The sequence below is a fragment of the Bos indicus x Bos taurus genome, chromosome 9 (genome assembly GCF_003369695.1).
Source record: "Bos indicus x Bos taurus breed Angus x Brahman F1 hybrid chromosome 9, Bos_hybrid_MaternalHap_v2.0, whole genome shotgun sequence".
NCBI classification, from domain to species: Eukaryota; Metazoa; Chordata; class Mammalia; order Artiodactyla; family Bovidae; genus Bos; species Bos indicus x Bos taurus.
The window spans coordinates 16,280,920-16,353,008 of record NC_040084.1 but is presented as its reverse complement, the minus strand read 5'-3'; the positions used below and the strand labels follow the sequence as shown (position 1 = coordinate 16,353,008).

The 72,089-nt window shown below is 37.8% G+C and overlaps 1 long non-coding RNA gene across 3 annotated transcripts; it reads left to right on the top strand.

Annotated features, from left to right (window-relative positions):
* Positions 1 to 16,983: 16,983 nt before the first annotated feature.
* LOC113898102 lies at positions 16,984 to 45,794 on the top strand. 3 transcript variants are annotated; one of them, XR_003512521.1, is made up of 5 exons: positions 16,984 to 18,192; positions 19,493 to 19,677; positions 41,871 to 42,047; positions 42,892 to 42,996; positions 44,277 to 45,794. It is a non-coding gene; the product is annotated as an uncharacterized LOC113898102 (long non-coding RNA). The 3 variants fall into 3 exon arrangements; XR_003512520.1 differs by lacking the exon at positions 16,984 to 18,192 and having other exon boundaries at positions 18,989 to 19,677; XR_003512522.1 differs by lacking the exons at positions 16,984 to 18,192; positions 44,277 to 45,794 and adding an exon at positions 43,424 to 44,057 and having other exon boundaries at positions 18,989 to 19,677.
* Positions 45,795 to 72,089: the final 26,295 nt, after the last annotated feature.

Genomic DNA, 72,089 nt, shown 5'->3' with positions numbered 1-72,089 from the left:
CAGGAGGAAACATGAGACAGAATATTTACTATCTAATTCCTACCTTACAAGTATAGAGAAGTGGCTGAAGTTCTCTAGCTATGGCCACTGATTCCAATAAACTGCATGTCCAGGGATGGGAATAGATCCCAGCTACTGTGAGTCCTTCTGTATTTCAGCATCACTTGTTACTTTTCTTACCCTGCCTACCCCTTTGGAAAGAGTACCGTCATTAAACTCTTTTTAGTTACTGAGTATCACATCTGTTCCCTGCCTGAACTCTAATTGAGAAATATGACAAGTACATATTTTTAATGATGCAAGCCAACTCACATCTACTTATCCTTCTATCTATTGCAATTTCTCTCTTTCTTTTTCCATTTACTGACTTTTCTGTTACTCTAGCTCTTGTTCTCTTTCAACTATTTCCAGGTAACACAATAGAAATCATAGGTCACAAGTCTTTTCATTTTGCATAAAATATGTAAAAATAAAGATTAGACTTTACATGTAAGATGTGGAATGCAGTGTATAAGAAAAGGGCTTTAGAATTATCTATCTACATATATATATATATGAATCCTAATTTATCATCATGAGGAAAGATTATTTGAATTTCACTGCTGGTTAAGAAGTAATAAATCTACCAGAGGCCATTGCTTCCATTGATTACAACTAAAACTTCTGGACAAAATACAAAAAGCAACTAAATGAGGAGTCTGAAAAATTACCACTAACAGGTAGACTGAGGAAGTAAATGGTGAAGAATAATCTATAATGGGGCTAAATTTAAAAGCCTTTCCCCCTATCTTTTATCTTGATTTTAAGCCAGATAGTCCCATTGCAAAACTGCGCAGTGGGGCATGGACAGCCAAAATCCTGAGAGAAACTTTGCCTTTCTGGCCAGCATCTTGGGACAGGAAGTCCCTCTGAGCCAGAATGTATAGGAGGAAGTGCTTTTTTTTTTTTTTTTTGCACTGTCCCAAAGACAATCTCATTCATAAATTATCCAGTGGTGATAGTCATGGTGGCACAGGCATCAAAACCATGAGAGAAAATCTAGAATAGCGCCTCCTGTCACTGAACACTGTGGAGGGAATCTCTGTCATTTTTTTCTCTCTCTCACTCTTTCCTCTCACTGTTTTGCCCTACAGGAACTCTTTTCTCTCAGACAGAACTGTGGGGCAGCAGGAGTGGTGGGATCTCTGAAAAAAGTATCAGTTTCTAGATCAACTCACCAAGAAGATATAGCAATTATCAATGGGCATGTATACAAAAGCACAGGTTCAAGATACATGAATATAAATGCACTCCAATGTTCATTGCAGCACTATTTACGATAGCCAAGACATGAAAGCAACCTAAATGTCCATCAGCAAAGGAATGGATAAAGAAGAGGCAGCACATATACACAACAGAATATTAGCCATAAAAAGAATGAAATACTGCCATTAGCAGTAACATGAACGGACCTAGATATTGTCATACTGAGTGAAGTAAGTCAGACAGAGAAAGGCCGATACCATACAATAAAACTTATATGTGTAATCTTAAAAAATGATACAAACTTGTCTACTAAACAGAAATAGAGTTACAGATGTAAAAAACAAACTTATGGTTACAATTAGGCAAAGGGAGGGGAGGAATGAATTGGAAGATTGGGACTGAAATACACACATTACTATACATAAAATTCCAATTGCATAGGAACTTGGAATGTTAGGTCCATGAATCAAGGCAAAGTGGAAGTGGTCAAACAGGAGATGGCAAGAGTGAACGTCGACATTTTAGGGATCAAAGAACTAAAATGGACTGGAATGGGTGACTTTAACTCAGATGACCATTATATCTATCATTGTGGGCAAGAATCCCTTAGAAGAAATGGAGTAGCCATCATAGTCAACAAAAGAGTCCAAAATGCAGTACTTGGATGCACTCTTAAAAATGAAGGAATGATATCTGTTTGTTTCCAAGGCAAACCATTCAATAACACAGTAATCCAAGTCTATGCCCCGACCAGTAATGCTGAAGAAGCTGAAGTTGAACGTTTCTATGAAGACCTAAAAGACCTTCTAGAACTAACAACCAAAAAAGATGTCCTTTTCATTACAGGGGACTGGAATGCAAAAGTAGGAAGTCAAGAAACACCTGGAGTAACAGGCAAATTTGGCTTTGGAGTACAGAATGAAGCAGGACAAAGGCTAAAAGAGTTTTGCCAAGAGAACACACTGGTCATAGTAAACCTGGAACATTCCAGGTTCCTATGCAATAGGAATTTTATATATAGTGATGTGTATATTTCAATCCCAATCTTCCAATTCATTCCTCTGCTCCCCTTGCCTCTTCCAAAAACACGAGAGAAGACTCTACACATGGACATCATCAGATGGTCAATATTGAAATCAGACTGATTATATTCTTTGCAGCCAAAGATGGAGAAGCTCTATACAGTCAGCAAAAACAAGACTGGGAGCTGACTATGGCTCAGATCATGAACTCCTTATTGCCAAATTCAGGCTTAAATTCAAGAAAGTATGTCAATGTATGGCAAAACCAATACAATGTTGTAATGTAATAGCCTCCAATTAAAATAAATAAATTTGTATTAAAAATAATTTAAAAATTTTTTTAAATTAAAAAATAAAAAAAAGAAAGTAGGGAAAACCACTAGACTATTCAGATATAACCTAAATCAAATCCCTTAGGATTATACAGTGAAAGTGAGAAATAGATTCAAGAGATTAGATCTGATAGACAGAGTGCCTGAAGAACTATGAATGGAGATTTGTGACATTGTACACGACACAGGGATCAAGACCATCTCCAAAAAAAAGAAATTCAAAAAAGCAAAATGGCGGTCTGGGGAGGTCTTACAAATAGTTGTAAAAAGAAGGGAAATAAAAAACAAAAGAGAAAAGGAAAGATATACCTATTTGAATGCAGAGTTCCAAAGAATAGCAAGGAGAGATAAGAAAGCCTTCCTCAATGATCAATGCAAAGGAATAGAGGAAAACAATAGAATGGGAAAGATAAGAGATCTCTTCAAGAAAATTAGAGCTTCCAAGGGAACATTTCATGAAAAGATTGGCACAATAAAGGACACAAATGGTATGGACCTAAGAGAAGCAGAAGATATTAAGAAGAGGTGGCTAGAATACACAGAAGAACTATGCAAAAACTTCATGACACAGATAACCAGGATGATGTGATCACACTCCTAGAGTCAGACATCCTGGAATGAGAAGTCAAGTGTGCCTTAGGAAGCATCGCTATGAACAAAGTTAGTGGAGGTGATTGAATATCAGTTGAGCTATTTCAAATCCTAAAAGATGATGCTATGAAAGTGCTGAACTCAATATGCCAGAAAATTTGGAAAACTCAGCAGTGGCCGCAGGACTGGAAAAGGTCAGTTTTCATTCCAATCCCAAAGAAAGGCAATGCCAAAGAATGTTCAGCCTACCATACAATTGCACCTGTCTCACATGCTAGCGAAGTAATGCTGAAAATTCTCCAAGCCAGGCTTCAACAGTTTGTGAACTGTGAATTTCCAGATATTGAAGCTGGAATTAGAAAAGGCAGAGAAACCAGAGATTAAATTGCCAACATGCTGGATCATCAAAAAAGCAAGAGAGTTCCAGAAAAACATCCACTTCTACTTTATTGACTACACAGAAGTCTTTGACTGTTTGGATCACAACAAACTGTGGGAAATTCTTCAAGAGATGGGAATACCAGACCACCTGACCTGCGTCCTGAAAAATCTGTATTTAGGTCAAAAAGCAACAGTTAGAACCAGACATAGAACAATGGGCTGGTTCCAAATCGGGAAAGGAGTATGTCAAAGCTGTATACTGTCACCCTCCTGATTTAACTTACATGCAGAGTACAACATGTGAAATGCTGGGCTGGAAGAAGCACAAACTGGAATCAAGATTGCAGGGAGAAATATCAATAACCTCAGATATGCAGATGACACCACCCTTATGGCAGAAAGCAAAGAACTAAAGAGCCTCTTGATGAAAGTGAAAGAAGAGAGTGAAAAAGCTGGCTTAAAACTCAACTTTCAGAAACCTGAGTTCATGGCATCCAGTCCTATCACTTCATGGCAAATAGATGGGGAAACAATGGAAACAGTGACAGACTTTATTTTCTTTGGATCCAAAATCATTGCAGATGGTGACTGCAGCCATGAAATCAAAAGATGCTTGCTTCTTGGAAGAAAAGCTATGACCAACCCAGACAACATGTTAAAAAGCAGAGATATTATCTTGCTGAAAAAGGTCCATCTAGTCAAAACAATGGTTTTTTCAGTATGGATGTGATGTATGGATGTGAGAGTTGGACCATAAAGAAAGCTGAGGGCTGAAGAATTGATGTTTTTGAACTGTGGTGTTGGAGAAGACTCTTGAGAGTCCCTTGAACTGCAAGGAGATCCAAACAGTCAATCCTAAAGGAAGTCAGTCCTTAATATTCATTGGAAGGACTGATGCTGAAGCTGAAACTCCAATACTTTGGCCACCAGATGTGAAGAACTGACTCATCTGAAATGACCTTGATGCTGGGAAAGACTGAAGGCAGGAGAAGGGGATGACAAAGGATGAAATGGTTGGATGGCATCATCGATCCCATGGGCATGAGTTTGAGCAAGCTCCAGGTTTTGGTTTAAATCATAGATTTTAAATAAACTATAACATATCCATCTTGTAAAATATACATAGGAGACTCTACTTTTAACCATCTTTAAGTTAAATAAATATTCATTACCATGAATCAAACAATAGCTTCTTTACCCTGCTCACCACCAAATGATGATTTTATTGGCCCTCTCATTTGGATTTCAGAACAAATGGATTTTCAGATCCTTCCAGAACTTTTATTTTATATAAGCTTATATACCACCTGAAATATAAGTTGTTACAGTCACTATGAAATATGAGAAATCTAAATGAAATGCTACAAAAAGATTTTCAAGACACAAATTTTAATGAAAATATAAAGTGTCATGGAAGGATATGTTATTACACAATTTATCCAAGAAAACAGTTATGCACACATATGTGAATATGTAAATACAAAGAAATTCACTGTAAGGATGCTTATCAAACTGCTAATCACACTTATCTCTGGGTAGAGTAATGGATGATTGATGGAGAGTAGTGTACAGAAAGTGGAATATGGGTGATTCATCCTTCGCATTATATATTGCATGTTTTATTTAACTTTTATATAAATTATAAAAATAAAATTGTTTTATAATTATATATTGCAAAGGTTACTTTTATAATGAAAAGAGAAAGATTATGAGTTTAAACAAACATGCACATAACAAAACAGAATTAGAAACAGAATAAGAGAGAACGCAGCCTTGACTGGGATCAGTAGTGGGTCCCAGTGGCACACTTTTATATGGAAAATTCTTAGAGGCTATAATCTTAACTGAAAGGGAAGTCTGAAACTTTTCTGCAGAATAATATAGGAGAGACTGAAAAGTAGCTCAGGCTTCATGTGAAAAATCAGGAGACTGAAAGTATGAAGAGAGCTCGAATGAGGCTATTTTTGAAGAGTAACAAAATAAGGAAGGAAATAAAGAAAGGTACAGAGTAACTGAACCGGTCTTGTGTGAAGAGCCGCTACCTGCACAGCTGAGTAATGGGAATGTCGCTCTGGAGGAGTTAGTTCAAACCATCCCTTGCCGTGGCTTCATTCTCTGTGTGGATCATAAAGTAGATGAAGTGAGGTGAAGAGGGTTGGGGTGGCTGCTTTGTTACACCCAGCTTTGTTTTACTATCGGGTCTATTTGCTTATAAAGAATTGCCTGGTGGAATGTGTTGTATCAAGGGAAACTGACCCAGTGACGTTTTTCTCTCAAAACCTCTTTAAGCCTCTAGTTTCCCACTTAAACATTATGGAAAACAAGACCTACGTCACAGTGTCATTCTGAGTGCCAAAGGATACAATGTATGTAAAAGTGTAGAAAGTTACAGTTCAGTAGTTCAGTTCAGTTCAGTCACTCAGTCCTGTCCAACTCTTTGCGACCCCATGAATCGCAGCACACCAGGCCTCCCTGTCCATCACCAACTCCCAGAGTTCACTCAGACTCACGTCCATCGAGTCAGTGATGCCATTCAGCCATCTCATCCTCTGTCGTCCCCTTCTCCTCCTGCCCCCAATCCCCCCCAGCATCAGAATCTTTTGCAATGACTCAACTCTTCCCATGAGGTGGCCAAAGTACTGGAGTTTCAGCTTCAGCATCATTCCTTCCAAAGAAATCCCAGAGCTGATCTCCTTCAGAATGGACTGGTTGGATCTCCTTGCAGTCCAAGGGACTCTCAAGAGTCTTCTCCAACACCACAGTTTAAAAGCATCAATTCTTCGACCCTCAGCTTTCTTCACAGTCCAACTCTCACATCCATACATGGCCACTGGAAAAACCATAGCCTTGACTAGACGGACCTGTGCCATGCAAATTTACATGTTATTTAAAAGATAAAACAATAAAGTTCTATAAATGCTAATATAAAATCTAGTAGCTTCCCTGGTGTCTCAGTGGTAAAGGAACTACCTTCCTGATCCTTGAGTTGGGATGATCCCCTGGAGAAGGAAATGGCAGCCCACTCCAATATTCTTGCCTGGATAAACCCACGGACAGAGAAGCTTGGCAGTCGACCGTCCATGAGGTCCCAAAAGTCAGACATGACTTAGAGACTAAATAACAACAACAGAAATCTGAAAAACATAGCCTCTAAGTGTAATGAGAACTCTATATAAATTTCCCCACTTAGGCTTGCAAATTAATTTTTCTATAATGTGTGAAACAAAAATAAAATGGAGAGGGAGGAGCCAAGATGGCGGAGGAGTAGGACGGGGAGAACACTTTCTCCCCCACAAATTCATCAAAAGAGCATTTAAACGTCGAGTAAATTCCACAAAACAACTTCTGAATGCCGGCAGAGGACATCAGGCACCCAGAAAAGCAACCCAACTCTTCGAAAGGAGGTAGGAAAAAATATTAAAAACAAAAAAAAAGAGACAAAAGAGGGAGGGACGGAGTTCCGTCCCGGGAAGGGAATCTTAAAAAGAGAGAAGTTTCCAAACATCAGGAAACCTTCTCACTGCCGAATCTGTGCCGAGCTTTGGAAGCACAGAGGGCAACATAACAGGGAGAAGAAATAAATAAACAATTTAAAACTCACAGATTGCGAGCCCTACAGTAACTCCCCCAGCAGAGAAGCAGCGCAGACGCCTGCATCCGCCATTAGCAAGCCGGGGCTGGGCAGGGAGGCGCGGCGTGGGCTGCATCGCTGAGAGTAAAAATCTGGCCTGAATACCCTGAGCGCTATCTGAGCGAAATAATTTGGGCTAGCAAACCAGACTGTGGGATACCTACCACGCGAAAAGCCAGCCCTAACCTAAGACCGCCAGGCCCGCGCACGAAACAAAGGACTGAACAGAGATAGCCGGCTGCAGACCTTCCCCCTCCGGTGACAGGCAGCCAGAGCCGGAAGGGGGCAATCGCAGCCCCAGAGAGACATTATCTATAAAATTGTAAGCAGGCTTCTTTGCTAACTAAAACTTCTTGGGGGTCTGGACAGTCAACATCTGCCTGAGAAGGTGCGCCGGTTTTACATCCAGATAACCGAGTGGCGGGGAGGCGATAAGTCGCAGCATTGGCGCTCGCCTGGGAAGAGCAAATTGGCGCTCGGACCTGGGAAGAGCACAAAACGCAGGCCCAACTGAGTCTGTGCCTCTGAGGACTACCCGAGTGCCTGAACCTGAGCGGCTTGGACCTGGGAGGTGCATGCAGCCCAGGGCCAGCCTCGGATTGTTCCCGGCGGAACAACCTAGAGTCCGAGCAGTGTGGACAGGGAGGCTACACGCGCCGTGAGCAGGGGCAGACCCAGGGTGGCTGAGGCACTGCGAGCCCACGCCAGTGTTATTTGTTTGCAGCATCCCTCCCTTCCTCCCCACAGCGCGACTGAACAAGTAAGCCTAAAAAAAAAAAAAAAAAAAAGTGTCCTCCACCGTGCCCTTTGAGTCAGGGCGGAAACCAGATACTGAAGAGACTAGCAAACAGAAGAAGATATAACAGAGGGAAACGCCTTGGAAGCTACAGGCAATAGATCAAAACCCTGTGGTTACTACGGACTACATAGGAAGGGGCCTATAGATCTTGAGAAATATAAATCTGACCAAGGAACTAGCCAAAAATGAACTGAACCCACAACACCCACAAAAAAAAAAAACAAAAAAGTCCTAGATATATTTTTATTATTTTTACGATTATTCTTTCTTTTTTTTTTTTTTTAATTAAAAAAAAAAAATTTAAGTCCTCTATTGTTCCTTTAATTTTCACTTTTATAACCTATTACTTTGCAAAAAAAAAAAAAAGACCCTATTTTTTTCTTCTTCAGCAAACTTCATATATATATATTTTATAATTTTTTGACCTTGGTTTTTTTTTTTTTTTTGGTCTTTGTTTTTTTCTTCTTTTCTTTAACATTGTATTTTTGAAATTCCAAACTCTACTCTAGATTTTTAATTTTCGCTTTTTGGTATATGTTATCAATTTTGTACCTATAGTTTTTTTCTATATAATTTCTGTGACTTTTTTTTTTTTTTTCTTCTTCTCTGTTTCTTTCTCTTCTTCTTTTATATAACATTGTATATCTGAAATTCCAAACTTTACTCTAGATTTTTAATTTATGCTTTTTGGTATTTGATATCAATTTTGTACCTGTATTTTCTTTATAATTTCTGTGACATTGTTCGTATTTGTTTGTTTGTTTTCTCTCTTTATTTTTCTTCTTCTTCTTCTTCTTTTTTTTTTTTTTAAACATTGTATTTTTGAAATTCCAAACTCTACTCTAGATTTTTAATTTTTGCTTTCTGGTATTAGTTATCAATTTTGTACCTGTACTTTCTTTATAATTTTCGCGACCTTGTTTGTTTTTGTTTGTTCGTTTTTTCTCTCTTTCTTTTCCTTCTTCTTTTCTTTAACATCGTATTTTTGAAATTCCAAACTCTACTCTAGATTTTTCGCTTTCTGGTATTAGTTATCAATTTTGTACCTGTACTTTCTTTATAATTTTCGCGACCTTGTTTGTTTTTGTTTGTTCGTTCTTTCTCTCTTTCTTTTCCTTCTTCTTTTCTTTAACGTCGTATTTTTGAAATTCCAAACTCTACTCTAGATTTTTAATTTTTGCTTTTATGTATTTGTCACCAATTTTGTACCTTTAAGGACCCAATCTTCAGGACCCATTTTTCACTAGGGAGTGAGATTACTGGCTTGACTGCTCTCTCTCCCTTTGGACCCTCCTTTTTCTCCACCAGGTCGCCTGTGTCTCCTCCCTAACCCCTCTCTACTCTACCCAACTCTGTGAATTTCTGTGTGTTCCAGACTGTGGAGAACACTTAGGGAACTGATTACTGGCTGGATCTGTCTCCCTCCTTTTCATTCCCCCCTTTTATCCTTCTGGCCACCTCAGTTACCTTCCTCCTTCTCTTCTCTGTATAACCCCGTGAACATCTCTGAGTGGTCCAGTTGTGGAGTGCACATAAGGAAGTGACTACTGGCTAGCCCACTCTCTCCACTATTGATTCACCTCATCTCATTTGGGTCACCTCTAACTCCCTCCTCCCTCTTCTCTTCTCCATGTAACCCTGTGAACCTCTCTGAGTGACCCTCACTGTAGAGAAACTTATCATCTTTAATGTAGATGTTTTATCAATGGTGTTATATAGAAGGAGAAGTTTTGAAACTACTGTAAAAATAAGACCGATAATCGGAAGCAGGAGACTTAAGTCCAAACCCTGACTCCAGGGAACTCCTGACTCCAAGGAACATTCATTGACAGGAGCTCATCAAATGCCTCCATACCGACACTGAAACCAAGCACCACACAAGGGCCAATAAGTTCCAGGGCAAGACATACCAAGCAAATTCTCCAGCAACAAAGGAACACAGCCCTGAGCTTCAAGATACAGGCTGCCCAAAGTCACCCCAAAACTATAGACATCTCATAACTCATTACTGGACATTTCATTGCACTCCAGAGAGAAGAAATACAGCTCCACCCACCAGAACACCGACAAAAATAAAATGGAATAGTTGTAGTGAGTCTGTTGGACTTCAATTAGCCCTCTAATTTTCAATATTGAAGGTTTTGTCTTTTCAATTAGAAAAAATATGCATAATAACACAACTCAATTGTGGATTTATCCTCAATTATATGTCTGATTTATCTTTCTATGTCTAACAGTCTTCCCTGATGGCTCAGATGATAAAAATTCTGCATGCAATATAGGAGACCTGGGTTCGATCCCTGGGTTGGGAAGATCCCCTGGAGAAGGGAATGGCTACCCACTCCAGTATTCTTATTTGGAGAATTCCATAGACAGAGGAGCCTGGCGGGGTACAGTCAGGCATCACAAAGAGTTGGACAGGACTGAGCAATTAACACTTTCAATTACCTAATTCATTTTGACAACCTACTCCAAATTTGGTGACTTAAAACAAAATAGCCATTTGCTTTTTTGCACTAATCTGCAATTTGTTCAGGTATCAGCAACCACAGGCTATTGCTACTCCATGCAACACAAGCTGACGTCACCTGAATGGGGCTGGAATAGCCACTTCAGTTTGACTTTTTGACAACACCTGGCAATTAGGAGCTGACTGTCAACTAGAAGCTCAGATAGGGCTGTGAGCCAGAGATCATGATGGTTCCTCTCTACCTGGATTGCTTGAGCTTCCTCACAATGCGGCAGCTGAGTCCATGCACAAGCATCTCACAGGAACCAGAAGGAAGCTAAATCTTCCTTTATATCTTACCTCCAGAGTCCACTGTATCACTTCCACACTGAGACTCTAAGATGCCAATCCTCCTCAACTTAAGGGAAGTTACAGCCTGTCACATTATCTAAGATATAGTAAGAAAAAAATCAATTTTAAATTTTATATTCTTTCATATTCTTTTGACTATTGAATTGTATAAATGTCCTATTCAAAAGGCATGTGTATAGGTGTACATATGCCCATGTGTGTGTTCCCAGAGATACTTACAGAAGTTAAGTAACCTGAATAAGCTCACTTAGGTAGCAAGTCATAGATTTAGGGATTAAAGACTTGTATATATAATCTTGAAATATAACCTCTTACCCACATTGTGACTCAGCTTCTCTCTCTGGGTCAAAACCCTCTCTAGATCAAGGCAGTTAGTCTATAAGATAGCTCCCTGAGACACTGGACTACACGTTTCCTTTCCTGTAGAGAAAGATTGTGAGCCAGCTCTCAATACGTTCCTGGTTCCTATATATCTGCATAATGCCTGCTCTCCTTCAGACTGCTTTCATAATGTGATATTTTATTAGTTTAAAAAGAGAAAGAGAAAAATGATGCCTAAGAGGAAACACTTTTACATTTCCAGGATTTTCAACAGCTCAATAAAATTTTCTTTTAAGATCACATGTAAGAAAAATGAACAATGTCTAGTGTACATACATTTTTCATTTTTCTTACATGTGCTTTCAGTTCCACTGAAATATATATAAATATATATATATATATATATATATATATAAATCCCATGGTGGTAGTTTAAATATATATAAATCTATATATATAGAGAGAGATTTATATATATATATATATATATATATATAAATCCCATGGTGGTAGTTTAGTCACTAAGTAGTGTCCAACACTTGTGACCCCATGGGCTATAGCCCAGCAGGCTCCTCTGTCCATGGGATTACCAAGGCCATTTCCTCAATCTTCCCAACCCAGGGATCAAACCCGGGTCTCCTGCATTATAGGCAGATTCTTTACTGACTAAGGCATCAGGGAAGCCCGGAAAATCCCATGATCTGTAGCCAAGATTGGCCTCAGCTTTATTTGTTTTTCAGAGAGCATCCTTGTATATTTAGAATATCAAATACAAAAAGCAATCTCATAAGGTAAACAAATTGCTAAGCACAAATGCTTGGAATGTTGTCTTTCCATAAAATCTAATCCACTGGTGTTCTTATGGTATGGATGAAACATGAAACAGAATGACATTCAAGTCACATTGCTACCATGGATTTTGAATATTAGAAGGCAGCCAAGACGAGCTACCCCACACCCGAGGTCAGGGGAGGCAGCCATGAGGAGATACCCCTCGTGCAAGGTAAGGCGTGGCGGCTCTGCTTTGCTGGAGCAGCCGTGAAGAATTACCCCACGTCCAAGGTAAGAGAAACCCAAATAAGACGGTAGGTGTTGCAAGAGGGCACTAGAGGGCAGAAACACTGAAACCATAATCACAGAAAACTAGCCAATCTGATCACATGGACCACAGCCTTGTCTAACTCAAGGAAACTAAACCATGCCATGTGGGGCCATCCATGACCCCACAGGAGGGTCATGGTGGAGAAGTGTGACAGAATGTGGTCCACTGGAGAAGGGAATGGCAAACCACTTCAGTATTTTTGCCTTGAGAACCCCATGCACAGTATGAAAAGTCAAAATGATAGGATACTGAAAGGGGAAATCCCTGGGTCGGTAGATGCCCAATATGCTACTGGAGACCAGAGGAGTAATAACTCCAGAAAGAATGAAGGGAAGGAGCCAAAGCAAAAACAATACCCAGCTGTGGATGGGACTGGTGATAGAAGCAAGGTCCGATGCTGTAAAGAGCAATATTGCGTGGGAGCCTGGAATGCTAGGTCCATGAATCAAGGCAAATTGGAAGTGGTCAAACAACAGATGGCAAGAGTGAATGTCGACATTCTAGGAATCAGCGAACTAGAATGGACTGGAATGGGTGAATTTAACTCAGATGACCGTTATATCTACTACTGCGGGCAGGAATCCCTCAGAGGAAATGGAGTAGCCATCATGGTCAACAAAAGAGTCCGAAATGCAGTACTTGGATGCAATCTCAAAAACGACAGAATGATCTCTGTTCGTTTCCAAGGCAAACCATTCAATATCACGGTAATCCAAGCCTATGTTCAAATCAGTAACGCTGAAGAAACTGAAGATGAACGGTTCTATGAACACCTACAAGACCTTTAAGAACTAACACCCCAAAAAGATGTCCTTTTCATTATACGGGACTGGAATGCAAAAGTAGGAAGTCAAGAAACACCTGGAGTAACAGGCAAATTTGGCCTTGGAGTACAGAATGAAGCAGGGCAAAGGCTAATAGAGTTTGCCAAGAGAACACATTGGTCATAGCAAACACCCTCTTCAAACAACACAACAGAAGACTCTACACATGGACATCACCAGATAGTCAACACCGAAATCAGATTGATTATATTCTTTGCAGCCAAAGAGGGAGAAGCTCTATACAGTCAGCAAAAACAAAACCGGGAGCTAACTGTACCTCAGATCATGAACTCCTTATTGCCAAATTCAGACTTAAATTGAAGAAAGTAGGGAAAACCACTGGACCATTCAGGTATGACCTAAATCAAACCCCTTATGATTATACAGTAGAAGTGAGAAATAGATTTAAGGGCCTAGATCTGATAGACAGAGTGCCTGATGAACTATGGACGGAGGTTCATGACATTGTACAGGAAACAGGGATCAAGACCATGCCCATGGAAAAGAAATGCAAAAAAGCAAAATGGCTGTCTGAGGAGGCCTTACAAATAGCTATGAAAAGAAGAGAAGCAAAAAGCAAAAGAGAAAAGGAAAGATAAAAGCATCTGAATGCAGAATTCCAAAGAAGAGCAAGGAGAGATAAGAAAACCTTCCTCAGCGATCAATGCAAAGAAATAGAGGAAAACAATAAAATGGGAAAGACTAGAGATCTCTTCAAGAAAATTAGAGATACCAAGGGAACATTTCATTCAAAGATGGGCTCGATAAAGGACAGAAATGGTATGGACCTAACAGAAGCAGAAGATATTAAGAAGAGGTGGCAAGAATACACAAAATAACTGTACAAAAAAGATTTTCAGGACCCAGATAATCACGATGGTGTGATCACTGACCTAGAGCCCGACATCCTGGAATGTGAAGTCAAGTGGGCCTTAGAAAGCATCACTACAAACAAAGCTAGTGGAGGTGATGGAATTCCAGTTGAGCTATTCCAAATCCTGAAAGATGATGCTGTGAAAGTGCTGCACTCAATATGCCAGCACATTTGGAAAACTCAGCAGTGGCCACAGGACTGGAAAAGGTCAGTTTTCATTCCAATTCCAAAGAAAGGCAATGCCAAAGAATGCTCAAACTACTGCACAATTGCACTCATCTCACACGCTAGTAAAGTAATGCTCAAAATTCTCCAAGCCAGGCTTCAGCAATATGTGAACCATGAACTTCCAGATGCTCAAGCTGGTTTTAGAAAAGGCAGAGGAACCAGAGACCAAATTGCCAACATCCGCTAGATCATCAAAAAAGCAAGAGAGTTCCAGAAAAACATCTATTTCTGCTTTATTGACTATGCCAAAGCCTTTGACTATGTGGATCACAATAAACTGTGGAAAATTCTGAAAGAGATGGGAATACCGGACCACCTGACCGGCCTCTTGAGAAACCTATATGCAGGTCAGGAAGCAACAGTTAGAACTGGACATGGAACAACAGACTGGTTCCAAATAGGAAAAGGAGTACGTCAAGGCTGTATATTGTCACCCTGCTTATTTAACTTCTATGCAGAGTACATCAAGAGAAACGCTGGGCTGGAAGAAGCACAAGATGGAATCAAGATTGCCAGGAGAAATATCAATAACCTCAGATATGCAGATAACACCACCCTATGGCAGAAAGTGAAGAGGAACTCAAAAGCCTCTTGATGAAAGTGAAAAAGGAGAGTGAAAAAGTTGGCTTAAAACTCAGCATTCAGAAAACTAAGATCATGGCATCTGATCCCATCACTTCATGGGCAAACAATGGAAACAGTGACAGACTTTATTTTTGGGGGGCTGCAAAATCACTGCAGATGGTGACTACAGCCATGAAATTAAAAGACACATGCTCCTTGGAAGGAAAGCTATGACCAACCTAGACAGCACATTAGAAAGCAGAGACATTACCTTGTCAACAAAGGTCCATCCACTGAAAGCTATGATTTTTCCAGTGGCCATGTGTGAATGTGAGTGTTGGACTATAAAGAAAACTGAGTGCTGAAGAACTGATGCTTTTGATTGTGGTTTTGGAGAAGCCTCTTGAGAGTCCCTTAGACTGCAAGGAGTTCCAACCAGTCCATCCTAAAGGAGATCAGTCCTGGGTGTTCATTGGAAGGACTGATGCTAAAGCTGAAACTCCAATACTTTGACCACCTCATGCGAAGAGTTGACTCATTGGAAAAGACCCTGATGCTGGGAGGGATTGGGGGCAGGAGGAGAAGGGGAGGACAGAGGATGAGATGGCTGGATGGCATCACCGACTCAATGGACATGAGCCTGAGTGAACTCTGGGATTTGGTGATGGACAGCGAGGCCTGGCGTGCTGCGATTCATGGGGTCGCAAAGAGTTAGACACGACTGAGTGACTGAACTGAACTGAACTGATATAAGCTAGGGCAGGAAACAGGATGAGATGAACAGTGAAACTTGCACCCTCCTCACAGCCACTTTTCTGTTCTCCTTGAGCTCTTTGGATCACAATGAGCTCTGGGAAACAGGCTTATACAGCAGACAGATCTGTTGCATTTATTCATGCTTTGATGCATTGGGACAGGCCACATTTTATAAAATGTTGGAGGGGCCACTGAATTCAGAGTCAGAATACTTGAGTTCAAGTTTACATTATGCCACTGAGAATAATAACTCATCTGCCCTGCTTATTTCACCAGGTTGATGCAAGGCTCAAAAGTACTTTGTAAACTGAATGACAGCAAGACTTTGTTATTATTAAATTAAAGAAAACAATTCAAGCAATGGCTGAATTCATGTAGTTATCTGGCTTGAATCAGAATTTTGCCACAGCTGGAAAGAAACAAACCAGTGTTTCTTTGTTACAAAGGAAAAAAAAGAAAAGTCAATTTTCAGGGTGATTGCATCTTAGAGTAACTGATTTTGTTTTAAAAACTGCTGTAAAATGGGGTCAAATAAAAGAAATGCTGATGATAACTATAAGGTATCACTGACTTAAGCATGAACAACTTGAGAGTTTTGAGTTTTAGTTTTATTTGGGAGCAAAATGAGGACTGCGGGCCATGTGACAGCATCTCAGTTATCTCTGAGAAACTGCTTCCAAGAGGAAGGGAGAAGGTCAGTATATATGTGATTTTGGTGAAAGGTGAATACATGCAATCAAGTACGTATTTTCTCAGGTTTCTGCTAGTCTCATAAAGCTTTTGCTAGTCACAAGGAACAGCTGTCATCATGAAGAATTTTAGTGCATATAAAGAGGTAGAAGAACTGGGCTCATAAAATCAACTCCTAAAAATATTGACTTATCTGAGGAACTGTCCTGCCATTTTCTTTCTCCAGCACAGAGTGCATCATTTCTTTTCTACACCCCTGAACTTCTTTCAGTTCAGTGCAGTTCAGTCTCTCAGTCATGTCCGACTCTTTGAGACCCCATGGACTGCAGCACACCAGGCCTCCCTGTCCATCACCAACTCCTGGAGCTTGCTCAAACTGATATCCATCGAGTTGGTGATGCCATCCAACCATCTCATCCTCTGTCGTCCCCTTCTCCACCTGCCTTCGATCTTTCCCAGCCTCAGGGTCTTTTCTAATGAGTCAGTTCTTCACATCAAATGGCCAAAGTATTGGAGTTTTAGCTTCAGCATCAGTCCTTCCAGTGAATTTTCAGGACCGATTTCCTTTAGGATTAACTGGTTGGATCTCCTTGCAGTCCAAGGGACTCTCAAGAGTCTTCTCCAATACCACAGTTCAAAAGCATTAATTCCTCAGCGCTCAGCTTTCTTTATAGTCCAACGCTCACATCCATAAATGACTACTGGGAAAACCATAGCTTTGACTAGATAGACCTTTGTTGACAAAGTAATGTCTCTGCTTTATAATGTGCTTTCTAGGTTGGTCATAGCTTTTCTTCCAAGGAGCAAGCGTCTTTTGATTTCATGCCTGCAGTCATCATCTGCAGTGATTTTGGAACCCCAAAAATAAACTCCTTACAAGGAGTGCTGAAAACCAGCACCCCCAGAGCACTTGATTTAATCCTTGCACAGGCAGAGGCCAAGTGCCAATCTGTAGTCGGTAGTGTGTATACACATTGTTCTTATTGTTGTCATTATTATTGTTTCTCCAAAACGGTCAATTTGGGGAAAACTAAAAACAAAGCAAAAATTACAATGGAGACATGTCTGTTTTTGTTCTTTAATTATTTTGTCCCTTTGTGCGTGAGGCCAGCCCTTTTCATCAAGACTTCCTTGGATACATTCTTAGAGAAAGAGAAGGAGCTGGTAGCTCCTTAAATGACTGAGATGAATTAGTCTTAATAAGAAAGAGAAAGTGTCCATGAATTCCAAGTTACCTGTGCCCTAAAAAGTTGATAGGGGACAACACAAAGATAATATAACTGTATTAACTCACCCTAAAAGAGAACAAAAATGATGCCTTTGAACACCCATTTTTATGGATAAGTTGCTTGTGCTTGTGCCCAGTAGTTATGTCATGCCCAACTCTCTGTGGCTCCATGGGTTGCAGCCTACCAGGCTCCTTTATCCATGGAACTTTCCAGGCAAGAATATTAGCATGCATTGCCATTTTCTACTCCAATTGTTAGGGTAGCATAACAAAATAGCTTCTCAGAAAGGAGAAGAGTAAAGATTAAGTGAAAACACAGTCCTTATTTATTCAGTATCTCATTTTTATATCCTTCATAACCATAATACCGGAGATTTTGAGCAACAGGAACATTTTGAACTTACAACAGGGCTTTAAGATAACACAATGTCTATTTTTTTTTAATTAATACTGATTAAAAAGGAAAATAAACTACAGAGCTAGCTCTTTAATCTGTTTTATAGCAATCTCATAGAAAATGGTAATGTTTTCTAAAATTACAACATTTTGCATATGCTAAGTTGAATGTCAAAATTGGATAACATCAGCTGCAACTGTGGTGTCAAAAATCTGATAGCAAATTTGCTGCTCCATTTTGCTTGCAACATTATACCACAGATATGCATCAATTTTTGCTCCTGGAGGACAAAACATATCCATGATTATATTCATACCTTGCTGAAGGTCATCATTGATTAAGACTTCTGATGCTGGAATCTGGAAGAATTTTTCAGAATTTGTGAGGTAAGTTTCGAATTCTCCCATTCCATTGTCAAGACTGAATGTCATTATAAACACATGTTGGAGGGGTACAGTAGCCAGCACTTCTGCTACAGAAGAAGGAATCCACAAAGTTTTATCAACGAGGGAATTTAGATTTTGTATTGGTCTCGAACTAGAACACTGTTTACATCCATAGTAACGTATTTTTCCTTGCAGAAGGAATGGTGCTGAAAGGTCAAGTATTTCCACATCTTTGTGACGAGATCTCATAGGAATTACTCTATGAAACTTGTTTGAGTGTTCTCAGATTTCACTGAGTGTATCTCCTTCTATCAAAATTAGACATTCATTTGAAAGTGGAAGAATACCATTATTTTTCACAAAATGAACAGCTACTTTTCATTTCCTTTGATCTTTAGCTAAACTGAGGTCATGTAAACTCAGAAGACTCTTTCAATCTGTTAAACTTTATTGTACTAAGTGTCATTCACTGCAAGAAGTTCCACATGAAGGTGTTCTGGTTAAGATTTTGCAAGAGGGTGTAATCAAAAGCCCCATATACAAAATAAACCATTAGATGATTTGAAGAATGGAGAAGTTAAGCTACCATTTTTATTTATCTCCATGTGGTGAATAGGAGCCTTCAGATGACATTAGAATTTATGTTGGCTTATCTTAATCTCCTGGGACTTCCCAGGCGGCACTAGTGGTAAAGAACCCGCCTGCCAATGCAGAAGACTCAAGAGATGTGTGTTTGATCTCTGGGTTGGGAAGATCCCGTGGACAAGGGCAGGGCAACCCACTCAGGTATTCTCCCCTGGAGAATCCCATGGAGAGAGGAGTCTGTTGAGATACGGTCCATGGGGTCGCAAAGAGTTGGACACTATCGAAGCAATTTAACATGCACATGCAATTTAATCTCCTAAGGAAAAAAAAAGCCATAAAAACTAAGAAACTATAGTAATAGTCTTATTGAGTTAATTTAAAAGATTCCAGATATTGGGTGTCACATACTCATAAATCATTGATTAAATCTTTCAATGGCAAATATATTAACAAATGGACTTCAACAATAAAAAATGTACTATTCAATTTAAAAGAAATGAAGTAAGGATTAAGCTAATGTATTCAACACTTAGGCACTCAAATTATGAGAAAATTGCTTCAGGTTTTCCACTAAGAAATGATAAGACATTTATTCTGCTTAGCATCAATGCCCTTATCACAGCTGATATAAATCATTATTTCAGTGCAGTTCCTAAGTGACCAAATCCACAAATGACTTGCAATTTGTTTAGAAACTAATCATTGCAATTTTCAGATTTTCTACTGGCACACCTCAAAAGGAGGCTGCGGTGTAACTGCATGAACGTCTGCAAGCAGGAAACAAACAGAATTTATGATTTTACTGCCTGTTCTACTTCAGCTGAAAATGATCAGGGGGAAGAAAATGCAGACAGGCACACAGTCAGAGGTTTAGAGAAAAACATGAGGAGGAACGTAAGGGTAAGTAGAAGCCTTTGTTGGAAATGCCTTTGGAGTAGTTTGTATTTCTATTTTTTGCGATAGTGTTTTACATGATATGTGGGGTATTTGTTAAGCAAAATGGATCCTCCTAGGAAATCACTGATAACTCTTCTGAAGACACTGCCCTCCTAGTATGGTTGAATTTAATAAATAGAACCGAACCTACAGACAGTGTGGGTCTCTATAAAATAAATCTCCTGAAATGTATTTATAGAAATAAAAAGGGGAAAGAAGAGTTGAAGTCCTTTTTGTGTGTCCATAAGGAGAAATCCCTACATATGCTGTCTGTACCGGGAAACACACTAGGCCACATCCCTTCACTTTAGTCTGCATTATGTGTCTAATAATGTAATTTCAGTACTGAAAACATGTATTTGTTCATAAGCTAATAAAAACACCTTACAAACATACTCATTTTGAGAAAAAGATTCACATTCATAATAGGGATATGAATTTTACCTGGCAGATAGACAGCAGTCATCAACCCCCGACGTAGGGATACTGTTGACCTACACAACTTATTTCCTGTAAAATATTTTGCTACGCTGTGCTGTGTGCCAAGAAGCTGAGATCTTTAAAGGACAAAAGCAGAAAATGAGTTTTGCTTGCAAAGTATTTCTGATGTATTGTTTTGAATGCCACCATAAAATCAACAAGAACCAAAAAAAGCTTTTAGAAAATGTATTGTTGAAGTTTATTTCTTTTCAACTAAAGTGCTTAAAGAACCCTTCTTTAGCAGATGGACTGCTACAGGCAGGAAAATAACATATATTTGAAACAGCACACCATATTGTGTGTGTCAGGGGGAGTTCAACAGGCTAAATTAATATATGATGGTTTTCTCTTCCCCCTCCTTGTGTAACACCTGCTGTGATGAGTTTGAATTCTGAGCATTTCTAGCTCTCAGTATTAGAATATGGTAAGCTTAAACAGTAAATATTGGCTTCTCCCCTGCTTTACAGAGAATTTCTGTGCATTTTGTGGACACCCTGCCATGGTTTCTGCTAGTGGGGTGCAGAGGAACCCAAAACCAATCACAGCAAGTGGGAGGTTTAAACTACTGTCTTGATGAAAAAAATATTATGTTCATAAAAGCAAAATTATTTACTGAGGCGTTCCACCTGCCAAGTATTGAAAGAGTAAATGATAAATATTTTCCCCAGATATTATAAATTGCAAGCATATTTGAAAATGATATTTCCTTATACCTACAAATATATACACTGTTGAAACCACAAGAAGAAGCTCCTCCTCATTTTGTTAATTAATTAATTTCAAGCACAGTTGACTTCATAACTCTGAACTTTTCAACTAAACAGAAAAATGTTTAATTTCATAAGTAAACATACATATGAGATTTTTTTCATTTTTTAAAGCCAGTTTTTTTTTAAATAATTTGCAACTGGAGTACCCAGGATCATTGTGAGAACAGATATTGATTAACATCATGAAAAAAAAAATATAAGACCAGTGTCCATAAAAAAGATTTGAAGTCTTGGAAAATTCACCAATTGATGTCAGTTTCACTAATTGCTTTGTTCCAGTACTCTTGCCTGGAAAAAAATCCCATGGACGGAGGAGCCTGGTGTGCTGCAGTCCATGAGGTGGCTAAGAGTGGACATGACTGAGCGACTTCACTTTCACTTTTCACTTTCATGCACTGGAGAAGGAAATGGCAACCCACTCCAGTGTTCTTGCCTGGAGAATCCCAGGGACGGGAGAGCCTGGGGGGCTGACGTCTATGGGGTCGCACAGAGTCGGACAGGACTGTAGCAATTTAGGAGCAGCAGCAGCAGCAGAATCTCTAACCACAGGATTTCTGGCTCTACCATTTCAGCACCTCTGCTTTTGTGAATTTTGCCCATTACCTCCAGGTGGCCAATTAGCCAACCCCCACCAGTCCCATTTTCTCTAGCGTCACACTTGCAGATTTTCCTCCTTCCCAGGAGACTTAAGTGACTTCTCTACTACTCAGTCACCAAATACTGGCTCAATCTGTTAACCATGCCTTCTTTCTAAAAGACTTCTTCCCACAAGTTTAAGTCCTATTCATATGATAGTTACTCTCCAGTTTGTATCAACTTTAAGTTCATGTATTCACCTGCCAATTTGACATCTCCACATAACTGTCCACACAATCTAACCTCACAATTGACATGTCCAAAATAAACTCTCCCGCTAAAAATCTTCTCTACCTTACTCCCACTTAGCAACACTGTTCATGAATACCTACAGACAAAATACAAAGATCTGATTGAGTTTTTCCTTGTCCTTGCTCCCTTAATCCAGCAACAGTTTCTGTTGACGCAAACTCCAAATCATCTCCCAAATCTGTCCTCTTCTCTCCATCTTCACTGTTACAAACCTTCTTCAGAACCCCATTACTGTTATATTGGGTCACTACATTAATCTTTTTATCCTGTCCTTTATACTCCATGCCAGGCACCAGTTAGGGTGATCTATGTTGAGTAAATCAGACCAGAGTATTCTCCTTCCTAAAAAAAAAAGAAAAAAATCAATGTTTTCTTCCTTTGGCTTATGAGGCAATATGTGAACTAGCTTGGCTCTCTAGATTCATCTCATGCAATGATATCCATTTTTACAATGTGCTGGCCACCCTGGCCATCTTCTATTACTCCAACAAGTCATGCTCTTTCCAAATACACATCTTTACATTAGCTATTCTCTTGGTCTGGAAAGGTCTTTGCCCAGATCAGTGCAATCTTATTCTTCTGATTTAGACTTTGGATTAAATTTTCCTTCCTAAAAGAATGCTACCCTGGACACCAAATTTTAAATAGACTCCCTCTCCCACTCCACACCAAACACTCAATAAGATCCCACCATGTTTTACAGCATTTGTCACCAGTGATTTATATTTTGTATTCTATTAGAAGACATTTTACACGTGTTCCTTTCCTGTTGTGTTTGTTGCTAAGTCCTAGCATCTTGAACAGGGCTTGAAACATAATATATGCTCAATAAATGTTGTTGAATAAATATGCATGTTAGAATGTTAGGGGTACCTACAAGAAAGTTCCAACTGAGGATGAGTATGGTCAGCTTTGGAGTTGTTTCTTTTTTTAATATGTAAAATGACCTTTGACTTTGTTCATTTACTTTCCCTGGTTTCAGTCTTGTCCCCATCCATCACTGAGTGGCCGCAGGTGGGGCTTTGGATAAATGCTTATGTTCTCTGTATGCATTTCTTTAAATATAAGATATAGATTTATATTTGTCCATTTGATACATTAAATAATGTCTAAATCTCCACTCTGTGCCAGATACTAGACTGGGCACCCAGAATACAGCAGTAAACACTTTATGCAAAAATTCCTGCCTTCAGAGATTTATATTCTATCAGGAGGATATGAACCACAGTCAAGAAAAATAAGCCACATATATAGCATGTAGATAGTGGTAAATGTTAAGCATAAAAATAAAAATAGCAAAGAAGTATAGGGATCCAGAATTGGTGGGGGGGAGTATTATACTTTTTAACTAGAGTGTCCATAAAAGATGCCATTTAAGCAAAGACATGAATTAGGTGGAGTGAGTCATCCAGGTGGCTCAGAATCTTGCAGAGAGAACAAGTGCAAAGACTATCCTGACAGAGAAGCCAACAAGGAGGACAGCCTGGCTGCAGAGGGATGAGTGAGAGGGAGGAAGGCAGGAGATGAGGTCAGAGAGGGCTGGACTGGAGGCAGAACACAGGAAGTCTTTGGGAAGAGCACTGGGTTTTATGCCTGTGAGATAGGGCAGCAATGGAGAGCTTGAGTGAAGGAGAAAATTGATCCGACTCCCTTTTTTTCTCAGCAAAATTTTTTTTAACTGAAGTATAGTTGCAGTTCGATGTTATATAAGGTAACAGTGTACAATTTAGGGATTCACAGTTTTTAACGGTTACACTCTATTTATAATTGCTATAAAATATTGGTTATATTCCCTGTGTTATATAATATTTTCTTATAGTTTATTTTATGCCTAATATCTTGTGCTTCTTAATTCCCTACCCAGACATTTCCCCTCCCTCCTCCCCTCTGGTAAAAACTAGTTTGTTCTATCTGTGAGTCTGTTTCTTTTTTGTTACATTCACTAGTTCATTGTGTTTTTTTAGATGCCACATAGTTCAGTTCAGTTCAGTTCATTTCAGTCGCTCAGTCGCTCAGTCGTGTCCGACTCTTTGCGACCCCATGAATCCCAGCAGGCCAGGCCTCCCTGTCCATCACCAACTCCCGGAGTTCACTCAGACTCACGTCCATCGAGTCAGTGATGCCATCCAGCCATCTCACCCTCTTCGTCCCCTTCTCCTCCTGCCTCCAATCCCTCCCAGCATCAGAGTCTTTTCCAATGAGTCAACTCTTCACTTGAGGTGGCCAAAGTACTGGAGTTTCAGCTTTAGCATGATTCCTTCCAAAGAAATCCACATATATAGGATAAAATAAAATATTTGTCTTTCTTTCCATGTTGCTGCAAATGGCAAAATTTTATTCATTTATATGACTGAGTAGTATTCTGTTGTGTGTGTGTGTGTGTGTGCACTCAGTCATGTCCAACTCTTTGTGACCCTATGGACTATAGCCCTCAAGGTTCCTCTGTCCATGGGATCTTCCAGGCAAGACTATTGGGGTTGGTTACCATTTCCTTCTCAGGGATCTTCCCCACCCAGGATTCAAATTCATGTTTCCTGAATTGACAGACAGATTTTTCACCACTGATCCATCTGGGAAACCCATTCCATTATATATATATATATATATATATATATATATATATATATATGTATATCTCACATTTTCTTTATCTATTCATCTATTGATGGACACATATATGTATACATTATTTATTATATATTATTTATTTTACAAATATTTTTAAAAATCACCACAAAATACATTTTTGCATTGGAAATTTTACCCAATTGTATTTTCTTTCCCTGAACAATATTTTCATATATATTTACTAATAAGCAAACACAGAGTTTTGCTAGCTTTTGTGAAGGGGGAGAGCACAATGTTTTAATTAGGGTATGCTTGCCTATGAAAGGTACTGAAGTGATATTCTGTAGAAGTCACTAACATTGATTTACTAGCTTGGCATTGTTGCAATCAATTTCAGATAAGGGAAATATTGACAAAGGTAGAAGATGGTCATTCCTCTGGAAACCAGTTATCTTGAAAGTATTCAAAGAAAGTGACACAGAAACCAACATGAAGGAGCAAAAATAAACATAATAAAATAATAAAAGGTTTATATATTAATTTCTCACAAAAAATAAAAAATATATCACCACAAAAGTAAGCTCTTATCTTTGAATAGTTACATAAGTACATTTTGATGATCTGTTTTTAATTACATATAGCTATATTTTGCAACTTTTTTTTTAATTTAGAAAGCTTCTGTAACCAAAGGAGATTCCATATTAACTTTGTAAAACACTAATTACAAATATCTGTAGTAGTAAGTATAATAACAAAATAAATATAATATATTTTATAAATAATATAATTAGTTAGGTACTCCCTCTCCCACTGAAATCTGAAGTTAAGGGTACTAGTTTATTGAAGTACTTTCTTTTTAATTTGTATTTGTCCTTACAAGGTCTGAGGGCTTCCCTGGTAGCTCAGTTGGTAAAGAATCTTCCTGCAATGTGGGAGACCCCAGTTCAATTGCTGGGTTGGGAAGATCCCCTGGAGAAAGGAAAGGCTACTCACTCCAGTATTGAGGCCTGGAGAATTCCATGGACTGTATAGTCCATGGGGTCGCAAAGCTGGATATGACTGAGCGACTTTCACTTCACATAGAAGGATTGAAAGCATTCTAGGCAGAGGCATAAAATTGTTAGTACCTGGAAACACAGGCACAAACTAGATAAAGTAGAAAATACTTTAGAAACAGGGATTCGATTGAATGTCAAACTATTATATTCTCCCTCACTGAAGACCTCACTGATCTTAATTAATGATTTTTCCATTACAAGCTCAAAGCTTTCCCTTTAATAATTGAAAAACAAAAGCCTTTATTTAAATTTTATAAATGTACATCTTTTCTGTCCTTCCTCTTCTACCTGTGAAATTTAGTCCAGTTCAGAAAATTACCTCAATTTTTAGATCATCTTTCTAATTCTTTAAAATGGACATTTAAAACCAAATACTTTTCCAAAACACTGTTGCTTTTCTCCTTTGGACTTGAGCACTTTGTTTAGGAGGAGGAAGGGTAAAGATGAGGAGAAAAGGAGGATGTAGCAAATTAAGGGAAAAAAATTAAGCCAAGATCATAATGTGGTGAGCAGCTGTACTAATAAATGCCAATTGAAACTTTCTTGCCATTATGTCTAGTTGAAGCAGAATGCAATCAGTGACAAGAAAAATTCTTACCCACATTCTCATTTTTCTGATCCCTATTTCTCACATCATAATTATCAGTATCAGACCTTGCATCTTGCCTCTGTTCTCTCAAGGTCATCACAGGGCTGCTGAAGGCCTGAGCCTCTCTGCCTCCAGCATCTCCTTTAGTTTTCTCTCTCCTCTTTCATTGTTTTCTCTCTGCAGGCTCAATTTGAACAGAAACTCAACCCACTAGGCAGGCACAGTCAGTTAGCAAGTGATAAGAAGCTATCAGCCTCAAAAAAAAAAAAAAAAAAAAAGACAACTAAATGGTATAAAAGCAGTGAGGAGGAGCTGTGTGGAAATGTAATACTTTGGTTCAGCTTTTCTCTGTGGATTTAATCATTTCAACGTCCTCACTTACCCTCTGCTGTCCTTCCAAGTAGATTAGCCTCTATTATCAGTTCTCAGGAACCAGGACAGAGAGTGAACCAGGAGAGAGCAGGTGCAGCTGTGCAACAGAGTGGAAGAACCGCCATTCCACCAGGCTCAGGGCAGGACTGAAGAAGCAGATGGCTAGGGTTCCAGCTACTTTGCAGCACCAAGTTTCATGCTGACCCTTTGAGATAAACCACCAACAGGAAAAATGTGCCCTGACTGGATGAAAGCAAAGCAACCCACCACAGCCTGCTCCTTTTGTGGTAGAGAGGATTTCCCAGCCCAACACTTGTGCAGAAGGGATCTCAAGTCATCCTCTAGTAATCTTGGCCACATTGTAATATTATGATAATATCATTAGCATTGTGGCTTTGATCCATCCCTGCCCCATGTGGGTTCACTTCGGTGCTCATGGAAAAGATTCAAAATGGCGCCTGGTGGAAACGCAAGAATCACAGATGACATGCTTCTAGGAAAGGGGAAATGCAGTTACCCTCATCTAAACCCCAAAAAACTAACCCCGTATTAAAAATCTAAGCTATCCCTGCAACGTGTAACTCACTCTACAGGAATGCCTGTGTGCTCTCCCACACATGCTGCTGCTGCTGCTGCTAAGTCACTTCAGTCGTGTCCAACTCTGTGCGACCCCATAGACGGCAGCCCACCAGGCTCCCCCGTCCCTGGGATTCTCCAGGCAAGAACACTGGAGTGGGTTGCCATTTCCTTCTCCAATGCATGAAAGTGGAAAGTGAAAGTGAAGTCGCTCAGTCGTGTCTGACTCTTAGCGACCCCATGGACTGCAGCCTACCAGGCTCCTCTGTCCATGGGATTTTCCAGGCAAGAGTACTGGAGTGGGGTGCCATCGCCTTCTCTGCTCCCACTTATACTGTGCTTCTAATAAACTCTGTGCCTGCTTTGCAATCTTGATCTCTTTGTCAAATATTTTATTCAAAGAATACAAGGACTGAGATCCTTTTGCTCATAGGAAACAGGACCAGCGCTCTCATCATCTGGGCACTTAGTCTAAAAGAATGGGCTCATTTGATTTCATGTTTACTTCACGCATCTATGATAGCCCATCCTGTTTACAGAAAAGATTACAAAAGATCATAGACTTTAATTAGCTAATATTGGTTTTTTTTTTCAAGATTTTTATTAGACTGCAGGGGTATCTGTATTATCTTTAAAGGTCAGGTTTCAAATTAAGACAAAGATGGAAAACTGGTGGCCCATGGGTTGCTATATGGCTGTCACACAAACTTTCTCTGGCAGACCCTGTGTTTTTATAAAAACTGAGTTGAAATCCTTTCAGACAGTGCACACAATTATGCTCTCTCCATCCCCCATTCTTCCCTATTATTTTGTACTCGACCTGACCCACACACTAGTTTATCTGTCTGTCTATTACAGATATTTCAGATAGAACCCTCACAGTCTTTCAATCTATGTTGATCCGGGTGTGCCAAGAGAGGAAATTTGAAACCATTGTATGTTTCTATCTGTTCAACATCAATTTACTTGTACAGACAGAACTTTTCAGGTTTCCATGTTCCATATACTTCATCTCAGTTTACCAGAGGAACAAAGAGCTAATGACTTACATTTCTAATTGTTTCATTATAATTTAACTTCTCTTGCTGTCTACACAGAAAGGTGGCCAACTATCACTTTTTCTCTGTCCTTCAAATAATGGATAATTATTAATGATTTTATTTGAGATTGAAATATTTAAAAGCCATATGCATAATTGATAATTTCCTTTGACCTATTAATCAATTAATGGTTCAGTGTGCATATTCATGTCTATCCTGTGGTATATTTTAGCAATCAACACATGGGACTGATAGAAATATTCTCATATGGAGCTGAGCACAATGCATGAACTTCTTTTAGATTCTTTCATCCATTCACCTGACTCACCTATGCCATTTTATCCCTGAACACTGTAGGGAGAGTGTTCACTTTTCTTATAGGTACCGTGGCTGGTCCAATAAGTAAAGTGATGTAAGACAGATCAACAGGAGAAAAACTGAAGTATAATAACATGTATATCCCTTACATATGTGAGAGTGATCCAGTAAAACTGAGTAAGTCCCCAAAGTGGCAGAGCCCTCACCTAATAACATCTTCAGCTAGATAGCAGATGTTAGAAGTGGGGAGTCAGGTGTGGGAGGTTACCAGGAAAAGCACGCTAAAAGAGGTTAAGATTGTTAAGCATATTTAAGTCTATTTCCTTCTGCATAGAAGGAAATAGTGTTACAGAATTGGTCAACCAGACACATGCTGGGGTCCCAGCCCGGGCAGAGACCTCCCTCTTGTCTCAGCCAGAGAGGTTCTTTTTCTGATGAGATTTGCACAGCCAATAACAAACGCTATGCTGAAACTAGAACAACTCAAGCTTTATTAAATGGTCAAAAAATGGAGAAATGGGACTTTAGTTCACAAATCAACTCAACCCAATTTGAGTGAGACAAACTTGGATGGAGACACCAATTTGGATGGACAGCAAATATATAGGAGGGTCAAGGTAAAAGGGAGAGATTGGGAAAGAGTGGGAGAAATAAATATCATGAGTTAACCAGGAACAAGGATGTGATTTGGACCGAAAACTAATACAACTCACCTTTTCAGTCCTTTTTTGGACCTCTCTGATTGCTGTCATGGCAATTGTTAGCTCTCATGGTGCTGACAGGTGTGCCATTTAAGTAATGATTTATAATGAGTGTATAATGAGGCTCATGGTCTGCTGGAACTCAAATCTTCTGCCATCTTGGGCCTAGTTGTTTCTAACTGGTTCTTGTTTTATTCTCTTTGCAGCTTCCTCCTGAAACTTAGGTAAGAGTAATTAGCTTCTGTTTGAGAGAGGGCAGGGGTATGTTTCTGGGTAACAGAAACAGCCTTGGCACAATAGGAGTTTTTAGAGATAACTTCATCTCCCTCTTCCTGGTACAGTGAGGGAGAGGCCCTTATAAATATATATATTTATACATGTAAGTGTCTCTTACAAAAGGATAACTTCTCAGTTTTCAAAGCTTCTCCTATGTCTGCAGTTTCTTAAAAATAATCAGCCTAAAATAATCCTTATGCCAATAAAGATCTTTTAGCATGGCAAAATATGCTCTCCTGTAAAACTCAAGGATTTGGTACTCATAATAAGCCAGTTTGTCTTCATCTCCTTCATGCACTCTTTTCATCCTTATATCCATATCTTTATTCAGCCTAAAATGAATTTATTTTCCACTTGACAAATTCGCATTCATTTACCTTGAGCACAACTTGATTTTTTCCTTACAATGTTGTCCCTAAATAATGTTATCTTCAGGGTAATTACTCCTTAGTTTTATTTTAGGATTCTAAATTACTAAACATTTGTGTATTTTATTTTGAATCATTTTCCCCAGATGTTTTCTATATTTGTTATACATTCTGAATTAGATTTTAGGTTCCATGAAGTCAAGAGCTGTATGTCTTCTATGTCTTTATAGTGTTAAAAACTGAAAGTTCAACCTAGAAATTAGGAGATATCATTGATTTTATTGGGATTCCCTCATAGCTCAGTTGGTAAAGTGGCTGCCTGCAATGCAGGAGACCTGGTTTTAATTCCTGGGTTGAGAAGATCAGGCAATTCATGAATCCAGCAGCATCCTATCTGGCAATTATAAGGGCTTTCTGAGCAGCTGTACAGAATGGAAGAATTTATAGGAAGACTAGTGAGGCAAGGGAAAGGAAGAAAAAGAAAAGAGAGAATTATTCTTAGGCTAGGACATCTTTGGGGGAGCTTGGAGCGTAGGCAAAGGGTTTTATCATGCATGCTGCCGCTCCTTCCTCTGTCTGATGGACTCATTGATTACATTTCTGGTGAAGGTCCAGAGTACTATGAGGTTAGGTATAAAATCTAGATTTGGCATTATGTGTACGAGTGACACCATTATGGGCCTGTGGTTTTTCTCTTTAACAGTAGCCACCTATAGCTACTCTGATTCTTAGAGTATTCTAAAAGAATTACATATTCATATTTTGTTTCTTCATACCCCACAAACCATCAACACGATTCAGTTATTACAAACATTTAGTCTCTTATCTCCTAAATGGGTTTACCAGGTAGTGCTAGTGCTAAGGAAACTATCTGCCAATGCAGGAGACTTAAAAGACACAAGTTCAATCCCTGGGTCAGGAAGATCCCCTGGAGGAGGGCACGGCAACCCACTCCAGTATTCTTGGGCTTCCCTGGTGACTCAGCTGGTAAAGAATCTGCCTGCAATACAGGAGACTTGGGTTCAAACCCTGGATCAGGAAGATCCCTTGGAGAAGTAAATGGCTACCAACTCCAGTATTCTTGCCTGGAGAATCCCCATGGACAGAGGAGCCTGGTGGGCTACAGTCCAAAGGATCGCAAAGAGTCAGATATGATGAAGCAACTTATCACCTAATCTCCTAAACTGCCTAATTGTCGTTGTGTTGTTGTTGTTTAGTCACTCAGTCATGTCCAACTCTTTTGCTACCCCATGGTCTGTAGCCCACCGGACTCCTCTCTCCATGGGATTTCCCAGGCAAGATTACTGGGATGGGTTGCCATTTATAATGGCTTACAAAATAAAAAACACAAATCTTTTTGTAATATATTTTGATTTGTAGTTTAGAAAAGATAATTGCCACTCATCCCTACCTAAAATCCCACCTAACAGTGCTGGAGTTATGCAACATTTGCTTGGTTGGATTCCAGAACATGGATGAGGCTACTTAAACTAATGGTCAAGTCACAGGGAAGAACAGTCGAAAATCATGAGCATGGTTTCTGAATAGTACTTCTATTTGGCTGGAGCTAAAAGAAGGAGTGAAGTGTGGGAACAGAGCCACCATGCTCCTCCACTTCTCTCCAAGAAGCAGATGTTATAAACTACCCCAATTTTTCATTCTGGAATAGTTGTGGCAGGTTTTGCAGATCACAGAACCTTGTGTTTCATGAAAAGTGAAAGTCATTCAGTTGTGTCTGACTCTTTGCGATCCCATGGACTATACAGTCCATGGAATTCTCCAGGCCAGAATACTAGAGTGGGTAGCCTTTCCCTTCTCCACGGGATCTTCCCAACCCAGGGTTCGAACCCAGGTCTCCTACATTACAGACATTGAGCCACAAGGGAAGCCCTGGGTTTCATGATGCTGGTTGTAAAGTAAAATGCCAGCCTCAGCTTATAACTCTTGGGGTGAGCAGAAGGATGGATTATCCATTTGGAGAGTCATGTTTCTGTGTTATTGCTGATTGTATTAACAGGAGAAAAATATCTGAACTTTTGGCTAGTTGTATACCCTCCAGGTCAATTGGAAAGAGTTCTTGTTATTGGAATTCAGGACCCAAGGCACTTAGCAATAAGTATTACCATATACTCCTAAACCATTATTCCCTGTAAGTTTAGTTTCCTCAATAACCATACTGGGATGGATAAATGTGCTATGTGGAAGGATTTATTGATTCCTAGCTCTTGGGGCCATAATATATTTTAAAAAGTCTAATATTTAGACCAAATACTGTACTATTTGTATAAAACTTAATGGTATATTTATTGAAAGTTCTATAACTTGATGCAGGTATATATTTTAGGGTATTTCAGAGTACATATTTGAGAGTTTTAACTTTGTAAAGAGCACAATACAAAGAAGAGAGGTTTATATGATACCCAAGGGATTATGTCTGATTGGAAAATAGAGGTGCATTAATGAGAAACTTCTAGATAATGATGGGGAAGAAAGCTATATTGTAGAATCTTTCTTGGGCAGCTATTTTTTTTTAAAGCAATAAAAATATTTACCATATGTTAAAAAAGAAATGTCAGGCCCCTAATAGAGTTATTAATGCTAAAATCGAGACTTAATACATATATAACCTAGCTGAAATTACAACTTTCCTCAGGAATATAACCCTAAATAGTCAGTGTGAAATTTTCTGGTCAACACCAGTGAGGGTTCTCTCTATCTCCACTGAATGAAGATGAAGTAATCCGCCTAAGAAGACCACTTTGTCCCCAAACAGAGATGACCTAATCTGAATTGTGTTTTTTGTTTATTACCTCTTTGTCCTGCCTCTGAAAACCTTTCCCTTTCTGTGGACCATTGCAGTTCCACTCTACTCACTAGATGGGAGGCTTCCGGGTCCATGAATCATTCAGTAAAGCTTAGTATATTTTTAAATTTTACTTTGGTGAACTTTCTTTTTTGTTACACCATCAACAGCAACCATATAAAGAGCTACGATATAACTTGGAATAAATCTAGTCAAAAGATAGAGATAAAAATTGCTATAAAACTCTTAACCCAATCTTGTTCCTGAGAAGGGGGTCAGCCAACTCTAAGAATTTTTACTGAATTCAAAAATCTGTGGAAAAACAAGCACTTCATTCTCACTAATATGCCCACACCTATAGAAAGAGTAAACCATGCATTTTTTTTTTTAATTGGAAGATAATCGCTCTATGGTATTATGCTGGTTTCTGCCATACATCAACTTGAATCAGTCACAGGTATGCATATGTCCTTTCCATCTTGAACCCCCTTCCCACCTCCCACCCCATCCCACCCCTCTACATTGTCACAGAGCACTGGGTTGTCTCCCTGTGTCACACAGAACATTCTCAATTGTTATCCATTTTCCATGTGTTGTGTGCTGTGCTTAGTCGCTCAGTCACATCTGACTCTGCAACTCCATGGACTGTAGCCCATCAGGCTCCATTGCCTATGAGGATTCTCCAGGCAAGAATACTAGAGTGGGTTGCCATGCCCTCCTCCACGGGATCTTTGCAACCCAGGGATTGAACCCAGGTCTCCTGCATTGCAGGAGGATTCTTTACCATCTGAGCCACCGGAGAAGTCCATCTATTTTACATATGAAAGTGTATAGGTTTCCATGCTACTGTCTCAATTCATCCCACCCTCTCTTTCCCCCACTGTGTCCATAAGTCTGTTCTCTATGTGTCTCCATTGCTGCCCTGCAAAAAGGTTCATTGGCGCCGTCTTTCTAGATTCCATATGCATGCATTAGTGAATGAGGCAAACATTTGTTAGAATTCTCACTAGTGTTTGAAAATCTGCAGAGAAACTGGGGGAAAGAGCCTTTGTTACTGGGAAAGACAAAGTATAATGGGGAAAGTGAACAGCTGGAGTCAGGTGTTTAAATTCTCAGCTATCACCCCATAGGAACCAGCTCTGGCAATGTGGAATAAACCCTATGGCAGTAAATTTACCAAACTTCACATGAGAGCCAGTGGTTTTCAATGGACTGCACAGAGTTTCCACTGAGTTCTCTCCCTTCCCCTCCTTAGTCTTCATCGGACAGAATGCACTTGAAACCAATAAAAAAATGTTGATGTTTGGACAGAGATGGTCCTGTTGACTTAAGTACATGATGAGACAAATGCCAGGACACCTGTGTAATAAAATCACAGGTAAAAAATAATAATAATAATTCCATGCCGAAAACAAAGAACTCAGACCAGAAGCCAGCAAAAACAGAGGAAATGAAACAAACAAACAAAAAAAAAATGATTGCAAAAAATAAGAACACAGGTAAAATACCTGAATGATATCATTTATCAAACTAAGATAGATTTAGCAAAGTAAGATCCAAAAAGCAAATTAATAACAGAGATTGAGGATTCCTCTGACAACCAGAGTAAATGGAAAGGAAACCATAAAAGTAAAACAATGAAAGAAAACAGTGAGGAAAACAAAGATAATGTGACTTAAAGATAACTTTTCCTTAAATAGAAAGTCCAACAAACAAACAATTAATTCTACTTCAACATTAAAAAATTCCTTGCAGATATCTGGAAATAAATAAATCTTTTTATTAAAATATATGATTTTCAGGAAACACTAAGAAAAGTAATTTAAATTAGAAATATTCTGGGTAAGCTGTTAAATTTCAAAAGTAAAGAAAAAAATATGTTAAGCACTCAAACTGAAAAAAAAGGGGGAGAATAAATCAAGCTGGCTTCAGGCTTTTCCAAATTAATATCTCTTTGCAAGAGAAATTTTTTTAACATCTCCAAAATTTTCAGGATGTAAAATTATGACCCAATAATATTCTAAGCAATCAGAAACACCAAAGGTTCTTCACTATACCATGGTATGTTGTATTAGATCCTTATCACTTCTGTAACAAATGATCACAAAATCAGTGGCTTTAAACAATACAAATTTACTTTCCAGGGGGACAGAAGTCCAAAATTAGTCTCATGGGTCTAAAATCAAAGTGTTAAATAGTGGAATGTGATTTCAAATCTACTTGTCTAGGGGAGAAATGAAGTTGTTTCTAAGAGCGAATCTGTTTTGATCTAAGAATGAAGTTGTTTTGATTAGTAAAGTTGTTTTGATACAAAAGGGAAATTGTTGTATCATCCATGATTGCTGACAAGTGCTGAGTAAGCTGCTGAGAGGCACCACTGGTTGCTTACCAGTAAGAACATAAGAAGAAACAACCATGGCAAGGGACATTTAGAATACAAATACCCGCAGCTCGTGATGAGTATTCAAGAGTGTGTGATCTGGGCAAGGTGACTCCCGCTGATCTAAGTAGCTCTTTGAAGACTTTGGGGCACCAGCTCATGCCTGGAAAATGAATGTTTGGCCACAGTGAAAACCATGTAGTGGCCTCAGAAGGTTGTCTTGCCTGTCAACACCTACATCTTCATTCCCTCGCATAAGGAGGGAATAAGCAATAAGGAAATTATTCCTCTAGCAATAAGGAACATTTATTCTTATGCCAGCAGTTGGACATCAACATTTGGTTGGCTAAACTGACTCTCCTAAGAACAAGGGTTCAACTTGGTAGAAGGGTTCACCTTGAACTATATTTGGCTTTTATTCCTTTCATCTTCCCTTACTTGGATCAATAGTTATTAATCTATCATTGGTTTGGAATATGGTATTTCTCTATTGGCTTATTACGAGACATTACCTTGCATGTTATTGGCTTATGAAATTATTATACAAGTTCTGCAGTAACTTGTGTTAAGTAAAACATTGGCAAAGATAATCGCAGTCTCTGAGCATAATTTGTCCCCACCCACCACCCTCCCCCCCAAAAAAAACCCCACAAGATGTTCCTTTTGGAGGTTCCAAAGAAGAACTGAGTTCTTGCTTCCTTCAGCTCCTAGAGGCTTCTGGCTTTTCTTGGATGGTGACAATATGTCTCCAATCTCTTCTTTCTCTACATTGTCTTCTCTTTCACTGTACTTTGACTGCCTCCCTCTTATAAGGACACTAATGGTTACACTGGACCCATCTAGATAATGTGGATAACTAAATCTCAATTCGCTATTGTTCAGCCCCTCACAAAATCTCAATATCTTTGATTTAATTACATTTCTAAAATCTCTTTTGCCATATTAGGTAATATATTGCTATGACTGAATATGTGTGTCCCCATAAATTCACAGATTGAAATTTAATCCCTAATGGGATAATATGTGTAGGTAGGGCCTTTGTAAAGTGATTAGGTCATAAGGGAGAATTGTCATGAATGGATAAGTGTCTTTATAAAAGTGGTCCCAGAGAGCTGCATCTCCCTTTCCATCATGGGAAGTTACAGCCAAAAGATGGTCACAGACACTGAATCTGCCAATACCTCCACCTTGTACTTCCTAATCTCTAGAAATGCGAAGAAAAAAATTACTTTTTTCTTTTAAGCCACCCAGTCTATGGTATTTTGTTAATAGGAGCCCTAAAATATTCAGATACATATTCATAGGGTTCTAAGAATTAAGATGTAGATATATCATAAGTCCTTGGAAAGAAAGTTATGACCAACCTAGATAGCACATTCAGAAGCAGAGACATTACTTTACCAATGAAGGTCCGTCTAGTCAAGGCTATGGTTTTTCCAGTGGTCATGTATGGATGTGAGAGTTGGACTGTGAAGAAAACTGAGCACCTAAGCATTGATGTTTTTGAACTGTGGTGTTGGAGAAGACTCTTGAGAGTCCCTTGGACTGCAAGGAGATCCAACCAGTCCATTCTGAAGGAGATCAGTCCTAGGTGTTCATTGGAAGGACTGATGCTAAAGCTGAAACTCCAATACTTTGGCCACCTCAAGTGAAACGTTGGCTCATTGGAAAGACTCTGATGCTGGGAGGGACTGGGGTCAGGAGGAGAAGGGGATAATAGAGGATGAGATGGCTGGATGGCATCACCAACTCGATGGACCTGAGTTTGAGTGAACTCCGGGAGTTGGTGATGGACAGAGGCTTGGTGTGCTGTGATTCATGGGGTCGCAAAGAGTCGGACACAACTGAGCGACTGAACTGAACTGAACTGATAACATAATAGGGCCATATCATAGATATTCTCAACATTTAAGGATTAAAATCAAATGAATTAAAAGATTAATCAAAGTAATATCCTCCCAGGTTTTGAAGAAATTTTAAAGAGATGAACAGAAATTCATTCATTAGGCAATTTAATTACAAAGTTAAAACTAATCAACTGTATGGTGACACAGCATTTTGTAAATGTTACAAAACTTGATAAAGATTAAATAACTATCACAATAAATAGCAATGGATTATGAGATGTTAGTAATAGGTAGCGGAATGTTAATGTTCAGCTAATGTATAATAATAAGTCAAATTCTATGTTTAAAAATATTTTGTTGATCTTAGTACTTTTAAGAAACAATATCACTTAGGGAAAGAAATACATTTATTTATTGTCAGTTTAAAATAAAAGTCTGGTAAATGTGCTTTCAATATACTACAGTGATTTCTCTGGAGATGCAAAGTAGTTGTGTAGTTCTTGAACAACAACAACAACAACAAAATCAATGGTGTCAAAAGAGATTTTAGTTACATTCTTTACTAAGAAGTATAATCATTCACAGACAGACTAAGCAACATAAAGTACCCTTTTTTAAGATCTTCTATTGCAATATGTTACTTTTCCTGCACAGTTTTACCCACGCTTCTTAGATTATTCTTTGCAAGATTCAGATTTTGCAAGTAGTCCACTAAAAATGTCTGTATTCTTTATCTGAGTTTGTCATCTACTGGGCAAACCCTCAAAAAGTATTTTAATCTGAAAAAATATGCATTTCAGAAATTTACAAATCAAACATTAATTTGTCATAATTCAATATAATTTATGTGGTTATATATATATATATGGAGAGAGAGAAATTAAGTAATATAAATTAATCTATTCAAAGTTACTTTCTTAATCACATGTATTACTGTCTTAATTATTCAGTTGTTTTTTGCACTTAAAATAACATGTAGTAGTTTTTGGTGGAAATATTTGTATTCTGCATAAATGTTTTCCATAATATGCAAATTTTGCTATAATTCCTGCCAAATGGAAAAGTTCCATTTGTTGTTGTTATTGTTTATTCGCTAAATTGTGTCCAACTCTTTTGCAACCCCATGGACAATAGCCCTCCAGGCCACTCTGTACATGAAATTTTCCAGGCAAGAATACGGGATTGGGTTGCCATTCCTTCCTCCAGGGGATCTTCCTGACCCAGGGATCAAACTCACATCCCTTACATTGCAGGTGGATTCTTTACCACTGAGCCACCAGGAAAATGTTCTATAATCATGCTCATTATATTGTTTGGCTAATCCATCGGTGTTAGACATTGCATCTCTAAAAATTGAACTATGCTTTCAACTATCATATGACATTATTTTTTCTCATTTACATATAGTTTCTATTCTACAACACTAATTTTAAAATCAGATTATAATTCTGAATATTTAATATTACTGCTTAATATACATTTCTATTCTTTCATGTTTCCCTGTACTACATGAAAAACATGCCACTATTAGATACATTGTTTTATATCTCCAAAGAGTTTGAGATATACACAATATAGAGAATCCTTTGAAATTGAATGAAGTAACCAAATTCTAGTCATTTTTTCCATTTGAAATATTCACATAATATTCATTTCCAAAACTTCCTACCTTTTGGAAAGTTAGACTTTCTTACTTGAGATTCAGAACTTTCAAAAAAGAGTAATTTAAGAGTCAATTTACACAGTCATATACTTAGAGTTGCAAAAGCTGTGTTTAGTTTAATGGATGCTCTGAGTATTTTTTTGTGTGTGTGTCTTTTAGTTTTGGTAAAATGTATCAAATATGCTTGATATTTATTAGTATGTTTTGCTGAAAAATAAGCAATTTTCTTTTTTTTCCCCTGGCATTCCATATTTTCTTCCAAAATATTTCTGTGATATAAGTAATTTTCTTTTCTAACGTCTTTCCATCTTCCATTTCTCTGCTGATTGTGATACTTTTATTATTTTCTCTCTGGTAAAAATTTTTAGCATTTAAAATAACATGTAGGAACATGCCACTACATTTTAAGAGCAGTTTATATATGTATTACCTATAAAAGTGTCATAAAAAACATGCAATTGGTGGATAATTGCTTAGTAATCAATGAAATATCTATTTTGTGGATTAGTGGCAAATAGATATTAGATATTATATTATGGTTCATGAATGCCACTCATTATCAATCACCATTGGAAACTGATTTCAGTAGTTATGCTTTTTTTCAGTAGTTTTGATTGGAACAGTTTTGATATTCAGTAATTTTCATTTGGCATATCATTTCTAAAGATAGAATCTGTGCAAACATTTTCACCTTTCAGTTTTTAATATTTTATAAACCATATTTCCATATGTTGCTCAAGTTATCTTAGTATTTTGGATACATTTGTGTTTTACTAATTTAATAATTATTGATTATATGTCCAACAAGTATTTATTAGTCATCCACCATATTCCAGGGCACTAATCTAGGTCATATTATATTCAGTACGTCAGGGTCATTAATTTGAACATTATTTTATATTTACCTTTGACTTGAGAAAATTATAAAGAACATCAAAATTAAATCATACATTTCATTATTTTTCAATTTTTCTATATATATTTATGTAAAGATTACAAGCCTTAGCAAACAAGAGCATTGTCTGTCAACTTTTAAATATTTTACATCCTGTCTGACATGATATGAGGTAAAAATACAAGCATTACCAAGAAGTTTCAAGTTTTGGACCCTCTGTGATGCAATGATGTTGGAAACCTGAATGCTACGGTGAAAAAGACTGCAAAATGTCTGTGTCCCTGAACTCAGCAGACAAGAGGATCAGGAATAATTAGCAACACTTGCCATATATGAGCTTTTGCCAGGTAAAGCTGCTGTACTAGTCTCAGAGGGTTAGCGTAGCAAAAGTTTATTTCTTGCTCATGGTACATCCTGCTCTGCTCTGGATGGAATTCTGCTCAATATATCAACTTCTTTCTGAGATTTAGGCTGAAAGAAACCACATTCTGAAATGTGCTGAGATACAAAAAGAGGCACGAGTTCTATTCTGTGTGCCTTCTCAGTGTGTCCAAATTTTTGTGACCTCGTGAAAATTTCAAAGCAAGAATATTGGAATGGGTTGCTATTCCCTTCTCCAGGGGATCTTCCCAACCCAGAGGTTAAGCCAGGGCCTACCACATTACAGGCAGATTCTTTATCTTCTGAGACAACTATTACTATATTATTACTACTGAAATGGGAGGGAAGGGGGCAGGGCACAATGTTTAAAAGAACAACATAGCCTGAGGACATTGTATAAGCTGATTAGAACCAAAAGATCCAAGATGGTGGATGAGTCATCTTTCAGTGAACTGTATGCTCATTGTAATACATTTTGCTGTTGCTGTTTAGTCATTCAGTTCAGTCAGTTCAGTCGCTCAGTCGTGTCTGACTCTTTGCGACCCCATGAATCACAGCACGCCAAGCCTCCCTGTCCATCACCAACTCCTGGAGTTCACTCAAACTCATGTCCATCAAGTCAGTGATGCCATCCAGCCATCTCATCCTCTATTATCCCCTTCTCCTCCTGACCCCAATCCCTCCCAGCATCAGGGTCTTTTCCAATGAGTCAACTCTTTGCATGAGGTGGCCAAAGTATTGGAGTTTCAGCTTTAGCATCAGTCCTTCCAGTGAACACCCAGGACTGATCTCCTTTAGAATGGACTGGTTGGATATCCTTGTAGTCCAAGGGACTCTCAAGAGTCTTCTCCAACACCACAGTTCAAAAGGGTCAGTTCTTCGGCTCTCAGCTTTCTTCACAGTCCAACTCTCACATCCATACGTGACCACTGGAAAAACCATAGCCTTGACTAGATGAACATTTGTGGACAAAGTAATGTCTCTGCTTTTGAATACGCTGTCTAGGTTGGTCATAACTATCCTTCCAAGGAGTAAGCGTCTTTTAATTTCATGGCTGCAATCACCATCTGCAGTGATTTTGGAGCCCAAAAAACTAAAGTCAGCCACTGTTTCCACTGTTTCCCCATCTATTTGCCATGAAGTGATGAGACCAGATAACATGATCTTAGTCATTGGTTTATGCTAAATGACACACCCACCACTGCCTTTACAGGCCAGCCATTAAAGACCAAAAAGTACACAAAGGCCCAATTGCTGGAAAACTTTATCCCTTCCCCCAAATTAGTGGAATAATCCTCCTACTCATTAGCCTATAAAAATAGCCAGCCTATAAAAACTAATCACACCATATTTCCGGCCTCTTTTGGGCTCTCTCTCTCTCTCTTTCTTACCTTCTGAGCTGGCCCACACTCTGCCTGTGGAGTGCATATCTAAAGAAATTCACTTCTTGCCTATCACTTCATCTCCAAATTCTTTCACAGTGAAGCAAGAACCTCCAGTTCACTGGCAACACTGTGACTACTACTACAATTACAAAAATTCTGGGATTCAGATATAAACTGCTGCCTCACAGTACTATGCCTGAATTTAAACCCCTTGATCACAGAGCTACTGTTGCTTCTTTAGATGCAACTCCTGTTTTACTTAATTATACTCATAACAATAAATTCACTTACCACCAGACAGCTTCAGTCTCTGAGTCAGGGCTAAATTTGCATACCTATAAAATAGCAAAAAACGGTTAATAGCATGTACCCTGATGAGGTAAACAGGCCCAACTCTACCACTTACTAGTGTTGTGAATTTACTTAATTCCCTTAAGCCTCAGGATCCTCAAATCTAGAATGCTGATAAGAATGGTAGCTACTTCATGGGATTGTTGTGAAGATTAATCAGGTGATGCAAAGAGTTAACTGAGTAACATATGCAAGATATAGCTATATAAGTGAAACATAAACACAATTTTATTTTGTTTAATAAAACACTAATTTATTAAAAAGTCCCTTTTATTTTGATTACCATCTTGGTTTTTGTATGGCAACCTTTTATAAAGAGGCTATGGAAGAGGTAAAAACAGATGGTACATAACATCTGAATCTTGACTGACATTCTTTGAAACTATGATGAGAATGGACTACAGTTTGAAACTATGTAATAGTTGGATGTACCTTCCAACATCCACAGATATGACTACACTTTTGATGTCTTTCATTTCTTTACTCTGAAAAAGCACATACAACAGACACATTTATGCACATAAAGACTGAAGAGCATATTGTAGACCCAGTGAAAATCAAGATGATGTGAAATTGAAAGAATACACTAGAATGTGTCATAATTTAGTGAAGCATTTGTTATAAGGTAAAGTATATCTTTGAAGATTATGCTCTTTTTAGAAAAAATTTTCCTTTCTAAATATGAATTTAGATGCTACTGTACCAATGTGGCTAGGCTTTGTGAAGAGGCAAATGTTTCCTTTGGATGATCAAAGCCAAATAAAGCTCAGAAGGTGGAGGGGACATGCTTAAACCTAAATGTCTCATTCTAGAGAACTGACTTGGTAAAGTTTGGCTTTACCATTTGTTGCTGTCCTATACTGTGTTCAAGAAATAGTAAAGAGTTGAAGCTGGTAGTCTTTCTTTCATTTTGTACCTAAAAAAAAAAAAAAAAGAGGAAATTTAAAGGAAAAGTTATTTGTCATTGATAATTAGTTCTTACACTGATGTTGGTCTATATATATCAGTGCCACTGTTCTGTTTGAGACAAAAGAACCACTACTGTGAGCTGTGAGTAAGGGATAAGGTTTTGAATCAGTTAGGGTTCATCAGAGAGATAGAATCAGGTGTGTGTGTGTGTGTGTGTGTGCAAACAAATTTATTATAAGGTATTAGCTCACATGATTATGAAGACTAAGAAGTCTCAGAATCTGCTATCTGCAAAACATCTGAGAAGGCCAATTGTGTAGTTCAAAGGCCTGAGAGCCAGAAAGCCAATGTTATAGATTTCAGGCTGAAAACCCAAGAGCCAGAAACATTAAGGGCAGGAAAACATTGATATTCCAGCTCAACAGTAAGACTGAGAGACTGAATACTCACTTCCTCCACATTTTTGGTCTATCCAGTCTCCCAAGGAATAAGATGAAGCCCACTCACAGTATGTAATGTGCTGCACTAAATCTGTCAATTCAAATGCTAATCTCTTCCAGATCCACCCTTACAGACACACAATGAAAGAATGTTCCCCAGACATCTGGTCAACCCACTATCCAGTCAGGTGATACATCATAAACTAGCAACAGTTTCATCTAAAGGTAATGAGAATTCTCACTTTCAATCACTTTATGAAGAATCTGGGACAAAATTTTGAAAAGAATCTGCATGCCAATGCAGGAGATGCAGTCTTGATCCCTTGGTTGGGAAGATTCCCTGGAGAAGGAAATGGCAATCCAATTCTACATTCTTGCCTGGGAAATCCCATGAACAGAGGAGCCTTGTGGGCTACAGTCCTTGGAGTTGCAAAAGAGTCATACACAACTTAGCTACTGAACAACAACAATATCAAGAGGACATTCTTGCTCCTTCTGAGTCTTCAACCTAGAATTCAAAAATTTGAACATTTTTGCCTAAATGATGAGCAGAAAACCAGGCTATTCAACAAGAAGTTAGACTGTATGGAATACTCTCAATCTGCCATCCGAATTCACTCTCCATTCTTTTCCACCCTACCCTGTGCTCCAGAAGGCTAACATTGGAGACTACATCAATAGATTACTGGCTGATATCCAAGAAACAGATTGGAAGATCTCTTTCAAGAAGGGACTGGAAGATCCCCTACCAGACACAGGTTAGATTTTGCTGTGTCCTGCTATCCAAAGTTACAGCTCCTAGCAGACATACCTCTTCTACAGCCATAGCTTCAGCTTTTAGGTTCCATAAATTCCCTTTGTACTCTTTCAAGACTAGAAGTGGTTTTAACAGCTCCCTTTTGTTGTTGCTAAGCATAAAGTTCTTCGCAATCCCTTGGCAGTTGTTCTTCACCATAAAACTAGTCGATTGGATGACCTAATTATTGAGAGAAGTCTTCCACCAGGAAAAGCAGTCATAATTGTATTAAATTGTAAGCCAAGACTGTCCCCTGTTCATTTGGGGCTCTTTATGGCACTGAACCAACAGACAGATAAAGGAACACCAGTGACTGATTCTGATTACTAAAAACAAATTAGGATGTTGATGCTCAAGAAAGGCAAATGATTTCTAACACCCATCTCCCCCACCCACAATAAACATTTGAATTCATATATACATCATCATTTTCATTGAGTGCATGCTCAGTAGTCTTCAACTATTTTCAACCCTATGGACTGTAGCCCACCAGGCTCCTCTGTCCGTGGGATTTCCCAGGCAAGAATACTGGAGTGGGTTGCTATTAGCTTCTCCAGGAGATTTTCCCTACTCAGGGATTGAGCTCTCAGCTCTTGTGTCTTCTTCATTGGCAGGCAGATTCTTTACTACTGTGCCACTTTGGAAGCCCCATATATATGTACACATGTAAAAATACATGTATATTTCATTTTACTATTGTGCCCCTTAGATGTTCCCAAGTGACCTTAGTAACTGAAGAATATCAAGGCGAAGATTGAATACTGGACTATGTTCCTTCCATAGAATCATCTCAAAAATTTTTAAAGAGCTGTTCAATGTCCTGAGGTCAAATAATATTATGTATCTTCAAAAAGGCCTCTAATTATGTCATTCAATTAAAGCATCTTCATATCTGAAGCAAAGATTTTGAATGCTAAGTGAAAATGGCTCAAGACTTTCATTAAATAAAAGTTGTTCAACCAAGTTAGTTTTACTATGATGACTTTAAAAGTAAGTTTATTTTATATGCATTGTTCATCCTCACTTACAGTTTGCTATCTAAACAAGACAAAATAATATTAATAAAGACAAGAAGTTCTACTTGGTAAAGGCCTTTCACTATACTTGCAGTTCTGTTTCCAAGACAGAGTATAGATTAGGTGTTCCAAAAATTGATTAAAAATTGATAGTTGTCATTCATATGCAATTTTTCACTTAAAAAATCATAAATGATTTTTGCATTTATGAAACCAAGCAAAATTTTAATTTCTTAGGCTAATACTAGCCTACATACATAGCTGTTCAATTGGTTGAATACATACAGATGTGCTTTTAAAGGTCTTTAGCTTTTATCCTCTGGAAAATCACTTACATTATACTTTTAAATATTTTTGACTCAGCTGCACATAATTGGATTAATTATTATACTAGATGGTGATTTAATTTCATCATCAGTCTATGGATGACCCCATTCTTAATCTTTCTTTTTGTTGTTTAATTTTCTATTTTGACAAATATAATACCACTAGATAACCTTTCACTTAAAAATGAACACCTAACTATAACTTATAATAATTAGTGTCATGTATATCTATGCATCTTCCCAACTATGTATTTCTAAATCCTTTCCTCAATGTTCTGCCTAGAACTTCCACTACAATATACAATGCAAGTGGTGATTATGGAATTTGTTGCAAAATTCTATACTTTTGAAAAGACTATTCCATTGTTTCCTAGGTAAAATAATGTGTACATTTTTTGAAAAATGAAATCAGTTTATCAGGTAAATAAAGTTACCTTCTAATCTTAATTTCCCAAGAATTATTTTTGTGATTTGGTGTTGAAATTTATCAAATATTTTTCTGCATCTATTGATATGATTATATAATTTTTTATAAATTAATATGTTGAGTTACATTTATGGATTCCTAAAATTAAAGGATTCTTAGAGATGTAAAATTAAACCTAGCATGGTTGGAATGTATCTTTTTCATGCACATTGGATTTTACTTGTTAATATATTCTTCTTGGGTTTTGTTTTTGTAAGTATGATTGAAATGAGTATGTCTTTTTTTCTCATAATGACTTTCATTTTGGTAAATGTATTGGAGAATAAATGGAGGATTTTCTTGCCTTTTCAATTGTCTAGAAAATTTGAAAGAAAATTAATGCTTGTTTCCTAAATATTTGCTATAACTTGTAAAATTATCTAGACATAGTATGTTTTGAAGAATAAATTTTTAATGACTTTTACTTGTGTTAAGGGGTATAAGACTATTAATGTTTGACTTCATCACAAGTCAGTTTTCATTGCATTTTTCTAGCATTTTTGGTAAGTTTTCAAAATTGTCATCTTATCATTGATAGTGTTTTCTTATTTTTGTGGTCTCTATTGAGTCTGTATTTATGTCCTCTTTTTATTCACAGTATTGTTTATTTGTGTCTTCTTTCATCTCTCTAACAATAATGATATATGTTTATTTCCTCTGTTAGTTTTTTTTTTTTAATCATCAAATTTTGCATCCTCTTTTCTATTTTATTTATTTCTACTGTATTTTTTTTCATTTACTTCTTTCTAATTTTTGGCCTTACTATGTTTTTCTTGTACTATATTTTTATATTAGATACTTAGAACTTTAATTAGATGCTTTTTTGTCTACTAACATAACTACCTGGAGAAGGAAATGGCAACCCACTCCAGTGTTCTTGCCTGGAGAATCCCAGGGACAGGGGAGCCTGGTGGGCTGCCGTCTCTGGGGTCACACAGAGTCGGACACGACTGAAGTGACGCAGCAGCAGCAACATAACTAGCTAGAAAGTCTAACTTTCTATAAAACTTACGTTTATGACATCCCGTAAGTTTTAACACATATTTTCACTGTCATGCAGTACTTGGATTATTTTATTATTTCCAATATTTTTCTTTTTCTAAAACAGTATTATTTTGGCAGAGAATATATATCATACTTTGACTTCCAGGTGACTCAGCAAGATACTCATGAGATGCAGGTTTCATCCTTGGGTTGGGAAGATCCCCTGGAGTAGGAAAGAACAACCCACTTCAGTATTCTTTCCTGGAAAATTCCATGAATAGAGGAGACTTGGTCTGAGGTCCGTGGGATCACAAAGAGTCAGACACCACTGAGTGACTGAGCACACACTCACATAGATCATACATACCTTAATTTATGGCCACAATATAATTACCTTAGAAATTAATAACAAGAAAAATTTTCAACTTGAACATTGAATGAGTGTGTGTGTGTGCACTCACGTGCTTGGAGAGAGAGGAAGAGAGATTGCTCTAATTCTAGATTACTGTTTTATACTGATGTGTGAATTTATAGACTTTTTCTGTTTTCTCAGTACTTTGTACCTATTACATAAGATTGTAGATATAGTATTTACATAAAAAGAGACTTACTCTCTTTAGAAGTTCTGAGAATTGTCCAGGTTGCAGTACATTACTCCCTTGAATATTAGCATACATTGATCTTAGTCTTTGATTTTTTCCCTTTTTTTTCTGTATAATTTTTCATGTGTTATTAAGCAAATCTATGTGTACTAGTGAACTGTGTGAAACTTTCAAAATATTCAATAAATGTTTGTGAAAGAAATGAATTACTTAATGAGATATAATTGAGTCACACATACATTATTAGTCCTCTGTCAGTGAAAATAAATTAACTTAGTTTTTCAATACTGATACCTTGTATTTCCCTAATTTGTTCAGTTTCTTAGCATTTTAGCAATTTATTGGTCAGCTTGCTCCTGCTCTTCTAAATTGTATCCAATTTTTGTTTTCTAGGACCAAGACAAATGTTGCTTAGCCTATAAATCCAAAATATATTGAATATATTCTTGATCTCAAAATTGCAGAAGGCAATTTTGTTTTAAAAAACTAGCAATCTAACCATTACAGTTACGTTCATGAAACTGAAATGATAATATGGGTACAAATTCTAGTTTTATGAATAATTGCCAATCTGACTGTAACTGGATAGTATTTTTAAAGAACTGATTGGTATAAAAGAGCATGGACTGACTGGTCTACTTTTCAGGTTAGTTTTTAGGCTAATGAGGCAAACTTTACTAAATTAAGTATATGCAGAATGTTGCAAAGATTTTCCATCCAAAAGAGGTAAAACTAAATATCTAAACAGAAAAAATATATTTGTGTAGTTTGCTTGTAGATATTGATTTCTAAAACCAAACTAAAATTCTACTCTAAGGTAGCATATGATATTCCTATGGTTTACTCTTTTTCTGTCATTATCAACCTAACCAGATATGTAGGTAGCTTCACAGTAGCAATAATAGACTCCATAAAACTGAGAACAGCTTGCCAGCCATATTTTTATCTATGACACAAGAACGGTATCATTTAATTTAATTTCAAATTAGATATGCATTTAATTTAATTTAATTTCAAATTAGATATGTATTTCCATAAGTGCAAAATTGAAAACACAAAGCTATTATAGACTAGGCATCTGAAATAATTTAGAGGGATTTGAGATATGCAAAATAGAATACCAATTCTTCTCAAAATTTTAAAGCCAGGCATTAACAATCTATCAAGTTTTCAGTCCCCTCAGTAACAGTTTTGAGTTTCAAATTTAAAAACTGAAATTATTTTAAAAGTGAAAGTGTTAGTTGCTCACTCCTGTCCAATTCTGCGACGCCATGGACTGTAGCCCACTAGGCTCTTCTGTCCATGCCATTTCCTTCTCCAGAGGATCTTCCCAACACAGGGATCGTACCTGTGTCTTTTGAATTATAGAAGGATTTTTACCCTCTGAGTTACCAGGGAAGACAGATAAATCAATACAACATAAGAGCCTTATTAAGAGCCATCATAAGGAATAATAGTCATCACTGCAGCTGCAGGACAGTAAGTTGGTTACTCATGGTTGATTAAAATGCACTTTGATATGACAGTTTGAGACGCTTCTCTCTTATTTCATGTTCTCCAAATGGGTAAGTTATAAGATTATTGATTCAGAAAAAAATAGCTGACAAGTTGGAAGTTCATACGCAAGAACAGGCATATCATTAATTTGTGGCGAATCTAATGACAACAATTATATCTATTTTTCTACTTCTTTCAAACTTAATATGTTACTATATATGAATACTTAATAAGGTCAGATCTTTAAGACAAATAATTTCATCTAATTATTAACAAACCCTTTGAGAGGTGTACAATTAGCTCTTGCTATTCAAAATCTCACCAATTTGTAAAAAAAAAAAAAAAATTATTAAAAATTCACTGTCAAGATCAAAACATCCCTAAACAAAACTACATATGCATATCAGCAGACACTAAACTGAGTGCTTCTCCTATAAGAGAGTTTTAATCATATTGCAGGTCTAACTCCACTGTTCTCTTAATGGGACTATGACTTGTGTTAACATTTTTTAAATCTATTATACAAAATTATTATTGTCTCCTCCACTTGTTACTTAGAGCTTTATGCTGATGTGGATTCTTATTTGTTTTTGTCAGGCACCCAAGAGCCCTATCAACAAACTCCAATTTAGTCAGTATCTTTTCTATTTTTAACGTATCATTTCACTGTACAGCTGTCTTGAAGTCCTAGCTCTTTGTAGTGGAAAAGGAAAAATCAGAATAACATGGTCTACTCCAATGACTTCATTGCTTGTAAATAATAAGATATCTTGTATTTTCAATGTTGATGTTATCCAGAAGTCATTTGTGGACTGTTATTTAGGTATTTAAGAAAGTTTTAGTGACATTTGGTTGGAGTTTTGTGGTTTGGAATCCATCATGATTTTCCCACTAAAAATAATGGAATATAGGCTCCTGCTCCCTGAAATCCACAGTAAACAATTTTTGTAGGAATGAAAAGAGATTTAGCCACTCTAGGATACCTATACTATCATTATCAAAATTTGCAGGTAAGGAAATAAACCTCTATGTTAGTTCTTTCATTGATTGGACAAATATCTTAGTGTTGGATATTGATGATATAACAATGAATAAACAAAGATACTTGCCTTCATTCTAAAGAATCCTGTGGAATAAAAGGCAACTAACAAACTGAGTAAATTATACTGCATGTCAAGAGATGAAATGGAGAAAAAATGAGCAGAGAAGAGTAATGGGGAGTGAGTGGAGAGTGTATATGCTTGGTCATGAGAATTTTAATGGTTAAATAATTCTGAACAAAGTTCTATACTAAAAGTAAAGCATTTTCTCTGATTCTTGCCAGATCTGAAGTACTCACTAGTTGGACAAATTGAGAGTTCATTCTAGGGAGAAGAAATGGAGACTTGAACATTTTTATGAGAAATTTGAGCCAATTGGACTTGTGGACATGAGTTTAGGTAGAAGATCTGGGTTTGGCTAAGTGGTTCATCTTAGGGACAGTAACTAGAGCAGAATGACCACAAATTAGATGAACAAATCAGCCACTGACAGAGATAAATATGAATATGTAGTGAATAATAAGTGCAGGGTTCCGGAACTAGGCTGTTACATTTAGGAGCTAACATATCCCACTAGGATAAATCTCCTACATTAAGTAGTATTAATTTTAAGTACTATTAATTTTAACAATTATCATTATTATCCCTCTAATGACAAGCATTGCTCCCCACAGCATTTCTCCTCTGGCACAGATTTTTAACTAAATTTAAAATGAAATAGTAATGCAGTCACTTTGCAGCTGTCACAGGAGCTCCTAGAACAGGAGTCTCTCTAGGGAATCTCTCAGTGACAATGACACAACTGTGTCTTGTCTTGTTGAACTGAAGTGATCTGGCTGTTTTTCTCTGACACTTTTTGGCATGGTTGGGATGCTCTGTGGTACATAAGCACTAAATATACTCTACCCATTAGGATCAGAGCTACGAGTACAGAAATCATTTTGATATGACCACTATATGAAGACTGGAGAAGGCAATGGCACCCCACTCCAGTACTCTTGCCTGGAAAATCCCATGGACGGGGAGCCTGGTGGGCTGCAGCCCATGGGGTTGCTAAGAGTTGGCATGACTGAGTGACTTCCCTTTCACTTTTCACTTTCATGCATTGGAGAAGGAAATGGCAACCCACTCCAGTGTTCTTGCCTGGAGAGTCCCAGGGACGGGGGAGCCTGGTGGGCTGCTGTCTATGGGGTCGCACAGAGTTGGACACTACTGAAGCGACTTAGCAGCAGCAGCATATGAAGATTGGATTTAAAACATCCTCCCTAAAATAAAATAAAATAAAATAAAACATCCTCCCTTATGTTACAAATCTTGCCCTCCAAATTCATGTGGGATTTTCCTCTTCTCAATTTAGTTCAGAACTAACAAACAATATTGTGTTGAGGCCTCTCTAAACATCTTTGTGCCTGTTCTTCTTTTATATTTTCATTTTCTTGCAAGCATGTGTATGCTCCCTCTTATTGAAAAGTCTAAGCTAATGAGAAAGTGCGATTATCTGGTAGAAAAATATTATAGAGGAAGTTCAGTAGTTGGTGAACCAGCTCTTGCTGTTTCAACATATTGCCTTTTTCTCCATATCCCATCCATTTTCAGAGGTAAGAGATTAATTTATTACATGAACCTTTAAATATTAAATATGGTTAAAAATCTATAATGGCTAAAGATAAACATATGCATGCAAATAGAGAATAAGTAATAATCCATTCCTGTAGAGGACAGAGTGGGAGTTAGTAGACTCTGTAAGTAGTCCTGGATCCGAATCCCAGTGGAATTTCTTACAGTGTCAGTCACCTAATTTCTAGCCCCACTCTCCTACTCAGTAAATATGCATATACACCTCCTCACAAGGATATTGTTAGACATGAATTTTAAAGTACCTGGAATGTAGTATTATGAAAAATCCATTTTTGTACATAAGAAATGTTCAAATACTGGGAATTTCATATGATTTGAGCTAATAAAGGGCTTTCCGGGTGGTTCAATGATAAAGAATACACCCTCCAAGCAGGAGATTCAGGAGACCTGGGTTCAGTCCCTGGGTTGGGAAAATCCCCTGAAATAAGAAATGGCAACCCATTCTAGTATTCTTGCCTGGAAAATTCTATGGGCAGAGGAGCCTGGCAGGCAGGTTCATGGGGTCGTAAGGAGTCGGGCATGACTAAGCACGCAGCACACACACACAAGCTAATAAACACTCAATTAGTGTCTCTCTTCATTTTCAAGAAAATTTTATGAAGAGCTCTTTCTTGGAAAATAAAATAACCCCCAGTGAGTAAGATTCTATAGTTGGAAAACAATTAGCAGTGTATACAGAGTCCAGACCTAACCACAGACAGGAAACCCATATCTGGGCAAATATCACACATCTCTTAAATAATGCTTAATAAGCCAAGATAAGTGAACAAATGACTTTAACTGAAATTATAAATGAAAATATAGCTTCATGAATAAGTGTAATGGGTAGTCTTTGCTTCTGGACAATAGTCATGAATCATAAACTAGCACTGTGTATGTGTGTGTGTGTGTGTGTGTGTACATGTGCACGCTCAGTAGTGTCCAATTCTTTGTGACCCTCTGGGCAGTAGCCACCCAGGCTCCACTGTTCATTGGATTTCCCATGTGAGAATACTGGAGTGGGTCACCATTTCTATCTCCAGGGATCTTCCTAACCCAGGGATCAAACCCACATCTCTTGTATCTCCTGCATTGGCAGATGGATTCTTTACCACTGTGCCAACTGGAAAACTCAAGCCAACACTATTTAGTGCTGTTATTTACCACTAATTAATTTTAACTTTTTCAATGGCTTTAATAATGATAACACTGCAAGTTTCTCACACCTAACAACAGTTCAAAGAGACACACCTCCTGTCAGATCCTGTGCAGACTGAGATATGCTTTGGAAAACTTTTTTGAGGTATAACTGTCATATAACATTATATTAATTTCACCTAAGATGTACTTTTGCTGGGTCAGAAATATAAAATTCAGCACATTGCAGAAGTTTGGTCTGCCATTTATTTTAGATTAAAAACAGAAAAAAAAATGAGATAGACAATGATAGCTGTAGAATACTAACAAATACAACAATTTAAAATAAGGAGAGGACACTATGATTTGTAATTTTAAATTAAACTTGAATTTGAGAATACATATTTTTTTTCTGTTACATAAGACTATGTAACAAGAGGGGCTCAAAATAACAATTTATTATCTCTCAAGATTCTTTGGGTTGACCAGGTTAAGCCAGGCATTCTCACTTGGCATCTCTCATGTAGTTTTAGATCCTTGGAGTCTGGAGTTGGCATTATCAGAAGGTTCAGATGGAGTATTCATCCACAATGACCTCTTCATTCACGTGCCTGATGCTTCCCTAATCTTCCATGTAGCCTCTCTCTTCAGACCAAATTTTTTACAAGGCAGTTCAGAGCTCCAAGAGGCAAGAGCGGAAACTGCTAGTGTTCTCAAAGGCCAGGTCTATAACCGAAGCTGCACCATTTTACTACACTCTCTTGGTCAAAATTGGTATGTCAGCTCTGGTTCAAGAGAATGAGCAGCAGACCCCAATTCTTATGGAGTGGAAAGTTAGTGAGAGAATGAGGACCATATTCTACTTCTTATGGAATGGGAAGTTAGTGATAGTAAACATCTTTGAGACAAGCTACCACACCGATATCAGCAGATAAAAGCTGAAAAGTCCTTACAGTAAGACATACGTCAGAGTCTGGAAAACTAAATGATATCTTTGTATCTCTTATGTCCTGTTATGTATTTGGTGAAAAATCATGGGGAACTTCACCTCTCTAGTCTTAGTTTTTCTCATCTATAAAATAGAACTAATTAACACCAATTCATAGGCTTGTTGTAAGAATTTAATGTAATGTCCACAAGGTTATTAACTCTTCTTGGGTCAATAAATACTAGCTGTTACTAGAGTTCTATTTAGAACCAAAATTATAGCACATGTATGAGAATGATCGCCACCCAAACACCTATTTTAGAAAAGCAGAAAAATTGCTCGCATGATGAGTTATTCCTTCATTCATTTTAAAGTATTTAATAATATTAGAAAAATTGCCAGGATATATATTCAGTTCAGTTCTGTTCAGTTCAGTTTCTCAGTCATGTCCAACTCTTTGTGACCCCATGGGCTGCAGCACACCAGGCTTCCCTGTCCATCACCAACTCCCAGAGCTTGCTCAAACTCACATCCATTGAGTCAGTGATGCCATCCAACCATCTCATCCTCTGTCACACTGTTCTCCTCCTGACTTCAATCTTTCCCAGCAACAGGGTCTTTTCCAAGGAGTCGGTTCTTTGCATCAGGTGGCCAAAGTATTGGAGCTTCAACATCAGTCCTTCCAGTGAATATTCAGGACTGATTTCTTTTAGGATTGGCTGGTTGGATCTCTTTGCGTTGGGCACTAGAATAGCACAGACATCTTGAAACCTTCTCATCTAATGCTCACAGTCTGATGGAAGAGAAGGAACTCTGAACTATTTGGAACAAGGTGTTGCACATGTTGTATAAAAGAAGCACAAATGAAGGCAGGGCAAATCTTAGGGAGTTAGGGATGGATTCATAAGAAGATATAACATTTGAAAGAACCATTAAGGAATGAGTAGGAAAAGTCTTGAAATGCTATTAAATGACACTCGAGTAAAATGGGGTTATAAGAAGTAGAAATAGGTCATCAAATCATCAGATAAATTAGAAAATAAGCAAAATGGACTAAAGTGGAAACTTTCTGACCAATAGCAGTTATTCTCCATTTGTTAGTTCTTCCTACACTCAAATCCCCAACCCAAACTGGGTCAGCAGTGCCAGTTCTCCCCTGCCCACACTGCCCAGGTGCACTTAAGGGATAAGAATGACATATAGCATCTTTAGTTCTACACTAGAATTAACTCATTGCAAGAGAAACAGATGCCACCATTGGGGAGGAGAATTGAGATCCTGTCTAGGATTCCTGAAGAATTATGGATGGAGGTTCATAATATTGTACAGGAGACAGTGATCAAAACCATCCCCAAGAAAAAGAAATGCAAAAGGGCAAAATTTATAAGGCCTGAGGAGGCCTTACAAATAACTGAGAAAAGAAGAGAAGCTAAAGGCAAAGGAGAAAAGAAAAGAAAAACCCATTTGAATGCAGAGTCCCAAAGAATAGCAAGGAGAGATAAGAAAGCCTTTTTCAGTGATCAATGCAAAGAAATAGAGGAAAACAATAGAATAGGAAAAACTAGAGATCTCTTCAAGAAAATTAGAGGTACCAAGGGAAAATTTCATGCAAAGATGGGCACAATAAAGGACAGAAGTTGTATGGACCTAACAGAAGCAGAAGATATTAAGAAGTGGTGGCAAGAATACACAGAAGAACTGTACAAAAAAAGATCTTCATGACCCAGATAATCACGATGGTGTGATCACTCACCTAGAGCCAGACATCCTGGAATGCGAAGTCAAGTAGGCCTTAGGAAACATCATTAGAAACAAAGCTAGTGGAGGTGATGGAATTGCAGCTGAGCTATTTCAAATCCTGAAAGATGATGCTATGAAAGTGCTGCACTCAAGATGCCAGGAAATTTGGAAAACTCAGCAGTGGCCACAGGACTGGAAAAGGTCAGTTTCATTCCAATCCCAAAGAAAGGCAATGGCAAAGAATGTTCAAACAACTGCTCAACTGCACTCATCTCACACACCAGCAAAGTAATGCTCAAAATTCTCCAAACTAGACTTCAAAAGTACGTTAACTGATAACTTCCAGATGTTCAAGCTGGATTTAGAAAAGGCAGAGGAACCAGAGATCAAATTGCCTAAAACCACTGGATCATAGAAAAAGCAAGAGAGTTCTAGCAAAACATCTACTTCTGCTTTATTGACTACGCCAAAGCCTTTGACTGTGTGGATCACAACAAACTGTGGAAAATCCTTCAAGAGATGGCAATACTAGACCACCTTACCTGCCTCCTGAGAAATCTGTATGCAGGTTAAGAAGCAACAGTTAGAACTGGACAGGGAACAACAGACTGGTTCCAAATTGGGAAATGAATACATCAAGGCTGCATCCTGTCACCCTGCTTGTTTAACTTATATGCAGAGCACATCCTGCAAAAAGTCAGGCTGCATGAAACACAAGCTGGAATCTAGATTTCTGGGAGAAATATCAATAACCTCATATACGCAGATGACACCACCCTTACAGCAGAAAGTGAAGAAGAACTAAAGAGCCTCTTGATGAAAGTGAAAGAGGAGAGTGAAAAGTTGGCTTAAAACTCAGCATTCACAAAACTAAGATCACGGTATCTGATCACATCACTTCATGGCAAATAGATGGGGAAACAATGGAAACAGTGACAGACTTTATTTTCTTGGGCTCCAAAATCACTGCAGATGGTGACTGCAGCCATGAAATTAAAAGACACTTACTCCTTGGAAGAAAAGCTATGACCAACCTAGACAGCATATTAAAAACCAGAGACATTACCTTGTTAACAAAGGTCCGTCCAGTGAAAGCTATGGTTTTTCCAGTAGTCATGTATGAATGTGAGAGTTGGACTATAAAGAAAACTGAGTGCTGAAGAATTGATGCTTTTGAACCATGGTGTTGGAGAAGACTCTTGAGAGTCCCTTGGACTGCAAGGAGATCAAATCTTTTAATCCTAAAGGAAATCTGTTCTGAATATTCTTTGGAAGGACTGATGCTGAAGCCTAAACTCCAATACTTTGGCCACCTGATGCAAAGAACTGACTCACTTGAAAAGACCCTGATACTGGGAAAGATTGAAGGAGGAGAAGAGGACCACAGAGGATGAGATGGTTGGATGGTATCACTGACTCGAAGGACATGAATTTGAGTAAGCTCCAGGAGCTGGTGAAGGATAGGGTAGCCTGTGTGCTGCAGTCCATGGGGTCACAAAGAGTCGGACACAACTGAGCAACTGAACACAACTGAGCAACTGAACTGAATTAAGATGGTATGGGGAGGGAGGAGGGAGGAGGGTTCAGGATGGGGAACACATGTATACCTGTGGCAGATTCATTTTGATATATGGCAAAACCAATACAATATTGTAAAGTTAAATAAAATTAAATTAAAAAAAAAGATTCCATTGCTAAATAGTTAACACACACACATACACAGGCCTGTTTTAACATCTTTATTTCTATATATTTCTACTGTATCTTTATTTTTCCTCATTAGCATGAGATTGAATGAGACTAAAAGTTTTGGTTCATTTTGCTCTTCTCTGTAGGTTCAATTGACAGATAGGACCATGCTTCGGTAAAATTTGCCTCTCAGTCCTGTAGTTTAGACATTCTATTATTTGAAAATACCTCTGTTAAATGGAGTAATAAATCCTACCTCATACAAATACTGTAAGGATAGCATATGTCATGTATCTAGCACATTTGACTATGCACCATAGAAATTCAATACATTGGACATTTATTTCTTTGAGGAGTTTCCAAAACTAAGGAGTTGGAAGTTCATCTTATGACAAGGTTTTATTTAATAATTTATTCAGTAAGCATTAATTTGTTGTCAACTATGTGAAGGATCCTCTGCAGGTCTTTTAAGAACTTAATAATTATACTTTTGGAGATTTTAAGCTTCCTTGTTTCCATGTTTTGTTAACAAATGTTCATCATCTTATCTCCTTTTGACCTCACAGTATTTGAAAATCCTTGTTTTTTGTTTTCCCCTAATCAAATACATATTTTTCAATTTTAACTAAAAATTTTCTTCTAACAGATTTTTCCCTCTATTTCTATCATGACTGTTTTTTAAAAATGTAAAATTTCATTTATTTTTCTGTTCAGTGTTTTACAGATTTGAGGTAGAAGCCTTACACAGTTTTCATTAGATTTGTCTCTAAGTAGTTTGTTTTTGTTACTATTGTAAGTATTATAAGATATTTTCAATTATTAATTGCCAATTAAAGGAAATATAAATTATTTTTACTATTTGGCTTTGTGTCCTGAAATCTTGCAGAGTTCAAGTGTTAGGTCTAATACTTTGATTTTCAATATACATAATCATACTGTCTGTGAGTAAAAGCAAGTTTACTTTTTCTTGCACAATAGTCATACATTTTATTTTATTATTTCCCATCTTTTAGGCTAAGACCTCTAGTACAATATTGAATAGATGTTGTAAGAGTATTCATAAAGAATATTGTTTGGTTTTTATAAATGTCAAGTTGAGAAAATTTCCTTCTATTCATATATTATTGAGTGTTTTTTCATGAAAATTTCAGATATCAACAACTTTTTAAATCTGTTAATATGACCATATGATTTTTCTAATTTACTCTGTTAATGTGATGAATTACATTGGCTAAGTCTCACTTGTTAAGTTATGCTATTTTTATTGCTAGATTTAATTTAATAATATTTTGTTGTGAACTTTTGCATCTCTATTCATGAAGAATGTAACTGTATCATTTTCTTTTCTTATATCCTTTCCAAATTTTGCTATTAGGGCTACAACGGGCTATCATTATCACAACTTAGTCAAGTTTTTAGTTGTTTTTTTTTTTTAATGTATTTACTAGCTTTTATTTTATTTATATCACCCATAAGCAGTTCTAATGAAATTTCAGGTCCTTTACTACTGGTCATGGAAGTTTTTAGACTGTTCCATCCATACATTTCTCCTTTCACTCCTTACTTCCCTCAGCCGAAACAGCACAGAAGCTAATGTGACCCTGTGGTTGGCTGGAACCCTCATGTGTACATCATCTATGCTAATGGCCAACCAAGGATAATTACCATCCAAATAAAAGAACTATTTAACTTAGATCAGTGGTGTATCTTGCTTGACATTCTGTATCTTTCAGTGAATAATGTTTAATGCTTAGGGGGAAGTATAGAACCTATTATGCTCCTAACTATGCAAAACTATTCCAAGAAAAAAAAAATAGTGTTCCTCTGATAGCTAATCATCAGCTTGAAGCCAAAACATAAGGACAGTAAGAATCCAGTGCTTGAAAAATATGCCCCGTTGTGAAATTGCAGGAGCTGTTCTTATGCTCAGATGTTCTCCCAGTAGTCAGCATCTTCCAGGATTAATTCAGTTTCAGTCTCATATGACAAGTAGCGAACAATTATTTTTTTAAGAATAAATAAACCAGTATTTTTTCTCTTTCTTTTTAAGTCCTAATATTAGTAAAAGATAACCTCTGAAATAATTGATCAAGTTAAATAGCTGTTGAAAATAGGAAAAGGGGGGTTTCTTTATTAAAGTATCCATCTTATTGATACTGTTTTTCCCTCATTTTTTCCAACATTCCCCCCCACACACACTCTGCACAAACCTTTTAATGAGAAAGGGCTTGAATCTACTCATACATGGGTAGAACAACAAAGCCAAAAAACTTCTCAAGATTGAGGATATATTGTTCTACACAATTTATCCCCGGACTGCAGACATGACATGAATTCTTGGTCTAGTTGCATTGTCTGTAAATTGAGTGGATCCCTACTAAATTCCCTTGCAAGTCATATACTTTTTACTTCAGGTTATTCCAACGTGGCCTTTATGTAGGCTTTACCAAAATGATAAAGGGCAGTCAATAGACGTGCTTATATTAATACAATGTCTCCAATCATCTTTACATAAGATAATCATCCTCTGTATTTGTTCTATAATCATTTGAATCCCTTAATTCCTAAACTGTAGTAACATATTACTTGTCTTACAGATTAACAAGGCATGTGCTTAATCCTTCAGTCATGTCTGACTCTTTGCAACCCCATGAACTGTAGCCCGCCAGGCTCCTCTGTCCATGGGATTCTCCACGCAAGAATACAGGAGTGGGTTGCCAAGCCCTTTTCCAGGGGATCTTCCCAACCCAGCGATCATATTCAGGTCTCCCACATTGCAAGTGGATTCTTTACCATCTGAGTCACCAGGGACAGTAATGAAACCTAATGTCTGAGATATGTAAATTAGCTGTCATTTAAAATAAAATACAAAACCAAAATAGAATCGATCTTATTTTAAACCACATGTCACTGAACAGATCACTGCAAATGAAGACATATTTCTCAGCATTTAGACTTTGGAAAGGGGATTATATTTTCTGCTAAGTTTAGTACAGTGGAGAGGTGATTATATAGGGAAATGGCCATTCTTTCAAAAAATAACAATAATTAATCATTTAGTCCACACTACATACTAATAATAATATTATCCTGTTTTTTCTATCTTTTTTTTTCCAGCAAACTGAGTCTTAGAAAGTTTTAACAATTTAAACAAAGTCACAGAGTTCATAAATAGGCTAAAAAACTAGTATCCTTTTTAATTAGTCATGTTGCCTTCTCAACCAAGTAATTTTGTTTAGCATTACTAATGTGTATTCAGAGATGTTCTTCATGTCCACAATGTAAAGCATTTGTTGTTGGAAGAACATTATTGGGGTAAAATAAGACTATCAAAAAGTTTCTTAAAAAAAAAAAGAAGTCAAATTGGATTAGTAATAAGAGCTAGAATTAAACCAATATGTATCAGGTCCCAGGCACTACGCTAATCTCTTGATCATCAAACATTTACAAAATATAATACATACAAAATACTATCATTCTTTCAATGTTAACTGAGTGCCTTTTATGTTTCATTTATACTTAAAACACCATATTATTCCTATTTCACAGGTGAGGAAACTGAAGTTCTGAGGCTTTAAATATCTTGTTTAAGGTCACAAAGGACTCCACATGATGAGGAGTCAGTTCAGAGCCATGGCTCCCAGCCACCAAAACTCACGGTTGTTGGCAAAGTCCTCAGAAACTATCCATGAAACTTAGGATATCTATCTTGATAGAAAATGGAGGAGTGCCCCAAAACATGTAGCTTCAAAAAGGACAGCATGGAATTCCAAACACCTCTTACCCAAGACACACATGATTCAATGACTTTTATCTAAATGTAAGTTACAGATGAGACACCAGCAATTATCAACTCATCCTCCCATCGGTTGTGATCTCTCATTTTCATTCTCTCCGTGTCTTACCTCATACCTTTCCACTTCTTGCACGTGAAATCAAACCCATATGTAGTCTTTCTAGAGTTTATATAAAGTAAGAAACTATATTTTTAAAGTGGAAGGATAATTATATCCATTTTTTAACATAATCACAGAATCTAAAATTTAAAAAACTGAAACTATAACCATCAAACAACAAAGTGCCTACCTCCAAGAGTCCTTTGAAGCAAACAAATGTGCTTTTCTGGCTTCTATATGTTGACCTTTCATGCTGTTCTCTTCTAAAAGGAAACAGAACTCCTTGAGTAAGACTGATTCCATATTTTTGGCCCGAAAAAAAGCAAGCTGAATCTGAGATACTTTTTATTAAAGAATACTTGCAGAGTAGACAATGGTAATGATAATAGTAAAAGCCTAGTGGCCGAGTAGAAACAGGCTGAGCGGCTACAGGAGGAAGCAATTAGAACACATTGGTATTGTTAGAATAGTCCAGCATGATGCTGGCAGGAAAAGTTTACAAAAATTGTGTTAAAAGGTGATTTTATGCAAACATGACTTTAGCACATTTTCTATAAAAATGCTGTGCACTGAACAGTCCGTATTATAGGATAACACTGAATGTTCAGTCAAGTGCAAAATCTTAAAATGCAATCATGGATTTCTTTTATAGGGAGATGAAATTTAGAAAGAAAAGAAAGGTGAGTGTTGAATAAAAATTATCCTTGAGAAATTTCAAAGGATCAGAAAGAAAGGAGAAAAAAATCATACAGTGCGGAGTATTCACGGTAACTAGCCCTTAAGCAGAGAAGGCGGTGGCACCCCACTCCAGTACTCCTGCCTGGAAAATCCCATGGATGAAGGAGTCCGGTAGGCTGCAGTCCATGGGGTCGCGAAAAGTCGGAAACAACTGAGCGACTTTACTTTCACTTTTCACTTTCATGCATTGGAGAAAGAAATAGCAACCCACTCCAGTGTTCTTGCCTGGAGAATCCCAGGGACGGAGGAGCCTGGTGGGCTGCAGTCCATGGGGTCGCACAGAGTCGGACACAACTGAAGCGACTTAGCAGCAGCAGCAGCAGCCCTTAAGATGGCTTTTCATGATTTCACTTCTTTGTGTTCATGGTTTCTGGTGTGGTCCCTACTACACTGACATGAAATGACCTGGTAACCAATAGTGTGATGTCTGAGGCTGAGTCACAGAAAGACATTGCAAGTTCTATATTGATCCCTCTTGGATCACTTACCTGAATGAAATGAGTGGCCATATCATAAGGAATTCCACCCTCTAGAGAAAAATGCATTGCAAGGAACTGAGGCCTCCCACCAACAACTAATTTGCCAGAAATATGAGTGGGTAAAGCATTCTTTCTGAGTATGTCTATGTGGATGTTTATGAATGAGAGTAGCATTTAAACCGGTGATCTCAGTAAATTGTATTCCCATCCCTAATCTGGGTGGACATAATTTAATCTGTTGAGGTTCTATTAGAACAACACAGCAGACAAAAGAGGAATTTGTCCCTTTCATCTGCCTCAATAGTTAGGCTGGGACATTGCATCTTCCCTGCTATTCTACTGGCATTTACACTCTTGACCCCTGCTGGTTCTCAGGCATTTAAGGACTGGGTCTGAATTATACCCTTGACTTAACTGGGTGTCCAGCTTTCAGATAGTAGATCATGGGGTGTTTCTGCCTCCATAATCATGGAGGCATACGTGTCTTTTGATACATACAGTCTTTTGATTCTATTCTCTAGACAACCCAGACTGTAAAGAGGTTAATCCTTCAGACTCAGTCAAGCCTCCACTCACATCTTGACTGGAATTCATGAGAGATTCCCAATCAGAAGCACCCAGCTAAACTGTTCCTGAATTCTTAATCTACAGAAATGGTATGAGATTCCCTGGTGGCTCAGATGGTAAAGAACTTGCCTGCAATGCAGGAGACCTGGTTTGAATCCCTGCATCAGGAAAATTCCCTGGAGAAGAGAATGGCTACCCACTCCAGTATTCTTGCCTGGAGAATTCCATGGACAGAAAATCCTGAAAGGCTAAAATCCATAGATCACAAAGAATTGGACAAGACTGAAAGACCGTCACTTTCATCTTCAATACACAGTCATCATTGTTTCAGCTGATAATTTTAGGGGAAATTTGTTATACAGCAAGAAGCAACTAGTGTTATAGGAGAAAAAATATACAGAATAGTCTGTAACAAAATATAAGCTTGATATATCCACAAAATGGATAATTAGGTAAAGAAAAGAGAAAACTACATAATGTTTAGAAAAGAAACAAACCCTTCTGCACTTTTTGCCCTCTAAGCAAATGAAAAAGAGGAATCAAACCATAGTAAACGTGAGGAAAAACCGGGGTGGGGGGGAGGAGGGAATTAGATCAAAGCAAAAAGAAAAAGAGATAAAAAACAAGAGAAAAGTCCATTTTGATAGAAATAAATTAAGAAACCCAGAATTGCCTTTTATTTTTAAAAGAAATTTAAAACAGATTGCGGAGTTGATGAAATTCCAGCTGAGCTATTTCAAGTCCTAAAAGATGATGCTGTTAAAGTGCTGCCCTCAACATGTCAGCAAATTTGGAAAACTCACCAGTGGCCACAGGACTGGAAAAGGTTAGTTTTCATTCCAAACACAAAGAAAGGCAAATGCCAAAGAATGTTCATACTATCACACAATTACACTCATTTCACACCCTAGTAAAGCAATGCTCAAAATTCTCCAAGCAAAGCTTCAACAGTACATGAACTGAGAATGTCCAGATGTTCAAGTTGGGTTTAGAAAAAGCAGAAGAACCAAGATCATAGCAAAAGCAAGAGAGTTCCAGAAAAAACATCTACTTCTACATCCGAAAGGCTTTTACTGTGTGGATCACAACAAACTGTGGAGAATTCTTCAAGAGATGGCAATACCAGACCACCTAACCTACCTACATAAGAAATCTGTATGCAGGTCAAGAAACCACAGTTAGAACTAGACAGGGAACAACAGACTGGTTCCATATTGGGAAAGGAGTATGTCAAGGCTGTATATTCTCACCCTGCTTATTTAACTTATATGCAGAGTACAACATGTGAAATGCTGGGCTGGAAGAAGCACAAACTGGAATCAAGATTGCAGGGAGAAATATCAATAACCTCAGATATGCAGATGACACCACCCTATGGCAGAAAGTAAAGAAGAACTAAAGAGCCTCTTGATGAAAATGAAAGTGGAGAGTGAAAAAGTTGGCTTAAAACTCAGCATTCAGAAAACGAAGATCATGGCATCTGGTCCCATCACTTCATGGCAAATAGACAGGAAACAATGGAAACAGTGACAGACTTTATTTTCTTGGGGTCCATAATCATTGCAGATGGTGACTGCAGCCATGAAATTAAAGGACACTTGCTCCTTGGAAGAAAAGCTAGAGACATTGTTTTGTTGACAAAGAGCTATATAGTTTCAGATCAGATCAGATCAGTCGCTCAGTCGTGTCCGACTCTTTGCGACCCCATGAATCATAGCACACCAGGCCTCCCTGTCCATCACCAACTCCCGGAGTTCACTGAGATTCACATCCATCGAGTCAGTGATGCCATCCAGCCATCTCATCCTCTGTCGTCCCCTTCTCCTCCTGCCCCCAATCCCTCCCAGCATCAGACTCGTTTCCAATGAGTCAACTCTTCTCATGAGGTGGCCAAAGTACTGGAGTTTCAGCTTTAGCATCATTCCTTCCAAAGAAATCCCAGGGCTGATCTCCTTCAGAATGGACTGATTGGATCTCCTTGCAGTCCAAGGGACTCTCAAGAGTCTTCTCCAACACCACAGTTCAAAAGCATCAATTCTTTGGCGCTCAGCCTTCTTCACAGTCCAACTCTCACATCCATACATGACCACAGGAAAAACCATAGCATTGACTAGATGGACCTTTGTTGGCAAAGTAACGTCTCTGCTTTTGAATATGCTATCTAGGTTGGTCATAACTTTCCTTCCAAGGAGTAAGTGTTTTTTAATTTCATGGCCGCAGTCACCATCTGTAGTGATTTTGAAGCCCAGAAAAATAAAGTCTGACACTGGCAGCCGCCGGGAGGAGCAACCCACGCCCAAGGCCAGGGGCGACGACGAGAGGAATTACCCCACTATATAGTTTAAGTTATGGTTTTTCCAGTGATCATGTATGGATGTGAGAGTTGCACGATAAAGAAAGCTGGGTGCCAAAGAATTGATCTTTTTGAACTGTGGTGTTGGAGAAGACTCTTGAGAGTTCCTTAGACAGCAATGAGATCCAACCAGTCAATCCTAAAGGAAATCAGTCCTGACTATTCACTGGAAGGACTTATGTTGAAGTTGAAGCTCTAATACTTGGGCCACTTGATGCGAAAAACTGACTCATTGGAAAAGACCCTGATGCTGGGAAACATTGAAGTCAGGACAAGGGAATGACAGAGGGTGAGATGGTTGGATTGCATCACTGACTCAACGGATATGAGTTTGAACAAGCTCTAGGAGTTGGTGATGGACAGGGAAACCTGGCATGCTGCAGTCTATGGGGTGGCAAAGTGTCAGACACGACTGAGCAACTGAACTGAAGTGAAACCAAATTGACTTAAAATCAAAACAAACAAGATGTCAGAAGAAATAAAATATCTAGTTCCCCATATTATGTTAATAAATATACTATAAAACACAGAAACACAGACTTCATGTGGTTTTAAATGAGGCAGCCCCAAGAGAACTAGGGTAAAGTGAGAAAACAGTTGAAGAAAGAGTTTGTTGTTGCTTTGTAGAATTATTTAAATATATACATTGAAACCAAATGGGCTTCTCTGATGGCTCAAATGGTAAAGAATCTGCCTGCAATGCAGGAGATCTGGGTTCAGTCCCTGGGTCAGGAAGAACTCCTGGAAGAGTGTGTGGCAACCCACTCCAGTATTCTTGCCTGCAGAATCCCCATTGACAGTGGAGCCTGGTGGGCTACAGTGCGTGTAGTAGCAAAGAGTTCGACCTGACTAAGCGACTAAGCACACACACACAAACCAAATCCTTGAATATTTGGCACCACCAATATGGTAATCTTTCTACTGGTGCTAGTCATATAAATACATGTAATAAATCATGTAGTCAAATTCTCTGCTAGCCAATCAAAGTTGCTATATGGGAGAAAGGTACAAACTTGGTTTTCATTTGCCTACAGTAACATGTCTTATATGCAGACTCATGGGTACTACATGATCAGGCAGTATCTAAAACTATAGGGATCCCCCAGTTTGTATATTTTTATGTCTTTTTTCAACTCCAAATAAAATTTAGCTAGGTGTATATTCGTGTAGTAATTTTATAAGTGATAAGGAAAACTTGCACAATTTTTGAAATAGTCCTAATCCAGTGATTTAGATTGAGTGGTATGTTCTCCCAAAATCTTGAGTCGAGGAAAGAAGACATTATTGCAACCATATAAATTTCATAGAGGAATACATTTTTATAATTTATTTTCTTTCATATAAAATTGATGGTAGTGAGTTATTTTTGCACTAAAGTAATTAACACAATTGTCAAATTAAAAATATAAGTTTAGGGAATTCATCAGCAGTCCAGTGGTTAGGACTCCATGCTTCCACTGCAGGGACACACAGATTTGATCCCTGCATGCCACATGAGTCAACAACCACAACAAAAAATACACAGACACACACACACACACATACATATATAAGTCTAGTGCTGATAAATAGCTTAGGTAAATGACAAAGTTGTCAGCTTTGATGTTTTATTTTGTTTGATTTATATCTATGAACTAATTGCTTATTAAAATGTGATCACTCACTTGGAGTAAGTCTACAAAAATTCATTTTAGAACCTTCTCCAACATCATATAAATTTGTAGGTTCATTAACTTATATAATTAACCAAGTCAAAAGTTAATGAGTGCTTCAAATCTTCCAGATCCTATCTGCTTTCCATTTTATGGAAATGGAGTAACACTTTATAACATACATTCTTATAAATTCTTTAGTGAAATACAGTTTAACTCAAACTCCTGGATCTAATTTGGGATATATTTTGATGACAATTGCTAATTATATCTAATTCTTAATAACCATACACATTACTTTATAGACAATATGTTCTATGCAAATAAAGTTGCATCTTTCAACACTAATGAGAAGTCAAAACACAAACTGATATACTGTATTTTGTGATTTTATTATGCTTTTTCTTATCTTTATTCTACAAGCTTCTGGAAAGCTGGTGAGGTGAGCTTCTATTTAGCTTTGATTCTGAATTCCACATACCTGGAAAGCTATGGTCACATTGCTACACGGGCTGCAACAGCAGCTCAATGTCTCTCTGTCACTGACTCTTTGGTTTTTGTCTTAAATTATCTTACATGGATAGGCTTAACTTTTATAGTTCTTACTCTGTATTTGTGCTCAGTCACTAAGTCATGTCTGACTCTTGTGACCTCCCTGGACTGCAGTCCGCCAGGCTCCTCTGACCATGGGGTTTTCCGGGCGCGAATACTGGAGTGGGCGGCCATTTCCTTCACTTTGATTCAGCATTTTGGCCTATACTTCACTAGTGCATAGGCAATAGTTTCAGTGTCCCTATTACTTTCCTGGGCCTTGAATTTATTGTTTTTCTGAGCTCTTTAATTCTTTATAGGTGATATGGGAGTTGAAGAAAGAATGCCTGAAAAAACATTTTTGTACCTAACCTCCCTACAGAGTGTTAGTTGTTCAATCATATCTGACTTTTTGTGACCTCATGGGCTGTAGCTGCCAGGCTCCTCTGTCCATGGGATTTTCCAGTCAAAATGTTACCTGAAAGTTCATCCTTAGCAAATAGCATCCACATCCTAAAGCTTAATCCTTAAGGATTAAAAAGGGTAACTAAGTTTCATTTAGTCACTCAAATACCATGGTTTCCTAGCAGCAGCAGGAGAGGCACCTGTCCTCTCCCACAGGTTGGTTCTAATCTTTGAATGAATAACTGAGAACTCCTGTAAGCCAAACATGAATTTTTGTATGAATATGCATGAATGTTTTTTATTAAAGCATGTATATGAAATAAAGTCTTTCTGATGTTGCCTTTTATGAAAACATATTTCTATTGACCAGTAAGTCTCTTTTACCTCTTAAATCTTTGTTCATGTTGTAGCTCTTGCTGAAATTAACGAACCATGTGAATTTCATCAAATGATACAACTACAGCATGACATAAAGCATAATTTTTCAGATTTTTTTTCATAACTCTTTGCTATATAACACCCAGGAATTACAAGTTCAGCTTTTTTATTCCTCTGTCAAGTATCAAGCACTGGAATTTTTATTCTATACAGTGTATTATATTGAATACACAAAGTGAAAAATAGGAATATTTTACTAGTAAAATATTAATCAAGCAATTGCAAAATCTATTATTTAAATAATTTTGAATATTTAAAATGTAATAGTCATGGTTATTTTGAGAAATGACCAATAGCATCACTTCTAACATCAAACTTGATTATATTAATGGGAATTATTAACTTTGAGAAAGACATGATCAATAATTATTAATTTGACCCCTGGAGGAGGGCATGGCAACCCAGTCCAGTATTCTTGCTGGGAGAATCCCGTGGACAGAGGAGCCTGGCAATCTACAGTCCTTAGGGTCACACAGAGTCAGACATGACTGAAGTGACTTAGCACAGGCTCGCACACACACACACACACACGTACATTAGCTATTGTGTATTCAACTGTAACCAATGTTAGTAAATATAAAATTGGTATTGGTCCAAAACTATATTAGTAAGTTTTTCTACAAAATAGGAAAGTACCAACAATTTATGATTTCTATAGGTTTAATATATTACTTTTTTAATTTTGAAAAAAATTTCTAGCTTAATTGATTAAGTAACATAGTAACTCATCTCTTTGAAAATATTTATTTAATTGATTTATACCTTAATTATCACTACAGTTATATGTTTACAGATTTTCTGAAAATTTAGAATAAATATTTTATGTATTTCTATTCATCAATATCTCTTTAAAGTTTGTTACCTTAAGTCAAATAATGGCTTTTTCATGAACTCTGAAAATTTATGTACCAAAGTTTTTCTTAGTATAATAACTTTTTACTCATATGAATTTCTGAAATGTATTTACTCTTTTAACATTTAGACAAATTTAAAAATTGAATTGTGCAGTGTATTTTTAGTAGTTAAAGACATATTACCTGCAACTTTATTATAGCTAGACAGCAATTTCTACACCACATTAAGTTAATCCAAACAAGAAAACAAATTCACAACTCCCTGCTCCTTTACTGTTTCCTGAAATCTCAATATTTGAGCCAGGAACAAACAGGTTTACACGAGCCCACTCCTTATGAGCGGGCTTCACAGGTAGTGTGAAGAACCTGCCTGCCAATGCAGGACATAAGAGACGCGGGTTCATTCCCTGGGTCGGGAAGGTCCCCTGGAGGAGGGCATGGCAACCCACTCCTGTATTCTTGGCTTTAGAATGCCATGGACAGAGAGAGGAGCCTGGTGGGTTACAGTCCACAGGGCTGCAAAGAGTCGAACATGACTGAAGCAACTCAGCAAACACACTCACCTTGTGAGCACTCTCCTTTATGTGCATTGCTTAATTCTCTCTTGTGTATATTTTCCATAGAGCATGACATTTTAATTCTGTCTGACTTCTAAAGGCTTACTTCAGCAGATGGTCCATATGGAGCTAGAGGAAGTTTCCCGGTAGTTTGGTTTTTGTGATTTTAATCAAATGCTCAGTCACGTAAAGCCAGAGGCAGTTCTGTTGAGTTACAATAAATTTCACACAGAGATCCCATACTGTGCAAAACATCTAAAATTTGATTTTCTAAAATGTTAAAAAGTCTGTTGAAACAGTAAAAAATTAATAAACATAAACCACAATGAAATAAAACTGGGAGATTAGAAGGGGATTTCTCATGCCCTGACAGCAGAGCCCAAGAAGAAGAAGAAAGACTCCTCTTCCTTCCTGTCAAGGACTCAGCCAATGAAAAGCTATGGAATCTTTGTTTCCCATAGCTCTCCCACCTTCCTTTTCCCCTCTATAAAAGCATTCTCCTTCCCTTGCTGTGCAGAGACTTGAAGATGACTGACCATGGTTCCAGACCTCAAACTGAAATTCTCTGCTAGTCCTGAGTGATCCATCTTTGCTGGAAAAATATCTGGCAGCTTATTTATTTCAGGTCAACATTTTAGAGGCCTGTATGGAAACCAAAGACCCTTAATGTTTCTAGGGCTGCTGAGCAAATAGGTACAGTATGTGTCCAATGCTACACACTGCTTTCTTGCAGATCTTGGGGGTTGGAGGTACATCTTTCTCCTGGATCTAAGCCCACGCTATCTTTGCATTTGAAGCTTTCCACGTTTTATTTGAGATCTGTTTTAAAGTTTTTCTTTCTGGTTAAGATCTTGTTCTCTGTGCAAGTATTTGTTTGGCACTTCAGCCTAATTTTTTGATCAGACTATTTCAACCAAAGCTGCCTGAAAATGCCTTTGGCTAATTTCTTCAGGAATAGGAACTGCTTCTCTGAAATGGCACACTTTTTCAGACATCAGCCTTTTCCTTCAGGAAGGGATATTCTCTTAAACCTGGCTGAAAAAGCCCTCTCCCTGGTTCCTCTGGGATCAAGCTGTTTTCTTAGAATTGGTTGGTATTCTGGCTTGTATACTACTTAAAAAGGAACTTTTTATACAGTAAGCTTTTTAAGCTGTCAGAAAATTGTTTCCTTACTCTATAGAAAAAACTCTGAGAAGCAAGGTCCAAGTCTTCTAAATATTATGAGAGTGTCCTACCTACAGGGACTTCAGTTGATTTTATATTTGAAAACCATGGTCCTTCCTCAAGTGCATTTCTAACTAATGGGACTGACTTGACTGAAGTTAATTTAGAATATTAATAGCCATCATGGGGTATTTTTTGAAATCAAAATTAATTTTATTAAAACCAAATTGGATTACAATAGCTCAAAATTTTCCAGACTTTACTGAAATTTTTATTTTGATTGGTATTTTTATGCTTCCTAACATTATCTGGAGTCTACAAATGCCTCTCTGAAAAATAAGATTTTGAGATTACCTCAAGCAAAGCAAGCAGTTTATAAAAAGATAAAATGGCTTCTGAAGCCTCAGGTTCTTCTTCCATGACTTCTTTGCTTTAGGCACCACATCTAGCACTATCTTCCTCTTTCTCCCTTACACTGCCTATCCCTCCTTTATATCCTCAGTGTGCCCTGCTTAGTCATTCAGTCATGTCTGACTCTTTGTGACCCCATGGACTGTAGCCCACCAGGCTCCTCTGTCCATTCGGATTCTTCAGGCAAGAATACTAGAGTGGGTTGCCATGCCCTCCTCCAGGGGATCTTCTCAACCCAGGGATCGAACCTGGGTCTCCTGCATTGCAGGTGGATTCTTTAACAGCTGAACTACCAGGGAAATCCTGTATAGCCTCAATACTCTCATACTAATTCTCTTGCGAACTTCTTTTCTCTGAAAAGAACTCTCCACTACTGTTTCCTCTGAACTTGTCAAAACATGTCCCTTTAAAATTAAGCCTTCTAAAGATTCAGAAGTTAACCTCTTAATTACTTCTTATTTTGGACTAAATATGATCTGCCAGTCATAATCATATATTTTCCCAAGGTAACTGAAGAACCAAAATTCACTGAAGAATTTGATATAGTCATTAAAGTTTATCAAACTGGGTTATCTGACATGTCAGCCAATTCATATGCTTATTGGTGAAGACTAGACTCATTAGTGGATCAAAGTTGCTAATGGCAAAAACCCTAAATAATATCTAGAATTACAACCAGGAGATCAGCCTGCTAACATACCATATGATCTACCTCAAGTAAGCACTGGGTGACTTCACTGAATAGTTCTTAGGGCTTTTACAAAATCTTTTCATTAGAATAACATTTAAACTTACACACAAAAATCTGATGAACTCATTATGATTAAAATGTGTGTGCTAAAGTCACTTCAGTCATGTCCACTCTTTGCAACACTATGGACCATAGCCAGCCAGACTCCTCTCTCCATGGGATTCTCCAGCCAAGAATACTGGAGTGGGCTGCCATACCTTCCTCCAGGGGATCTTTCTGACCCAGGGGTCAAACTCATGTCTCTTGTGTCTCCTACACTGGCAGGCAGGTTCTTTAACATAAGCATCACCAGGGAAGCCCCATGATTATCATAATCAACTTCAAATTATTTTTAAGGAAACTATGATCTTACTTCAGATGTTGACCCAGCTGTAGTTTTTAACTCTGTGTTGATTAATCCCCTGAAATGAGATCTTTCTTTTCTAGTTAAAAAAAATAGGATGAAATGAGAAGATATGTTCACCCCAGATTTAACCTGGAAACCATCTCTCTCTCTCACCAAAAAGGAGGACTGGCAAAATTCTTAGTCTTTAGTAAGTGAAGGATCCTACCTAGAACCAAAGCCCCTCTAGCTTCTGCTATTACTGCAGAGAGCCAGGACATTGGAAAAGAGATTATTATAAATGTAAGCAGTTTAGGCACCTTCAGTCCTCTAACTGGGTTTTCCAACATCCTCCCAGTTCT